The sequence below is a fragment of the Coregonus clupeaformis genome, unplaced genomic scaffold (assembly GCF_020615455.1).
Source record: "Coregonus clupeaformis isolate EN_2021a unplaced genomic scaffold, ASM2061545v1 scaf0617, whole genome shotgun sequence".
Lineage (NCBI taxonomy): Eukaryota > Metazoa > Chordata > Actinopteri > Salmoniformes > Salmonidae > Coregonus > Coregonus clupeaformis.
In genome coordinates this window covers 216175-285672 of record NW_025534072.1, presented here as the reverse complement: position 1 = coordinate 285672, position 69498 = coordinate 216175, and the positions used below count along the sequence as shown (strand labels likewise).

At 42.8% G+C, this 69498-nt stretch overlaps 2 protein-coding genes and 1 pseudogene across 2 annotated transcripts; all 3 read right to left on the bottom strand.

Moving 5' to 3' along the window:
• Positions 1-11902: 11902 nt before the first annotated feature.
• LOC121563357 lies at positions 11903-38889 on the bottom strand. The gene is made up of 8 exons (XM_045216134.1): positions 38760-38889; positions 16640-16714; positions 16124-16477; positions 15599-15943; positions 15018-15079; positions 14798-14920; positions 12136-12186; positions 11903-12022 (listed from the first exon to the last, which is right to left on the bottom strand). Exons 1-8 carry the CDS (start codon positions 38887-38889, stop codon positions 11903-11905), a joined length of 1260 nt encoding a protein of 419 aa, XP_045072069.1.
• A 5121-nt stretch (positions 38890-44010) lies between these two features.
• LOC121563729 lies at positions 44011-45836 on the bottom strand (annotated as a pseudogene).
• Positions 45837-63423: 17587 nt separating this feature from the next.
• On the bottom strand, positions 63424-65144 carry LOC123485224. The gene is made up of 6 exons (XM_045216133.1): positions 65102-65144; positions 64593-64955; positions 64116-64466; positions 63861-63992; positions 63689-63738; positions 63424-63567 (listed from the first exon to the last, which is right to left on the bottom strand). Exons 1-6 carry the CDS (start codon positions 65142-65144, stop codon positions 63424-63426), a joined length of 1083 nt encoding a protein of 360 aa, XP_045072068.1.
• Positions 65145-69498: the final 4354 nt, after the last annotated feature.

The window sequence follows — 69498 nt, the reverse complement described above, 5'->3', positions numbered from 1 at the left end:
ACATAACTATTCACCCCCAAAGTCAATACTTTGTAGAGCCACCTTTTGCAGCAATTACAGCTGCAAGTCTCTTGAGATATGTGTCACGCCCTGGCTCTGGGGACTCTTTAATGTTGAGCCAGGGTGTTAGTTCCTATGTTTAGTTGTTCCTTGTTTTCTGTCTAGATCGTTTAGATCTATGTTGGTTAGGGTGGTTCCCCGATCAGAGGCAGCTGTTGCTCGTTGTCTCTGATTGGGGAACCATACTCTAGCAGCCTGTTTTTTTGCACTACAGTTGATTGTGGGATCTTGTTCTGTATAGGTTTGTGTTGGTGAACCTTTAGACTTCACGTATCGTTTTGTTGTTTTGTTGTTGGTGTAAAGTACTCATTAAAAGATGTATGCCTATCACGCTGCGCCTATCTGCCTCTTACAACGATCGTGACAGAAGATCCCACCATCATAGCACCAAACAGCGTGTGCAGGAGCAAACGCGGGTATGGAACAGAGGGTTACTCTGGTAGATGTGCCTCCTCGGTTGGGGGAGAATCACAGAGGAGGAGGCCGTCCGCTACCGGAGGCGATGAGGGGAGGATGCTCAGGCAGGAGGGAGAAGCGGCGCCAACCGGGCGCGTCGTCGGACAGGCGAGGGCAAGGGGGCACACGGCATGGCACGGGGCGGCTGAGGCAGCTACAGGGCGAGTTTGCGGACTAGGAGAGGAGGCCACCAGGTTACGGGGGCCATTGGTCATGAGGGGGAAGGGAGAGTGTAGAGGCACGGCGAGAGGTACTGGGGTGTGTTACCAGTCCGGTCCGGCCCGTTCCTGATCCCCGCACAGGGCCAGTGGTGTGTGTTCCCAGTACGGTCCGGCCTGTTCCTGTCCTCGCACCAAGCCTGTGGTGTCGTCGCCAGCCCGGTCCGGCCTGTTCTGCTCCCGCACCAAGCCTGTGGTGCGCGTCGCCGAGCCCGCCCGGCCCGTTCCTGCTCCCCGCAAGCCAGTGGTGCGGCGTCGCAGTCGGTCCGCCCGTTCCTGCTCCCGCGCAAGCCTGTAGTGCGCGGCGTTTCCAGCCCGGTCCAGCCTGTTCCTGCCCCGCGACCAAGCCAGTGGTGCGTGCGCCAGCCGGTTCGGCCTGTTCTGCTCCCCGCACCAAGCCAGTGGTGCGCGTTAGCCGCAGCGGTCCGGCCCGTTCCTGCTCCCCGCACTAAGCCAGTGGTGGCCCGCCAGCCCGGGTCCGGCCTGTTCCTGCTCCCCGCACCAAGCCAGTGGTGCGCGTCGCCACCGGTTCGGCCTGTTCCTACTCCCGCACCAAGCCAGTGGTGCGCTTCGTCAGCCCGGTCCGGCCCGTTCCCGCTCCGCACTGGGCCAGTGGTGTGCGTGGCCAGTCCGGCACGGTCCGTGCCTGTTCCACCTGTGCCTGGTCGGCACGGTCAGCTGCTCCATGCCGGAGCCAGAGCAATCCGCTCCACGGTGTTCAGTCCAGCTCCGGCCAGCAGGGCCAGACCACGAGGGCGAGAGAGAGAGTGGTGGTCACGCCTCCGAGGCGGAATGCCCACCCGGCCTCCCCTGTGGTGTTTGGTTGGCTGTCGCAGTCCGCGCCTTTGGGGGTAACTGTCACGCCCTGGCTCTGGGGACTCTTTAATGTTGAGCCAGGGTGATAGTTCCTATGTTTAGTTGTTCCTTGTTTTCTGTCTAGATCGTTTAGATCTATGTTGGCTAGGGTGGTTCCCGATCAGAGGCAGCTGTTGCTTGTTGTCTCTGATTGGGAACCATACTTAAGCAGCCTGTTTTGCACAGTTGATTGTGGGATCTTGTTCTGTATAGGTTTGTGTTGGTGAACCTTTAGACTTCACGTATCGTTTTGTTGTTTTGTTGTTGGTGTAAAGTACTCATTAAAAGATGTACGCCTATCACGCTGCGCCTTGGTCTGCCTCTTACAACGATCGTGACAGTATGTCTCTATAAGCTTGGCACATCTAGCCACTGGGATTGTTGCCCATTCTTCAAGACAAAACTGCTCCAGCTCCTTCAAGTTGGATGGGTTCCGCTGGTGTACAGCAATCTTTAAGTCATACCACAGATTCTCAATTGGATTGAGGTCTGGGCTTTGACTTTCCAAGATATGTAAATGTTTCCCCTTAAACCACTAGAGTGTTGCTTTAGTAGTATGCTTAGTGCCATTGTCTTGCTGGAAGGTGAACCTCTGTCTCAGTCTCAAATCTCTGGAAGACTGAAACAGGTTTCCCTCAAAAATGTCCCTGTATTTAGCGGCATCCATCATTCCTTCAATTCTGACCAGTTTCCCAGTCCCTGCAGATGAAAATGGTGTTCTCGGGGTGATGAGAGGTGTTGGGTTTGCGTAATACATAGCATCTTCCTTGATGGCCAAAAAGCTCAATTTTAGTCTCATCTGACCAGAGTACCTTCTTCCAAATGTTTGGGGAGTCTCCCACATGCCTTTTGGTGAACACCAAACGTGTTTGCTTATTTTATTCTTTAAGCAATGGCTTTTTTCTGGCCACTCTTCTGTAAAGCCTAGCTCTGTGGAGTGTATGGCTTAAAGTGGTCCTATGGACAGATACTCCGATCTCCGCTGTGGAGCTTTGCAGCTCCTTCCAGGGTTATCTTTGGTCTCTTTGTTGCCTCTCTGATTAATGCCCTCCTTGCCCTTTTGGTCTGTACGTTTTTCGTGGCGGCCCTCTCTTGGCAGGTTTGTTGTGGTGCCATACTCTTTCAATTTTTTAATAATGGATTTAATGGTGCTCCGTGGGATGTTCAAAGTTTCAGATATTATTTTATAACCCAACCCTGATCTGTACTTCTCCACAACTTTGTACCTGACCTGTTTGGAGAGCGCCTTGGTCTTCAAGGTGCCACTTGCTTTGTGGTGCCCCTTGCTTAGTGGTGTTGCAGACTCTGGGGCCTTTCAGAACAGGTGTATATATACTGAGATCATGTGACACTTAGATTGCACACAAGTGGGGCGGCAGGTAGCTTAGTGGTTAAGAGGATTGTGCCAGTAACTGAAAGTTCGCTGGTTCTAATCCCCGAGCCGACTAGGTGAAAAATCTGTCGATGTGCCCTTAAGCAAGGCACTTAACCCTAATTGCTCATGTAAGTCGCTCTGGATAAGAGCGTCTGCTAAATGACTTAAATGTTAAGTGGACTTTATTTAACTAATTATGTGACTTCTGAAGGTAATTGGTTGCACCATATCTTATTTAGAGGCTTCATAGCAAAGGGGGTGAATACATATAATAATAATAATAATAATAATAATAATAATAATAATAATAATAATAATAATAATAATAATAATAATATGCCATTTAGCAGACGCTTTTATCCGAAGCGACTTACAGTCATGTGTGCATACATTTTTACGTATTTCACTTCACCAATTTGGACTATTTTGTGTATGTCCATTACATGAAATACAAATACAAATCCATTGAAATTACAGGTTGTAATGCAACAAAATAGGAAAAACGCCAAGGGGGATGACTACTTTTGCTAGGCACTGTACCTACCCTTCCCTTTGCTAGATCTTAGCTCCTCTGGCTCAGGCTAACATCGTTGTTGTTGGTTTGCATAGGCAACTGAGGGAGAGATAGCCTACCTGTTGGTTGTTTGATCAATAGGACTATAAAGTTCCCAAAAGTAAAACTCCTGTAGTATTTATATATTTGCAGAAAACCATTTTGGTTTCCTTTGACACTTTTGCTACTGCTTTCTGAACAATGATCTAAACAAAGCTGTGCTGTTCTGCTGCCTGAAAACACAGTCCAGTGCAGTGCCACATCAAAGTGAATAGCATGGCCTATTTGCATAAAAGGCCTCCTCTAGCTGATTGGTTATGGCACACCGGTTTTAGCATATCTACAGTGGAGAGAACAAGTATTTGATACACTGCCGATTTTGCAGGTTTTCCTACTTACAAAGCATGTAGAGGTCTGTAATTTTTATCATAGGTACACTTCAACTGTGAGAGACGGAATCTAAAACAAAAATCCTAGAAAATCACATTGTATGATTTTTAAGTAATTAATTTGCATTTTATTGCATGACATAAGTATTTGATACATCAGAAAAGCAGAACTTAATATTTGGTACAGAAACCTTTGTTTGCAATTACAGAGATCATACGTTTCCTGTAGGTCTTGGCCAGGTTTGCACACACACTGCAGCAGGGATTTTGGCCCCACTCCTCCATACAGACCTTCTCCAGATCCTTCAGGTTTCGGGGCTGTCGCTGGGCAATACGGACTTTCAGCTCCCACCAAAGATGTTCTATTTGGTTCAGGTCTGGAGACTGAGGCCACTCCAGGACCTTGAGATGCTTCATCACGGAGCCACTCGTTAGTTGCCCTGGCTGTGTGTTTCAGGTCGTTGTCATGCTGGAAGACCCAGCCACGACCCATCTTCAATGCTCTTACTGAGGGAAGGAGGTTGTTGGCCAAGATCTCGCGATACATGGCCCCATCCATCCTCCCCCTCAATACGGTGCAGTCGTCCTGTCCCCCTTTGCAGAAAAGCATCCCCAAAGAATGATGTTTCCCACCTCCATGCTTCATGGTTGGGATGGTGTTCTTGGGGTTGTACTCATCCTTCTTCTTCCTCCAAACACGCGAGTGGAGTTTAGACCAAAAAAGCTATATTTTTGTCTCATCAGACCACATGACCTTCTCCCATTCCTCCTCTGGATCATCCAGATGGCCATTGGCAAACTTCAGACGGGCCTGGACATGCGCTGGCTTGAGCAGGGGGACCTTGTTTGCGCTGCAGAATTTTAATCCATGACGGCGTAGTGTGTTACTAATGGTTTTCTTTGAGACTGTGGTCCCAGCTCTATCAGGTCATTGACCAGGTCCTGCCGTGTAGTTCTGGGCTGATCCCTCACCTTCCTCATGATCATTGATGCCCCACGAGGTGAGATCTTGCATGGAGCCCCAGACCGAGGGTGATTGACAGTTATCTTGAACTTCTTCCATTTTCTAATAATTGCGCCAACAGTTGTTGCCTTCTCACCAAGCTGCTTGCCTATTGTCCTGTAGCCCATCCCAGCCTTGTGCAGGTCTACAATTTTATCTCTGATGTCCTTTCACAGCTCTCTGGTCTGGGCCATTGTGGAGAGGTTGGAGTCTGTTTGATTGAGTGTGTGGACAGGTGTCTTTTATACAGGTAACGAGTTCAAACAGGTGCAGTTAATACAGGTAATGAGTGGAGAACAGGAGGGCTTCTTAAAGAAAAACTAACAGGTCTGTGAGAGCCGGAATTCTTACTGGTTGGTAGGTGATCAAATACTTATGTGATGCAATAAAATGTAAATTAATTACTTACAAATCATACAATGTGATTTTCTGGATTTTTGTTTTAGATTCCGTCTCTCACAGTTGAAGTGTACCTATGATAAAAATTACAGATGTCTACATGCTTTGTAAGTAGGAAAACCTGCAAAATCGGCAGTGTATCAAATACTTGTTCTCCCCACTGTATGTGCTCGCTTGTCAGAGGCGTACTGGGACTAGAAATTGTTCTAGGTATTTCTAACACAGTGGCCCATTTTTTTCCTTGAGACCCCCACACCGGCCCATTTTTATCCTTGAGGTCCCCACTTTGGCCCATTTTTTCACTTGAGGCAGCCATTATTAACCAGATAGTGATATTTTCGCGTGAAAAACTCAAGTTAGACAGGCCCACTGGGCTTAAAATGAACCAGCCCATCTGGCATTTGACCAAAATGCTAGATGGCCAGTCTGCCCCTGTCACTTATCACAAAATGAATTAAAAAAGGTGTCATATACTTCCAGAGAATGTATTTTAACGCGTTACACGCTTCAGCACTCTGAGGTCCCGTTCTGTGAGCTTGTGTGGCCTACCACTTCGTGGGTGAGCTGTTGTTGCTCATAGATGTTTCCACTTCACAATAACAGCACTTACAGTTGACCGGGGCATCTCTAGCAGGGCAGAAATGTTACGAACTGACTTGTTGGTGCCATGTTGAAAGTCAGTGAGCTCTTCGGTAAGGCCATTCTACTGACAAAGTTTGTCTTTGTTGATTGTTTGGCTGTGTGCTCTATTTTATACAACTGTCAGCAACGAGTGTGGCTGAAATTGCTGAATCCACTAATTTGAAGGGTTGTCCACATACTTTTGTATATATACTGTATTTTAATAAGTTTGATTTTGAAAAATCTATGTCAGTTCCTCTTTAAAGATGCCTGAGTTTGGCCTAAATAAATACATTCAACTTCCTTTGTCCTGAATATTGTTAAATTGTCATGAACCCTGCATCCTGAGTCGGTTCCTGCCTGTGTTGCCATTTTTCTGCTCGGAATCTCCAGTTTCCTGTGGGTTCCTGAACGCTCCCGGCCTGGTTGCCGGGCGACGTTGCTAGGCGGGAGATCTCCCGATTAACCGCACCTGCATCTCATCAGCGGTCTGCACACCTGGTCCTGATCATCACCCTTCTTAAGCCCTGACCTGACATCCATTCCCTGCCGGATCGTTAGCCATGAACAGTATGTTTGTCAGTGTATCAGCCTTGGAGTTTCTAGCGTTAGTTTTGTTGTTTTGCACCTTGTTGGCTTGCCGTTGTACTTACCTCCGTTTTGTTTCTATCTGCAGTCAATCTCCCGGAACCTTCACCCAACCCCTGCCTGGTTGTCGGCGGCTGCCGAGCCATTCTTGGATCTGCCCCTGCACCTCCACCTACTCATCTCCGCCGCCCGCTCTGTCCCCTGGATTATTCTACATCGTTTTTTGAATCTGTTAAATAAATACTCACCTTCGTTTCAACTCACCTTGTCCTGGTCTGCTTCTGGGTTCTGGCTTAGTAAACCGTGACAGAACGATCCGGCCAGAAATGAACCCAGCGGACCTGGACTCTGTTCGCCATGCCATTACCCATCAGGAGAAGATGTTGGGACAACATAGCACGGCACTACAGGAGATAGCATTGTCCGTTCGGAACTTTTCTACCAGTCTGACGAAGATCCAGGCTCAGCTCAGTTTGCCGGGTGGAGAATCCACGACCGGTTTCACCCATCTCGCCTGCCGCTTCTGGAGCTGTGCCCTTCCGTGAGCCCAAGGTTCCGCGCCTGAGAAATATGAGGGGAGTTGGAAGATGCCGTTCTTTCCTTATGCAGTGTGGATTAGTGTTCGATCTACAGCCCCACTCTTATGCCACAGACAAGGCTAGGGATAGCCTTTGTCATTGAGTTGCTGCGTGGTCGAGCTCTGGAGTGGGCTTCAGCCGTTTGGGAACGACAGGACACCTGCATGGCTTCATACCAGGAGTTCACGGCCGAGATGAGGAAGCTATTTGACCATCCCCGTCTGAGGTATGGACGCAGCTAGGCGCCTGTTCTCGCTTCGCCAAGAACTCGCAGCGTTGCCAACTTCGTGATCGAGTTCAGGACGTTGGCTGTGAGATGGGTGGAATGAGGAGTCTCTGCAAGCGGCCTTTTACCAGGGGCTGTCGGAGCAGCTCAAGGATGAGTTGATCTCCTATCCGGAGCCTAGTGACCTGGACAGCTTGGTAGCCTTGTCTATTCGGGTGGATAACAGAGTTCGAGAGAGAAGGAGGGAGAAGCAATGGGGCCCGTCCAATCAATCAGCTTCTCGGTTCCCAGTCAGGTCAGGGGGTGGACCAGAATACGTCGATCATTGTCCACCAATAGGATTAGTGGAGAGGTCCTGCCTCCAGATTCTGGACCCATGCAAGTGGGACGGCACGGGTTAACCAAGGAGGAGCGCCAACATGGGCGTAAGGCCAACTGCTGCCTCTACTGTGGTAGTTCGGGACATTACATCTCCACTTGTTCCCGGCGGTCGTCAAACTGCTCGGCTCGCTAAAATTGGGAGGACTTTTAGCGAGCCAGTTTCAACCTCTCAATACCTCTGTCAGACCCCGTTTCCGGCTACACTCATGAACAGGAATCAGAGTTTAGCGATTAACGCTTTGCCGTCGATTCAGGTGCCGATGGAAGCTTTATTGATGCCGGTGGAGGAACAGCTGGGGCTGTCCAAGGAGCGACCACCGGAAGCCATTGAAGCTACCACTCTGAACGGCGGTAGTCTGGCGCGTATCACGATGAGGACTGGAACCGGTTAAGATGCTGTTGTCAGGGAATCATTCTGAGGTGATCTCATTCTTCATTCTGCCTTCTTCCCATGTTCCTCTGGTCCTTGGATACCCCTGGCTGAAAGAACACAATCACGTTCGATTGGGTGACTGGCAGGGTAACTAGTTGGAGCCTTGATTGTCATGCTAACTGCCTCAAGACTGCCTGTTCCCATTCTGTTCCCAGTCAGGTGATTGAGGCTAAACCCCAAGATTTGTCCCTGGTTCCCGAGACATATCACGATTTGGGGGGAAGTGTTCAGTAAGCAGAGGGCTCTGTCACTCCCTCCCCACCCGACCATATGATTGTGCCATAAACCTGTTCCCTGGAGCTGTCTATCCCAAGGGACGGTTATACAGCATCTCCCGACCTGAACGTGAGGCTTTGGAGACCTACATCAAGGAGTCCCTAGCTGCTGGTCTCATTCGTCACTCGTCATCACCCCTGGGGGCAGGATTATTCTTTGTGGGTAAGAAGGATGGCTCTCTTCGACCGTGTATTGATTATCGGGGGTTGAATGATATCACGGTCAAGAACAAGTATCCCCTGCCCTTGATGAGCTCTGCCTTCGACTCCTTGCAGGGTGCTACTGTGTTCACCAGCTAGACCTCGCAATGTGCGTATCACCTGGTCCGGATCAGAGAGGGGGACGAGTGGTTGACGGGTTTCAACACACCGATGGGTCACCGAGTATCAGGTGATGCCGTTTGGACTGACCAATGCTCCAGCAGTGTTCCAGAGTATGGTGAATGATGTCCTGAGAGATATGATCGGTCTCTTTGTGTTTGTTTACCTGGATGACATTCTTATCTTCTCGAAGGAACCTTCCAGCCACGTCCAGCATGTCAGGCAGGTTCTGCAGCGATTGTTGGAGAATCGCCTGTTCGTGAAGGCCGAGAAGTGCAATTTCACGCCCACACTACATCCTTCCTCGGGTACATCATCTCCAGGGGAGAGATTAGGATGGACCAGGAGAAGGTTAGGCGGTTCTGGAATGGGCCCAGCCCAGCACGAGATTGCAGCTCCAGAAGGTTTCTGGGGTTTGCGAATTTCTACCGCAGATTCATCCGGGATTACAGCCGTGTGGCCGCTCCTTTAACTGCCCTGACTTCCAGTACCAGGACCTTCAGTTGGAATCCTGAGGCGGACCGAGCGTTCCTGGATTTGAAGAGGCGATTCCCCAACGCACCGATTCTCTCTCAACCTGACACGGCCCGTCAGTTCGTCGTGGAAGTGGCGCCACTGATGTGGGGGTTGGCGCCATCCTGTCCCAGCGATGCTCCACTGACGGGAAACTCCATCCCTGCGCCTACTACTCTCGTCGTCTTTCGTCTGCGGAGAGGAACTACGATGTGGGTAACCGGGAGCTTCTCGCGGTGAAGCTTGCCTTGGAGGAGTGGCGCCACTGGTTGGAGGGGGCGGAGCAACCGTTTATTGTCTGGACCGACCACAAGAATCTTGCTTACGTGCAATCGGCTAGACGCCTCAACTCCCGTCAGGCCAGGTGGGCTTTGTTTTTGGGACCTTTAATTTTTCCCTGACGTTCCGACCTGGGTCTAAGAACGGCAAGGCGGACGCCTTGTCCCGGATGTTCTCCAAGACGGAGGAGAGTGGGGCCAAGACCGAGATGATTCTTCCCCGGAACTGTGTCGTGGGAGCAGTTATGTGGAGGATTGAGGGAGGAGGTTATGGCGGCCCTTCGGACGCAGCCCGGTCCCGGTAACGGTCCCACCCGGTCGTTTGTTTGTGCCTGAGTCGGTTCGTTCTGCTGTCCTCCAATGGTCCCATGCCAGCAAGATGGCTTGTCACCCTGGCGTGGCTCGGGACGATGGCGTTACCCGTCGAGACGATTTGGTGGCCAGCCATGGAGAAGATACTCGGAGGTTTGTTGCTGCCTGTCCAGTGTGCGCAGAATAAGAGTGCCAACCGGGCCAGCTCTGGACTACTTCACCCCCTCCCTATTCCCTGGTGACCATGGTCGCATCTGGCCCTGGACTTTGTCACTGGGTTGCCCTCTTCTGAGGGGAACACGGTCATTCTGACTATCGTGGACAGATTCAGCAAGTTCGCCCACTTTGTGCCCATTTCCAAGCTTCCCTCGGCCTCTGAGAGCGTCCGAGATCCTGGTTAGGAGGTTTTCAGGGTCCACGGGTTGCCCAGTGACATAGTTTCCGACCGTGGCCCTCAGTTTACCTCTGCTGTCTGGAAGTCTTTCTGTTTGGCCATTGGAGCTACAGTCAGTCTCACATCTGGTTTTCACCCCCAATCTAATGGTCAGGCGGAGAGAGCCAACCAGAAGATGGAATCCACGCTACGCTGCCTGGTCTCCTCAAACCCCACCTCCTGGGTCTCTCAGTTGCCTTGGGTTGAGTATGCCCACAATACTCTCCCTACATCTGCCACTGGGATGTCTCCCTTCCAGTGCCTGTATGGCTACCAACCTCCCTTGTTTCCTTCTCAGGAGAAGGATCTCTCAGTGCCTCTGTTCAGGCCCACATTCGTCGTTGCCACCGGACCTGGCATCGGGCCAGAAAGGCCCTCCTTAGAGTTTCTGACCGGTATCAGCTCCAGGCGAATCGTCGCTGGATACCCGCCCCCACCTATACCATCGGAGATAGGGTCTGGTTGGCCACACGGGATCTTCCTCTGCGGACTGAGTCTAAGAAACTGTCACCGAAGTTCATTGGTCCGTTTGTGGTGGAGAAGGTGATCAATCCGGTTGCGGTTCGACTCAAGTTACCTAGAACGAACTCAGAGTCCATCCCACCTTTCATGTCTCCTGCCTCAAGCCTGTTCTCCTCAGTCCTCTGTTACCCCCTCCGCCTCCTCCTCCTCCCCCTCGGATGATCGGAGGTGGTCCTGCCTACACGGTGCGCCGCATTATGGATTCCAGACGGCGGGGCCGGGGTTTCCAGTATCTCTTGGACTGGGAGGGGTATGGTCCTGAAGAGAGGAGTTGGATTCCTCGGCGCCAGATCCTTGATGCTGACCTCCTTCGTGACTTCTACCGCCTCCATCCTGGCGCTCCGGGTAGTCCGCCCGGTGGCGTTCGGCGGAGGGGGTACTGTCATGAACCCCCTGCATCCTGAGTCGGTTCCTGCCTGTGTTGCCATTTTTCTGCTCGGAATCTCCAGTTTCCTGTGGGTTCGTGAACGCTCCCGGCCTGGTTGCCGGGCGACGTTGCTAGGCGGGAGATCTCCCGATTAACCGCACCTGCATCTCATCAGCGGTCTGCACACCTGGTCCTGATCATCACCCTTCTTAAGCCCTGACCTGACATCCATTCTCTGCCAGATCGTTAGCCATGAACAGTATGTTTGTCAGTGTATCAGCCTTGGAGTTTCTAGCGTTAGTTTTGTTGTTTTGCACCTTGTTGGCTTGCCGTGTACTTACCTCCGTTTTGTTTCTATCTGCAGTCAATCTCCCGGAACCTTCACCCAACCCCTGCCTGGTTGTCGGCGGCTGCCGAGCCATTCTTGGATCTGCCCCTGCACCTCCACCTACTCATCTCCGCTGCCCGCTCTGTCCCCTGGATTATTCTACATCGTTTTTTGAATCTGTTAAATAAATACTCACCTTCGTTTCAACTCACCTTGTCCTGGTCTGCTTCTGGGTTCTGGCTTAGTAAACCGTGACATAAATGCTTTATTCGTCTTATCACAAGCCAGTCCCATGTCAAATCAGAGCAATTTACTCCATTCATTAGTAGCTACAGTTACAGTAATACAGCTAATAAAGTTAATAAAGCTGGAGTCAATAAATACCTAATTAATTTGAATGGACGTCTGTTGAATTGTTTTACTGTCTGATCCCAGAGTACACCATCTCTTCCTCCATGTTGCTTCTCTGTCTTGTAGACCAGTTCTTCTTGTTGATCAGATTCAGAGCTACATAATGGAGACTGTCAGCATCCTGGGCCTGTGAAGAACAATTAGAAAATGGAGGGAGACTATTACTACACATTATTAATAAATATAACCATTTTTTTACACATTTTTACAGTAATACAAAATATAATAAATTCTGCTTACCCCTGTATCCAAAGACGAGTCTGGCTGGACCTCTTGTCTGAGAGACGGGTCCTGAAAAGAAAGACAGAAAAGATAAAGATACAACCCCTCACTTCTGATACATCTGTAGATGGTGACATCAAAGAAGAGCATCTAAAAAAAATAAGTCACTTACCTCTGCACTGCAGATACTGTATATTCTCTTGTTAATCTTGCAAATTATGCAAGCAAGGACAATGGTCAATAAATATGCTGATAGAAGTGCTGTATAGTAACTACATATACTCTTGTATATAGTATAGTAGTATAGTAACTATATGGAGGATTGTACATTTTCTTATGTGATCTAAATATAAACAAAAGTAAGATGTATCACTTACCTTTGATGTCCAGCTTGGTCCTGTTTCCAACCTGACAAGAAAGTCTACACGTCAGTAAATCTGTTTCCTATACAGTGATATCTGATTATGTGAATAGTTACCTCAAGTTCAAGACATAGTATTCAAAAATGTGCAACAAGTTGCAGAAGGTACTGATTTTAGCATTTTTCGCGCATCATGTTCAATCATCTATAGGTGACTTTGTTGAGCTTCAGAATTAATTTGAGATACTTTTAAATGATTTGGACTTGATGTGTGAAAAAGGCTAATATCGGTCCCATGACTTGAATGGGATTTGTGCCACATATGCTAAAAAATTAGCATTTGGAAACAGTGCCAAGTAAACTAAACCAAAGCATGGATTGCTACCTACCGGGCGGCAGGTAGCTTAGTGGTTAAGAGCGTTGTGACAGTAAACGAAAGGTCGCTGGTTCTAATCCCCGAGCTGACTAGGTGAAAAATCTGTCGATGTGCCCTTGAGCAAGGCACTTAACCCTAATTGCTCCTGTAAGTCGCTCTGGATAAGAGCGTCTGCTAAATGACTAAAATGTAAATGTAATAACTTGTCCATAGACTGCTTATAGGGTAAGGAAACCAATGTGTAATTTCAGGGGTGCAACGTTCACTGGGGACAGAGTCTCCTGGCTGGACATACTCAGACACAAGCTGATGTACAAAAGTTTTGCTTGATCCTGAAATAAAAAGTTAGTTCACAACTTTAGATGAGGGATTAACACATTTGAACAATTAACATAATTAGCCATATTTTACAACATTACTGTTAATAAAACAATAGCCTACCTTTCAGAATGATAAATATCCCGTTTTTGAATTCCATCACATTAACATTAATTCCCCCATAGAAATATGTGGCTGTGTCAGATGGCTGAGTGTTGGAGATATGTAGATGATAAAGTCAATTTCCACTTTGCACTGTGAACCGAGGGTTATCCTTAAACTCACTGTGAAATGTTGCACCACCATCATATTTGTAAATTGTTAATACAAGTTGAGGCTTCTGTCCTACATTAAGCTTGTACCATGAGATATAAGAATATCTGTCTGGATAGAAGCATTGGCGAGTCACATTGTCTCCAAGATAGGCGTGCAGAAGAGGACTTGGATTGCCGATGTCCTCCGTGTCCACTATAAATGAAATGCAGTGAAGATAACTCATACAACATTTACTTACTTTAGTTACATTATCACTAAGTCCTGGTTGGGTGTGGTGTACAGTGTTCGGTTTCCCTGAATGTGCGAATCAAACATTGATTCAGTAGTATGAAATATTAGAATCCTTGGTTTACCAATAGTATTTTAAGTTGTTAAACTGCAATAATAACCAGGTCTAGAAACAACCTGAACATCCTTCAGCTTCTTCTCTCTCGTCTGGTCTGGTGTAACAGAACAACTATGAGGGTCAAGAGACAAAGTGAAGTGACAGCATCAGTGGAAATGTGTATCTACATACACCTTTTAGGTTGTTTGAAGAGGAAGTATAGTATAGTATGTTTTTATCGATTAATCAATTATGCATTTCTCTCTAAAATGCTTAAGCTATCAAAAAGATGTGCTATTTATTTTCAAACGGTGTAAAGTCAGAGTTAATGGTTTGTATTTTTTCATCATTTGCGTCATTTGCTGAGACTAGTGGTAAATATAGTGCCTATAGAAAGTCTACACCAACATTGGATTACTTCACATTTTATTGTGATACAAAGTGGGATTAAAATTGATTTAATTATCATTTTTTGTGAACGGTCTACACAAAACACTAATGTCAAAGTGGAAGAAATTCTAACATAAGATTACCTCGTGCAAATAAGTCGTAAGAATTGGGCAAGTCATTAAATGTAGGAAATAAAATCATGTTTATTGAACTATCACACACGCATAAAGGCAGGTTACAGAGTTCAATGTTATAACTTTTATCATCAAAAGGAAGAGTTCAGACATTTGCAAAATCATGATATAAATTTCTACAAAAACAAATGTATCCAGTAAGTCAACCTCAACCACTATTGGTGAGAATTTGAGACTTCTGAAACCATCCTAGTATCAGCTTTCCACTTGCTGGACAAGTACGCTCTGCATCTGAATGATTCTACATTGATATTAGGAGAGTATGCCAATGCAGTGACAATCTCTTCAGCTAGGCCCGAGTATTACATTTTACAACAAATGAGGAATGTACAAAATAGCCAAGTCACACGGACACAGTCAAGCTCAAAGTGGAGGACAGTAGGGCTAAACTTAAAATTATGTTGATTGGAGGACTGTCACATCCTGTCTTGATGACTCACACCAGAGTAGATGGTTTCTTCCTCTCTCTGTTCTCTCTGTTCCCTCCTCTGTCTCCTGGGCTTGGTACTCTTGTCAGTGAACTTCAGGGCAGCATAGTTCAGGCCATCATCGTCACCGTGGAGCTATGGGGATGAAACACAGACTCACTCAATTCAGACAAATTTAATGCTGTAATCTTTAGCTTTAATACTCCACTCTTGATACAGCAATTCTGCTGACCTGTTGGTCTGACGTGTTGGCATGAGGATTCCCATACTGGCTCTGCTGAGAATGGGTCCCTGCTAAAAGACAATGAAAAATCATTTAAAACACTGGAAACATACTATGTATGTCATATTTTCTGCTTCAAAATGAATTAGGCTTGTGAAATGAAACAATGTCCAGAGAGGGAAGTGGTAAAAGGAGAGCTAGCCTCCACCCTACTTTTTTATCTATAACTTTTCTTACTATTACTATTAGTATGAAGACTTTTACTCTACCTGCACAGTGTTCACATCGTGACCTCTTCATTCTCACACAGAGGATAACGTTGACAACCACACTCAGAATCACAGCAGTTGTCAGGCAAGATAGAATGATGACAAAAATAATATTACTCTGATCACCCAACAGGTCTGAAACTTAAAAAACAAGGCTTGATTATTTTCTATTGTTCTTTTTCTCAGTGGTTTTGGCATAAACGTTAGATATAAAAGTTATATTTGAAATCTACTATGAATTGAAGGTGATAGATTTACATATTTATATTTCCTACCATTTGAGAGAAAATGAGTAGTGTATTTTGGTTATGCACAGCTTACCTTCGATGTCCAGCTTGGTCCCGTTTCCAAACAGTATCTCCCCACATGAGGCACAGTAGTAAGTCCCAGCATCAGAGATGCTGAGGTTCCTCTTGGGGAGGTTGTAGACACAGCTCTGTGTAGGAGACCCAGCCTCAGGGCTCTTCTCACACTGATCACCCTTGTCCCCAAGGGTATAAATGATTCCTGGATGGGATTCTCCTGTGCCATGTCTGAACCAATAGACACTGTGTTCTCCTGCACAGGTCTCAGTGTGTATTGTGCAGTTCAGAGTCATAGAGTCTCCGGGCTGGACTGACTCAGACACAGGCTGCTGGAGTACAGGCAGATTTCTGGACCCTGAACCTGACAAGAAGGCCAATAAACCCATTTAATCTCTCTAAAATATCCCTGTGGCAAGTGTTTTAAATCAACATTTATTCAATAAAGATCTCATCTGATTAAGAGAATACCTCATATTTACACTGTATATCTGCAAATTCACATTTACAAAAAATATTTTCATAATAGTAACTTTCTCTTTACCTTTTATGATGAGAATGACTCCTTGTCCAAACTGCAAATTGTTTCCATAAGAACTTCCACAGTAGTATGTGCCTGAATCAGAGAGTTCCACGTCTTCGATCATTAAGTGATTTTTTCCTTGGCCACCTTCCACTGAGAAGCGAGGGTTATCCTTAAACTCATGGTAAAATGTTGCATTACTGTTATACTTATAGATGGTTGAGATGAGCTGAGGGACATTTCTAAATGTTTGCTTGTACCAAGAGAACATTACTCCTGTGTCGACTTTGTTGAAGCAGACCAAAACCACTGCGTCTCCAACGTTGGCTGAAATGAGACCATTCTCCTGACTGATGGGTGAGGACTCAGTCCCAGCTAATCCATGAACAAGAGAACATAAAAATATATTAAGCTGTTACATACCTCAAATACATCTTTGGATTGTCAAGGTGTCTGTACAACAATAATTGGATACCTTGTGTCTCCAAATCAAGTGTGGACCTCACATAAGCAGAGAAATGTAAAAGATTGACTTACCCATCTCTACGAGAAGTGGAAATATCAGACACAGTGTGATCATCTTTAAAGTTGTCAACGCTTCACAACTTGGGTCTTCAGTGGAAAGAGTCCACCCATGTAGACAACACTTCAACAGTGGAGTTACAGGTGATTGGTCGAACTGGACCGAATTATTTTGGTTGACGCCTCATTCAGGCACGACTGTGGCATTTACGTGTGTCTTGTGCAGTTCAGAGTCACAGAATTTTCCTACAGGTAGAATCTTATCGTTTAGATTTCTACAAATTGAGCAGTAATTTTTGGAGCACAGTTTCACTTATTCTTTATCACTGCAGCTACTGTTGTCTAAGAGACTCAAATGTGTGACCTGTTTTGAACGTGCATTCTATGACACTGTCATCCACTAGGGCTTCTATCAGTCACTTCACCTCAGTAAAGACATCTATGAAGAAAACATGACAAACACAGCAAATGCAATACAGTGGTTTTCTTTTAGTGATCGCTCATTCAGGATTTACACTCAAATTAATAGATAGATAGAATGCCCTCCCATGATATTGTTATTGAGTAGGTCCATGGTTCTAGTGGCCTAACATCACACTGATTGAGAATACTGTCCTGATCTCTACGTCAAATTACCTAATATATAGCTCATTGTGTTTTTTCACACATTTTAGTTGACTTGGTATAGATAAGCTGCCTCATTAAAAGTGTTGGTTTAATGTTGCTAAAATGGTCAACTTGAAGAGTAAGTAGTATAGCCTACAGTATGAGAGAACTAAGAGTTCTAACATCCGGCTGAAAACCACAGAGAGAGAGAGAGAGAGAGAGAGAGAGAGAGAGAGAGAGAGAGAGAGAGAGAGAGAGAGAGAGAGAGAGAGAGAGAGAGAGAGAGAGAGAGAGAGAGAGAGAGAGAGAGAGAGAGAGAGAGAGAGAGAGAGTAAAGAGCAGAGAGAGAGAGAGAAAAGGATATTGCATGCAATAGGCCAGCAGGCCCTAACAAAGCGTAGAGACATCCTCATCTTGTTTTCATCACAGACCACAGAGTACCTGTAAATAGGTTGATGTGTGTGTGACGGGGTGTTAGTGGCATGAGAAGAGAAAACACTTTTCAACACTCCGACTTAAAGAATGCCTGAGTATGGTCCAAATGAATACATTCAACAACCTTTGTCTTGATTATTGTTGAATGCATTATTCATCTTATCACGATCAAGTCAATATCAAATGGCAGAGAAGCAATGCATTTAATGTATTATTAGCTACAGTTACAATAACAAAACTAATACAGTTAATAAAGAGCTCGTGAATTTTAATGGACGTATGTTTTATTGTTCTACTGTCTGATCCCAGAGTACACCTTCTCTTCCTCCATGTTGTTTCTCTGTCTTCTAGACCTGTTTTTCTTGTTACTCAGATTCAGAGCTACCAGTGGAGGCTCCTCAGAGGAGGAAGGGGAGGACCATCCTCCTCAGTGAATTTCATAAATATAAAAATTTAAAAACTTTTTAAAAGTTATCAGTTTAAGATAATACTATAATAAATATAATCACATGTCACAAAATAATTGATTATAACACACTATTTTGCAATGAAGGTCTACAGTAGCCTCAACAGCACTCTGTAGGGTAGCACCATGGTGTAGCTGGAGGACAGCTAGCTTCCGTCCTCCTCTGGGTACATTGACTTCAATACATGTTCTCACCCCCTTCCATAGACTTATACAATAATTATGTCAACTTCCAGAGGACGTCCTACAACCAATCAGAGCTCTTGCAGGATGAACTTACATGTTGTCCACCAATGAAAGGATCAGAGAATGAATCTAGAACTGAAAGCATATGCTACAGCTAGCTAGCGCTGCATTGCATAAAATGTGGTGAGTAGTTGACTCAAAGAGAGAGAAAAACAATAGTTTTATAGTTTTGAACAAATACATTTCTTCCAAAATGAAGGAGAAACAAGAGAGAGATAGAGAGAGATTTCGTCAATTTTTTTCACTTTCACTTACTTAGCTAGCAATAGCCTACTGAAACACCCTGCTCAAACAGAAGGATGCTATGTTAGCTAGCTGGCTATGACTATTCAACACTGGAACTATTCCAAGTCATGGTAAGCTTTTGGTTTTACAAATGTATTGCCACCGGGGCCCACTGGTGTAAGTGCTAAACTGCTTCCTGACTGCACACTTTAACGTTACTGCATGATTGTAGCAGGTTTCCTAACACATTAGTTCTATTAGCTATGTTGACGATGACATTACTTTAGCTAATATGGTGACAACTATGTAGGCTGTGTGTAGCGGTTATGATATGGTTTGGCTTGGAAAGGTTTTTTCGCCTGGTCACATACAGCTGATGTGTTGTGTACTGAAGTCCACAAGCGAAGGGAAAAAGTGAAAGGAGGGGAGCGCATAGCTGTGAAAAGGAATACAACGTGGCTGTTATGAAAGTGAACTGTGTTTATGCGTGATCAGGGGTATATTCATTACGCCGATTCTGTTGAAAAACATTTCTTAAACGGAAGCAAACAGATCAAAAAGTTGATAAACATACCTGGATTTGCCCAATAGAAACTCTTGTTTGCAAATGTTGTACTAATGATTACACCCTGTATCAGCTGATGCAGGCAAGAAATGTGGAAGGAGGTATTGAATGTGTCAATATGTGTCTCAAATCTTTCTCTTGACCTTTGTGCACCTATGTTGTAAACTTTCAATCATAGGCTAGGGTGTAGGAACCTCATGATGTTTATAAGGAAGATTTGAGTAACATGTAGTAGCATTAACCTATTGATGTTACATTGAACTGAGTGAATGGAATATGAAATCGTCCTGCCTCATCTTAAATGGCACTGACCGACACTGGGAGCTACGTAATAGAGATTGTCTGCATCTTGGGCATGTGAAGAACAATTATGAAATGGAGGGAGATTTTACTATAGTGTAGGTACATTTTTGTAACTATTTTCACTGATCCACTGACCATGGTGGAGAGTTTGGCATCTGATTGATTGATTGCAACTGTGGACAGGCGGATTTTATACAGGTAACAAACTGAGATTAGGAGCACTCCCTTTAAGAGTGTGCTCCTAATCTCAGCTCGTTACCTGTATAAAAGACACCTGGGAGCCAGACATATTTCTGATTGAGAGGGGGTCAAATACCTATTTCCCTCATTAAAATGCAAATCAATTGATAACATTTTTTACATGCGTTTTTCTGGATTTTGTTGTTGTTATTCTGTCTCTCACTGTTCAAATAATAAAATAATAAAATAAATAAACCTACCATTAAAATTATAGACTGATCATTTCTTTGTCAGTGGGCAAACGTACAAAATCAGCAGGGGATCAAATACCTTTTTCCCTCACTGTATCTCTAAATTCAGGTTTTAAAAACTAACTTTCTCTTTACCCTTTACATTGAGAATGGCTCCTTCTCCAAACTCCATCATATTGCTATAAGAGCTCCCACAGTAGTAGGTGCCTGAATCTGACAGCTGCATGTGTGAGATCCTTAGGTGATTATTTTCTTGGCCATTTTCCACTGAGAAGCGAGTGTTATCCTTAAACTCATGGTTGAATGTTGCATTCTTTTCAAACTTATTGACACTTGAGAAGACTTGTGTGTGCACTTTGCTGTTATTTGCTGTGGGATAAGAATCCATTCTAAATTTCTAAATTCTAAACAGGGGGGAGTGTCTATAGGAATTGATAACACTGGGCACAGGGATATTTGGCTTGAATAAAATTAAAGGGAAAAGGAATAGCATGAAGGAATAAGGCCAGGAAATAAGGAACATTTACATTAATTAGGACGTCGCTGATCTACGGAAGCCCTCAAACGAGGCGATCATTAGGATGGGCCGAAAATCCTGAAAACTCACTAGGTTGATTTTTAAGGTCAGTTCTGGGAACTGGAGTTTGTGGTAGATACATTTGATTGTAAGTTACCTCTCGACATATAGTTGATGAGGTATATGTTCGAAGTAACCTCTCATTGAATATCTGCAACTCGAGGTAGCAGAAATGTAGGAAGGAACGATGAGAAATAAGGAGCGACGGTAGCATGCTTTAGAGTATCGAATGAATGAATGCATTCTTGTTGATTGAATTATTTTCATGTGTGTGTGTGCGGGAACAAATTAGTAAAGACGTCTCTGTTGTGTTACAGCTGTGTGTTGACTCATGTTATGATAAGATTTATGTTAGAGATATATACATATATTGTTTTGGTTGAGAACAGGGGTTTTAGTTTTTTGTAAGGAAATATGTTAGTCAATGTTAAAATCTTATGAGTCTCTAATAAAAGAGAACGTTTAATAATTGTTAAAAAACGATGAGCCCCTGGGAGGATGTTAAGGTTAAAACCTTGTTTGAGTCTCTATAAAAAGAGAACGTTTAATAACTGTTAAAAGACTATGAGCCTACAGGGAGGATTTTATGATTGTATAGAGATGTTTTGTAATGGATAAGAAAATAACTATAAATCTGCAGATTAGGATAAGTGAAGTTAAGAAACTTCAAAGTAGGATTTGTGTTCTATGTTCTGTGTTGGTTTGTGAGTTTTGTTAAGTGTTACTGTTTGTCTGTGTTGGGAATAACGGAGGGACAGCTGGTCTGTCTGCTTTCTGTTGTTTAGCTTGGAGAGAGCTCCTTTCACTCTGAAATCGCACTGGTGAATGAACTGCACATGCGTGGGATTTTATGAGTTTAGAGTTATGTAGAGCAAATGTGCGACTCCCCTGCCTGCACTGAGCTGCTGTGACATGCAGACAGAGAAGAAAGGTGGAGACTTACACACAAATAAAGTATCCTGCTTGTTAAATCGGGTGTTGCTTAACTATGAAACTATTTGATTGAGATCTATTGAATTTATAAATGAGAGATATGTTGACGGATTAAAAATAAAAATAATAAAATAAATAAATAAAATAAAATGTTATTGCGCTATTTATAATATTCCTGAGTTAAGCTGTTTGCTTATTTCTTAGCGCGAATGTGAACATAGGTATGTCTAAAAGGGTATTGTATGGTTGAAATAACCCAGTGAGTGCATAAAAGACTAAATTCTTGTCTGTTCCTTTTATTCTTCTGTCATGTGAGAGACGAGAAGGAGGAGACAGAGAGAGAGAGGAGGTGCTGACCAGTGCGTCACGCGAGAGTGTGTGCTGCTCCGGATCCAGTCCAATCAAGGCCAGTACTGCTCTGTTCACAAAACTTACTTTCCCATACAGGATATTGTGTGTGCCTAGCATATTTCATGTTGTGACAATTTGACAGGGACTTGGCAACAGACTGATCAATTGATGTCATTAAGAATTGCACATTGGAGTTTTTTGTGCATGAGTTGGTTTGATTAGAGTTGTGTTGGAAATCCAGCACTGACATTATTCTGTAAAATTAAGGTAATTGGGTGATTATTAAGCAATTTGTTTGTGAGTGCTGTAGTGTTGCTGGATTACAGGTCTTTCTTTTTTGGATTGCTCTGAAGTTGACTACTTTCCTTTACTTTTCCTGATTGGATGTGGTAAGATTGGCACTAAATTTTTTTATTAAAAAATTAATTGATTAATTAATTTAAAAAAAATATATATATATATATAAAAATTATATATATATATATATATATATATATATATATATATATATATATAAGGAGGGAAACATAAGCTACATAGTCTAAAGTATTTTTGGTTTACAAATTATTTGGTTTAAAATAATAATAATAATAAAATAATTCACAATAAAGGAATATAAAATAGTTATTACAATGGGGAAAAAGGACATAAAAACTACAAAAGTAATTACTAGGACAAGCAGAAACGACCATAAAGATGAATCCAAACTCCAAAAGTAAGAAGAAAACGAGATGTCTGGAAACTAAGGGTGGAGTGAGGTTCAGGAGGATGGAACTTGAAGATGATGATGATGATGATCAGAGTGATTCAAAAGAGATCATGGGTGGATATGACCCTGTGATCAGATGGAGGTTGACCAGAGCGGAAAGAAGGGGTGATGGAAGTTGGAAGAAGAAGAATACAAGAGATTCAAGTTCTGATGAAAGTGAAGATGAAGACAGCGATAAAGATTTTGAGATTAAAGGTGCTTCATATTCAAGAGGATTTTATCCTACAATGACTAGCACAGAAGAAATAGAAAAAGATATAGACCGATGCGTATCATGCCTGGATAAGGCCAATAATTTAGAAGAAGTAAGAGAACTGGAAGAACAACTCAAGAAGCTGAAGATACAGAAGAAAAAACTGCTGAAAAAAGGATCCCAAGAATTGGGGAAGAGGTATACATTGAGGCCAAGACAAGGGAGCACAAGTAAGAAGATGATGCCAGTGATAATTTGAGGACAGAACCTGGAGTATAAGCCTTTGCAGAATACCGATATGTCAGATATACTTGAGAAGCTGCCTACTCTTCAAGATGGAGCATATCCTTGGATTTCAAAATTGGAAGAAATTACGGTGGGAACACAGTCTGCCATAGGAGACATTAAGAGACTTTGGCTAATCTCCTTGGGATTCCAGGTATGGGAGAAATTTTTCAGAGAGCTGGACTTCGACACATTGATATGTGGGGACTGCGGTGAATGATCCTGAATTGTTGGCTGCAAGTAGAATTCGGCTGTGGAGAGCACTGAAAGATACGTTTCCAACAAATGTGCATCCTGACAACATTCTGATTGACCCACTAGGACAACAAGAAAATCAGAGAGCCTATGTGTCAAGAGTTCATCAAGTGTGGAGAAATATGACCAGAAATGATCCAGATGTGAGTCAAATTGAGCAGTCAATTTTGAGAGCTAAACTGCAGATGGGACTGCCCTCACCAGAAAGGAGCAAACTGGCAGAGGTGGTTGGACTTGGAAGCATGACAAAAGGTGTCTATACAGATCACAAGGAGCAGCTATGAAGATAAACACAGACGATTATCTGGATAAAGAATTTGAGATTGAGAAGAGTGTGCCACATGGGACCTTGTTGGTTTCTGAAGGTTATGAGCAGAAGCAAATAGGAGAAATGATGACAGAAGCAGAGAAAGCTGTTTTTGTACCGGTGAAAGAGAATTTGGGGATTTGGAGGAGTGAAGATCAGCGATTTCTCAAAATTATGATTTCGGCTCAAGGACAAGGAGAGCCACAAGCTGTACGGATCACACATGAATCTATTTGCAGTGCGAAGATGGATTCAGACCCTATGAAAGAGGAGATGTTGCAACAAGTTCCAGAATGTTTGTGGTCTCAACACAGTACCGATATTGGACTTGTGAAATCAGCCCAACCGGTGAAAGTTGAACTTGGAAGACCTCCTTGGAAGAATCAGTATCCATTGAAAGATGAAGCAATCCAAGGGATCGAACCACAAATTGAAGGACTTTCGAAAGCAGGTGTTTTAAGGACAACAAAAAATCCTCAGAGTAACACACCTTTGTTGCATGTGAAAAAGCCAGATGAAACTTATCGTGTGGTTCATGATTTGAGAGCAGTGAATGAGGTAGTGACTGACTTTCCAGCAGAAGTGCCAGACCCGCATACCTTGTTAGCCCAAATTCCTCCTGATGTGACACATTTTACGGTGTTAGACTTATGTGGTGCATTTTTTAGTGTTCCACTTAGTGTAGAAAGTCAGGGTTTATTTGGGTTCACATATAAGGGACAGTTCTATGAGTACAGTCGTTTGCCACAGGGGTACAAGCATAGCCCCCACATTTTCAATAAAGTACTGAAGGATGATTTGGTAGGGATAGATCAGATATTGCAAAGCACTGTCATTCAGTACGTAGATGATATAATTATCTGCTCACAGAATAAGGAAACATGTCATAGAGACTCAATTAAATTGCTACAGGTATTGGCAGAAAAGGGGCATAAGGTTTCACAGAAAAAGTTGCAATATTGCCAGGAGAAGGTTGTTTATTTGGGTCAGAAAATAATGCATGGACATAGAAGCATTTCGGACAGTCAATTGGAAGCTATTCGTAAGGCTCCGAAGCCTAGAACTGTCAGAGAGATTATGACATTTCTTGGTATTGCTGGTTATTCTTCAGCTTGGGTTGAGAGCTATACTAGTTTGACGGGACCTTTGAGAGCCATGGTTAAGGATACTGGAAATGGTCACCTCCATAGCAACCTTTCCTGGACACAGGAAGGCCATGTGGCATTTGAAACAATCAAACAGAGGTTGCAGGAGGCACCTGCACTCACACTACCAGACTACTCTAATAATGTTTTGCTATATGTGTCTACTTCTACTGGAGGTAGATATGCATGTGCAGTTCTTTATCAGCCGACAGGCACTGGGACGAATCCTCATCCTATTTCCTACTACTCTACTGCCTATTCAGAAGTAGAACTAGGGCTACCACTGTGCTACAGAGCAATGGTGGGAGTATATTCAATGTATGACAAAGCATAATCTGTTACGATGGGTTACCCTGTAACAATTCTTACCCATCATAGTCTCAGAAATCTTCTGAACTATGGGAAATATACATTGACTATGCCTAGGCTTAGAGACTATCATAGGCTCTTAGAGCAGGAAGATGTCACCCTAGTGAGGTGTGATACGGTGAATCCAGCCGAGAATTTGCCAACTTCAGAGGATGGTGAGCCACATGATTGTGTCCAAGAAGCAGAGAACTACTCAAGGCTTAGATCAGATTTGCAAGCCTTTCCATTACGTGAGGCAGACCTGGAGTATTGGACTGATGGGTCTTGTTATCGTGTGGGAGATAAATTGTGTGCTGGCTATGCCGTAGTTAAAGCCCAAGGAACTGGATTTGTTGTTGAAAAGGCTGAAGTAATACCACAGCCTGCGTCTGCACAACTTGCTGAACTTGTGGGGCTAACAGAAGCATGTTTGTTAGCAGAAGGAAAGCGAGTGACGATATACACTGATTCAGCATATGCACATAGTGTATGTCATTTGTTTGGAGCAGTGTGGAAAGGTTGAGGGTTTAAGAAAATGGATGGTTCTCTGATACAACATCATGCGCAAATAATGAAACTGTTGCATGCTATGATGAAGCCTAAAGAGATAGCGATAGCTAAGTGTGCAGCTCATAAAACAGATGTGTCAAAAGTCACACAAGGGAACAAAGCTGCTGATGAAGCTACAAAAGCCGTCACAGGAGCGGACAAATTGGGAAAAGTTTTTCTGGTCACTCATGGAGTGGACTTGGAAGAAAAAATTACGCTTAAGGATGTGATTTTGATGCAAGAAGCTGCTTCTACGATCGACAAACAGTTATGGCTAGACCGAGGTGCCGTCAAAGATGCTACTGGTCTTTGGAGAAACCATGAGGGGTTGATAGTAGCGCCTCTAGACCTCTTAGGTCTGATGATTCAGGAAGCACATGGGTTAGCTCATGTTGCAAGGGGGGAGGTTAGGAGAAAGATCACAAAGGAGTATGGTTTTTGGGCACCATATTTGCTTGAACAGGTTGACTATGTCATAGGCAGGTGCACAATCTGTCTGAAAAATAATGTTCGCAGGTGTGTGACTGTTATTCCTGGTTACATTTCTACACCAAGAGGTGCATAATATGTCCAACTAAGCTAAAAGATGCTCAGTCGGTTGCAAAGTTTTTGTGTAAAGAAGTCATAAGCAGGTGGGGACTTCCCGATCAAATATCCTCAAATTAGTGGGAAAGTGTTTTGTGGATAAATCAGTGAAATGGTTTTTGAAAAAATTTGGGAAAAAGTCAGACTAAAAAGTTATGAAAACTAGGGTTGAAGTAACTCTAGGAAATTTTGAATATCCGATCATTTTTCACGTCTTTACATATTATTGTGATATTTAGTATGTTCTTATGAATCAAAGGTTGGAAATGGAATGTGATTAATTTTATATATCATTTTTACATTATTGTTGATATTGATGTTTTAATTTGCATGTGTTGTTTTGCAAAAGATACTGGTTGGTGTTTTCTTTTCTTCCAGAAGCATATGGGGGAATGTGTAGAGGGGATTCAAATACTCAAACATGGACAATATGAATGGACTGGAGGAAGTGGAACATGGAAGGTGTGGAAATGTTCAGATTCCATCATCGACGTTGCATTGAAAGTCGACACTGCTGAGGAGATGCAGTGTAGTGGACTACATTCCAGTGTCTGCAATGATATATATATAGACATATTTGCATGTGTAATACATAATTTGTGTCATATTCTTTCTGTATTAATTTTTGAAGAATGATATTTTCTGTTGTTGGGTACATGTGGGGACCTCAGATGTTTTTGTTTATTTCGTTGAAGCTTAGGGATATTGGGTCTAGGCAGGGACAGAGAGAATCCACAGGGGGGTCCGATGGGTCTACCAGCCTGAATGTGGACATTTTTGATTGTATTTTGTTTTCTGAGGCTTTCATGTGTATTCAATTGCATCATAGTTTAAAATGCATTGATAAAGATTTATAAATTGATCTGGAGTACTTAGGTGGTCGCCTGGGGCAGAGGGGCCGTGAGAGAATTTTACTGTCTTGATTGATTGATGGATATTTGGAAAGAAACCTGCCAGAAATGTATTTACACTCCATAGAAAAATGTGTTTACTCTCCATAAATGTTGGTTTATTGCTAAAGTTACTCAATAAGAAAAATTGTTATTTGTCATAATCCTATTCTTTTTGTTTTCGAGACTTAATTAGTCTCGAAGGGGGGAAATATGTAGTATCTAAACAGTTTATGATTTTGCTGACGTTTGCAAATGGTGTGTTAGAGGAAGTTGGCTCTGCTTGCGGAAGCATCTGGAAAGCATTACTATAGGGGCCCCCTAAAACAGAGGAGAGTCTGTTATGTGAAGGCCAGGGATTGGTCTAATGAAAAACCACCCATATTATGTTACATATTATAAATACCATGGTTGGAACAAAGCAGGGGGAGAATATAACATATTAGAGATTGGGTCAGTTGTTCTCCAGATGTCTGCAGGAGTCTGTAAATTGACGCTGAAATCTTTGATGTAATAAACCTTTATAATCAAGGACAGTGTCAGCGGATTTCTTGTCATCACAGCATATCGGCATCGTTATTTCGATACCACAGTAATCTAAGAAATATTGCCATCAGGTTGTAAATCACAGCTGGTAATGTTACATTGTTTACTGCCTCCAGCCATTCAGGGGATGAACTGTATCAGTTTCACTCACCCCTTATGAAAAAGGCTGCAGTTAGCGTGCAGTATAACTGCAGTGTGCTGCAAATACTGAGTCCAAAATAACACTTTTTTTTACTGCAGTAATTTTGCAGCACACTGCAGTTATTCGGCAGTTAATCCTTCCAAAATACCACAGTCGACTGCAGTTACTGCACTTTTACAGCAGTTTCAAAATTGCAATCTTTTTTTGTAAGGGACCCAATAATTTGGAAAAAAACTGAAGAAAAGTGCAATGATTGGGAACCTCAACACAATCAATCTAGCTATGTAGTAACATTATGTGGCTAAGCCTATAGCTTAAACAATTATGTATGCCTACTTATATAGGTAGCTATATAGCTTGATAGCTAGCGAAACAATGTAGCTAGCTAAAACCTAAAATGACACAGAGCCTTGTACTGTAGCTAGCTAGCTGCTGGAAGGATGTTATATTATCACCTGGACAAGTGAGGAAGTGGCAGACCTTTTCCCAAAAAACATTACTTATTTTTTTTTGCTTTGGCGGCTACAGCTATTGGGATTATCTACCAAGAAATGTGACTAACTAAACTAGCTACCTATTTACTGAAACCTGAACGACTGTTAGCATATTTCTTAGTTGACAATCAAAATGTATTTGGCATCGATCAAATGAGCAGGCAGGAAGCTGTAAATCCCATCCACTCGTTAAAACATGGGTTATTATGGGACTAGGAGCAGGCTGCAGGAGGCCGAGCAGGCTACTATTGCCCATCGTATTCAAAGAGCAGTTTTGGCTGTCAACTACATGCTGAAAAAGTTTGAGAGGGTTTACCTACCGTTCAATTTGCTAGATCTTAGCTCATCTGGCTCAGGCTAACATCGTTGTTGTTGTTGTTCATAGGCAACTGAGGGAGAGAAAACCTGTTGGTTGTTTGATCAGTCGGACCAAAAGTAAAACTCCTGTAGTATTTATATATTCGCAGAAAACCATTTTGGTTTCCTTTGTCACTTTTGCTGCTGCTTTCTGAACAATGATCTAAACAAAGTTGTGCTGTTCTGCTGCCTGTAAACATAGTCCAGTACAGTGCCACATCAAAGTGAATGGCATGGCCTATTTGTATAAAAGGCCTACTCTAGCTGATTGGTTATGGCGCACCGGTCTCTGTAGAGTCCAGTCCTGGACAAGGCTGACAATTGCCGTACGCACGGCTGCTTTCCCATTCATTACTATAGAAATGTCAATGAATGTATGAAAACATGAAAATGTGCATATCTATGTGCTCGCTTGTCAGGGGCGTACTGGGACTATAAATTCCCCTTGGCGTTTCTAACACATTTCTTTCCTTGAGGCCCCCACACTGGCCCATTTTTTCACCTGAGGCCCCCATTACTAGCCAGATATTGATATTATTTTGTGAAAAACCCAAGTTAGAAAGGCCCACTGGGCTTAAAATGAACCAGACCATCTGGCATTTGCCTAAAATGCTCAATGGCCAGTCCACCCTTGTTGCTTATCACAAAATAAAAAAATAAAAAATATGTGTAATATTCTTCCAGAGGGTGTATAAGTACATACACTCATTCCAAATTCACCGGCATTAATATGGAGTTGGTCCCCCCCTTTGCTGCTATAACAGCCTCCACTCATCTGGGAAGGCTTCAGCCAAAAGAACATTAGTGTGGTCGGGCACTGATTTTGGACGATTAGGCCTGGCTCACAGTCGGCATTCCAATTAATCCTAAAGGTGTTTGATGGGGTTAAGGTCAGAGCTCTGTGCAGGCCAGTCAAGTTCTTCCACACCGATCTCGACAAACATTTTCTTAATGAACCTCGCTTTTTGCACAGGGGCATTGTCATGCTGAAACAGGAAAGGGCCTTCCCCAAACTGCTGCCAAAAAGTTGGAATCACAGAATCATCAAGAATGTCATTGTATGCTGTAGCATTAAGATTTCCCTAAGGGGCTTAGCCCGAACCATGAAAAACAGCCCCAGACCATTATTCCTCCTCCACCAAACTTTACAGTGGGCACTATGCATTGGGGAAGGTAGCTTTCTCCTGGCATTCGCCAAACCCAGATTCGTCCGTCGGACTGCCAGATGGTGAAGCGTGATTCATCACTCCAGAGAGCACGTTTCCACTGCTCCAGAGTCCAATGGTGGCGAACTTTACACCACTTCAGCCAACATTTGGAATTGTGCATGTTAATCTTAGACTTGTGTGCGGCTGCTCGGCCATGCAAAGCCATTTCATGAATCTCCCAACAAACAGTTATTGTGCTGACGTTGCTTCCAGAGGCAGTTTGTAACTCTGCAGTGACGATTTTTTCGTACTATGCGCTTCAGCATTCGGTGGTCCCGTTCTGTGAGCTTGTGTGGCCTATCACTTTGCGGCCGAGCCGTTGTTGCTCCTCGACGTTTCCACTTCACAATAACAGCCCTTACATTTGTTAGGTTCTAAACAAACAGAGTAAAACTCACGGAGGACTAGTAAAGCTCAAACCAAGTTTATTCACCCACTGGATCAAACAGCTGCATAAGACAAAGACATGTTTACACAAGCACATGTATGTATACCTTCCTCCTATGCTGAGTCTCCTCCTTGCACATATGGACAGCCAATACATCTCTGTTGCTAGACAGGACTTTAGTGATGCCTGTTCTTTCTCATTTCATCTGACCTGACCTCGGCCCAAATTCCTCACTCATCCCCAACTCACGGCTGTCCTACCTTATCTGTTGACTGGAACCAGACTGTGACCCTTCTCCTCTCCATAGGATACCTGAGATTTAACCATGTTCTTGCTGTACTCCCCTTTCTCACTCAGTAGATTTCCATACCCTCAGTTCTAATAGGGTAACAGGAATAAGGATATTTCATATTTCAAGTTTAGAAGTTAGTACCCAATACAGTTGACTGGGGCAGCTCTAGCAGGGCAGAGATTGTACGTCCTGACTTGTTGTAAAGGTGGCATCCTATGACGGTGCCATGTTGAAAGTCATTGAGCTCTTCAGTAAGGCCATTCTACTGCCAATGTTTGTCTATGGAGATTGCATGGCTGTGTGATTTTATACACCTGTCAGTATACATTTGTATATATAGTGTATTTTAATACGTTTTGTTGGTGCTAAATCTATGTCAGTTCCTCTTTAAAGATGCCTGAGTGTGGCGTAAATAAATACATTCAACTTCCATTGTCTTGATTATTGTTAAACGCTTTATTCATCTTATCACAAGCCAATCCATGTCAAATCAGAAGCAATTTACTTTATTAATTAGTAGCTACAGTTACAGTATTACAGCTAATAAAGCTAGAGTCAATAAAGAGCTAATTAATTTTAATGGATGTCTGTTATATTGTTTTACTGTCTGACCCCAGTGTATTTTTTACATTTTAGTCATTTAGCAGACGCTCTTATCCAGAGCGACTTATAGTTAGTGAATGCATACATGTTTTTTTGTTTGTTTTGTGTTTTTGATTTTTTCATACTGGCCCCACGTGGGAAACGAACCCACATCCCTGCCGGCCAAACCCTCCCCTACCTTGGACGACGCTGGACCAATTGTGCGCCGCCCATGGGTCTCCCGGTCGCGGCCGGCTGCGACAGAGCCTGGACTCGAACCAGGATCTCTAGTGGCCTTAGACCACTGTGCCACTCGGGAGAGTACACCGTCTCTTCCTCCATGTCTTCTAGACCTGTTCTTCTTGTTGCTCAGATTCAGAGATACATAATGGAGACTGTCTGCATCTTGGGCCTGTGAAGAACAATTATAAAATGGAGGGAGAATATTACTACACATTATTATTAAATATAACACATTTTCACACATCTTTTTATAGTAATATAAAATATAAGGCGGCAGGTAGCTTAGTGGATAAGAGCGTTGTGCCAGTAACCGAAAGGTCGCTGGTTCTAATCCCTGAGCCGACTAGGTGAAAAATCTGTCGATGTGCCCTTAAACAAGGCACTTAACCCTAATTGCTCATGTAAGTCGCTCTGGATAAGAGCGTCTGCTAAATGACTAAAAATAAAATAAAAAATTCTACTTACCCCTGTATCCAAAGACGAGACTGGCTGGACCTCTTGTTTGAGAGCCGGGTCCTGAAAAGAAAGACAGTAAAGATACAACCCCTCACTACTGATACATCTGTAGATGGTGATATCAAAGAAGAGCAACTTCTAAGAATAAGTCACTTACCTCTGCACTGCATACATGTTCTCTTGTTCATCTTGTAAATTATGCAAGCACGGACAATGATCAAGATGAGAGAGACAATAAATATGGTGATAGAAGTACTTTATAGTAACTACATTTACACTTGTATATAGTGCAATAGTACAGTAACTATATGGAGGATTGCACATTTTCTTATGTGATATAAGAACTACTACTGTATACAGTTTGATACAGTAGATTATTCAATAGATATGAACAAAAGTAAGATGTATCACTTACCTTTGATGTCCAGCTTGGTCACATTTCTAACCTGACAAGAAAGTCTACATGTCAGTAAATTGGTTTCCTATACAGTGATATCTGATTATGTGCATAGTTACCTCATGTTCAAGACATAGTATCCCAAAAAGTGCCAACAGTTGCAGAAGGTACTGATTTTAGCATTTTTCGTGCATCATGTTCAATCATCTATAAGTGACTATGTTGAGCTTCACAATCAATTTGAGATACTTTCAAATGATTTGGACATGATGTGCGAAAAATGCTAATATCGGTCCAATAACTTCAATGGGATTTGAGCCACAAATGTGGAAACAGTGCCAGGAAAACTAAACCAAAGCATGGATTGCTGTCATGCCTTGTCCATAGACTGCTTATAGGGTAAAGAAACCAACATTGTGTAATTTGGGTGAACTATTCCTTTAGTGGACCAATGCTTACTGTGTAGGATATGTTGTGCAGGGTGGGTGAAGCATAAAGGCTTTTAGGTGTCTAGATGATAAATTAATTTTGTAGAACCATTGTTTATATTTCTAGCACCGGTTGGATAAAAACTGTACAATACTGAGGTTGCAGTGTGAAAACAGATGCATTTCCTTCAGTAAACAATATATGAAATGAAGAAATTGTTATCTGGTAAGCATACGATACATTTTCAAATTTTACATTTTACAGTACATGGACCTGTATAGGCTCTTGGTCTGAAACTCAGTTATCTTCCTTAGACTTGGCCCCACCACATGTAACAGTTAGAGTACTCCTGATGACCTACAGGAGGTCTGTTTGGTTTACAACATGTCTTGATTTGTACCAGGGTAACAGGGGTGGAGCATCATGAGTGTATATGGGGGAATAACGTACACTACAGGATGAAACAAGTCCCTTGTATGTCAGTCTCATTACCTGTCATTCACAGAATCATGCTCTAACTGAAGTGTAACACCTGACAGTTTAGTATGGGTGTAAAAAGTTAACTGGGAAGACCTTCTGGCTGCAGCCTGGGATAAATAGAAAAATCCTATTTAGACACTATAAGCTAATGTTGTCCAATAATTAATTAAACTGGCCATCTATTAAGTTTTGGTGTTAAGACACTTACACTTACAGTTAGTGAATGCATACATGTTTTTTTGTTTGTTTTGTGTTTTGTTTTTTTCATACTGGCCCCACGTGGGAAACGAACCCACATCCCTGCCGGCCAAACCCTCCCCCACCTTGGACGACGCTGGACAAATTGTGCGCCGCCCATGGGTCTCCCGGTCGCGGCCGGCTGCGACAGAGCCTGGACTCGAACCAGAATCTCTAGTGGCCTTAGACCACTGTGCCACTCGGGAGAGTACACCGTCTCTTCCTCCATGTCTTCTAGACCTGTTCTTCTTGTTGCTCAGATTCAGAGATACATAATGGAGACTGTCTGCATCTTGGGCCTGTGAAGAACAATTATAAAATGGAGGGAGAATATTACTACACATTATTATTAAATATAACACATTTTCACACATCTTTTTATAGTAATATAAAATATAAGGCGGCAGGTAGCTTAGTGGGTAAGAGCGTTGTGCCATTAACCGAAAGGTCGCTGGTTCTAATCCCTGAGCTGACTAGGTGAAAAATCTGTCGATGTGCCCTTAAGCAAGGCACTTAACCCTAATTGCTCATGTAAGTCGCTCTGGATAAGAGCGTCTGCTAAATGATTAAAAATAAAAAATAAAATAAAAAATTCTACTTAGCCCTGTATCCAAAGACGAGACTGGCTGGACCTCTTGTTTGAGAGCCGGGTCCTGAAAAGAAAGACAGTAAAAATAAAGATACAACCCCTCACTACTGATACATCTGTAGATGGTGATATCAAAGAAGAGCAACTTCTAAGAATAAGTCACTTACCTCTGCACTGCATACATGTTATCTTGTAAATTATGCAAGCACGGACAATGATCAAGATGAGAGAGAGAGAGACAATAAATATGGTGATAGAAGTACTTTATAGTAACTACATTTACACTTGTATATAGTGCAATAGTACAGTAACTATATGGAGGATTGCACATTTTCTTATGTGATATAAGAACTACTACTGTATACAGTTTGACACAGTAGATTATTCAATATATATGAACAAAAGTAAGATGTATCACTTACCTTTGATGTCCAGCTTGGTCCTGTTTCCAACCTGACAAGAAAGTCTACACGTCAGTAAATCTGTTTCCTATACAGTGATATCTGATTATGTGAATAGTTACCTCATGTTCAAGACATAGTATCCCAAAAAGTGCCAACAGTTGCAGAAGGTACTGATTTTAGCATTTTTCGTGCATCATGTTCAATCATCTATGTGACTATGTTGAGCTTCACAATCAATTTGAGATACTTTCAAATGATTTGGACATGATGTGCGAAAAATGCAAATATCGGTCCAATAACTTCAATTGGATTTGAGCCACAAATTTGGAAACAGTGCCAGGAAAACTAAACCAAAGCATGGATTGCTGTCATGCCTTGTCCATAGACTGCTTATAGGGTAAAGAAACCAACATTGTGTAATTTGGGTGAACTATTCCTTTAGTGGACCAATGCTTACTGTGTAGGATATGTTGTGCAGGGTGGGTGAAGCATAAAGGCTTTTAGGTGTCTAGATGATAAATTAATTTTGTAGAACCATTGTTTATATTTCTAGCACCGGTTGGATAAAAACTGTACAATACTGAGGTTGCAGTGTGAAAACAGATGCATTTCCTTCAGTAAACAATATATGAAATGAAGAAATTGTTATCTGGTAAGCATACGATACATTTTCAAATTTTACATTTTACAGTACATGGACCTCTATAGGCTCTTGGTCTGAAACTCAGTTATCTTCCTTAGACTTGGCCCCACCACATGTAACAGTTAGAGTACTCCTGATGACCTATAGGAGGTCTGTTTGGTTTACAACATGTCTTGATATGTACCAGGGTAAACAGGGGTGGAGCATCATGAGTGTATATGGGGGAATAACGTACACTACAGGATGAAACAAGTCCCTTGTATGTCAGTCTCATTACCTGTCATTCACAGAATCATGCTCTAACTGAAGTGTAACACCTGACAGTTTAGTATGGGTGTAACAGTTAACTGGGAAGACCTTCTGGCTGCAGCCTGGGATAAATAGAAAAATCCTATTTAGACACTATAAACTAATGTTGTCCAATAATTAATTAAACCTGGCCATCTATTAAGTTTTGGTGTTAAGACACTGTGTGGGTCTGCATGGCATCGGCTTACATGTCAGTGGACTGTGTTGCTAATTGTCATTGTCGTGAACAACAATGAGAGAAAACAGTGACACCACACAGACATCCTGCTGAAAACCACATAGAGAGAGGGTATGTAGAAGGCTTTCCAAAGCATAGTAGTGGCCTCGTTTTGTGCTTACAGGAGACCAATGTGTGCACTATGGGCACGCATGGGTGGTTGGGTTTAGTATGGTAACACCCATGTGTTGTGTCAGTTAAAACTATTGTAGTCAGTATCAGTTGTTTTAAATGGATATTTATTCATGCAAAAAGAAGCCACATACAAGGTCACAGCCGTTAATAAAAAAAAGTGCAATATGAAACAATTCAGCAATCTCAATAAATAATCATTTGCAATACACAGTTATGATATTTTTTTACTTTTTAAAAAAATGTTTACTTTTATTTACTTTACAGACACATACTGCTGAGTAAGATGCTCTTCCTTGAATCTGCACCTTTTACACAATAAAACCAAAAACGGTTCTTAAAAGGGTTATAATATGGGGACTGCTGAATAACCCTTTAATGTTCTAGATAGCACCTTTTTTTCTAAGAGTGTACAGTGCACTACTTTTGACGATGGGTCAAATGTAGTGCATAATATTTGGAAGCACACTTGTCATTTGGTTGATGCTGTAGGTGAGCTAAACTGACACCCAACCTCTCCATATTAGTAGTCCCCTGTAACTCAGTTGGTAGAGCATGGCGCTTGCAACGCCAGGGTTGTGGGTTCGTTTCCCATGGGGGGCCAGTATGAAAATGTATGCACTCACTAACTATAAGTCTGGGTTTGGTCAGGTATTTTTAGTCTGGAGGTAGGATGGAAAGAGATGTGGGGACTGATTGGTGAGAAGAGAGTGTGTGGTTTAGATGCGCAGATAGAGAGAGAGAGAGAGAGAGAGAGAGAGAGAGAGAGAGAGAGAGACAGAGAGAGTGGTGTGAAGAGAACAGAGAGAGAGAGTGCGAGAGAGACAGAAAGAGAGAGAGAAGGGGTGTGGGCGGGGTGTAGAGAACAACAGATCAGTGTGGTGAGAGCTCCAGGTCAGTCTTTGTGAGGTTCAGGTTGCTCGTCTTCAGTAGAGAGAAAGAGAATGAGATGAGTTTACCACAGTGGAATATAACCAAGCCTTTCAGTGTCACCATTATACACACAAAGTACCCCAAAATTATTTTGTACTCAATTTCTTTCTTTATTGGTTATTAAACATACACTACACTACCACAAGTATTATGAGGTTGGTTAAAAGTTCCCCAGTTTGTGGCAGGTCTGTTGCAGTTTGTGTCCTACTTCTTATTTAATTTACATTTATTTACACAGAATTAGATATATTACCCCAGGGCTATGTCATCTTTAATTTAAAAACATGGTAAAATACTGAGAATCGATTCTAAATAGTTGTTCTTTAAAAAATATTTCACTGTTTCTCAGACAAATGTTATGTCATGAGAGGTCCAGTGATGTTCACCTCAGCAGGGGAGAATATCAATTGCAAACTCCTTACATCCTCTCTCCTCTCTTCTCGCTTCCTTCTCTAAAATCATTGGATGAGAAAGCCAGAGGTCCCTCTCCTCTGAATTTTTTCTCCAATGGGATTTGAGAAGGAGGCGAGGAGAGAGGAGAGAGGAGAGGGGAGAGAGGATGTGAGGAGTTTGCAATTGAAATTCTCCCCAGGTCTCCCTCAACACAGAGCTGCTCCTTCCTGTCACTCACACTACAGGAAGTAATGCATTGGTCACTTGTCCTTCCTAATCTACCTCAGACCCTTAACCATGATGGCTGCCACAACGGGATTTTTGACTACTTATAATAGGGGGACAGAGCACAGCAACGACAACAACAGTCAATTATAAAACGACCATTCAATATCCACTGAGTGTACAAAATGTTACGAACACGTTCCTGATATTGCAATGAACTCTTTGTCCTGAATACAAAGTTTTATGTTTGGGGCAAATCCAATACAACACATTGCTGAGTACCACTCTCCATATTTTCAAGCATAGTGGTGGCTGCATCATGTTATGCTTGTAATCGTTGAGGAATGGGGGGGGTTTCAGAATAAAAAATAAACAGAATGGAGATAAGCACAGGCAACATCCCAGAAGAAAACCTGCTTTCCACCAAACTATGGCAAGACCTGAAGATGGTTGTCTAGAAATGATCAACAACCAATTTGACAGAGCTTGAAGAATTTTGAAAAGAATAATGGGCAAATGTTGCACAATCCAGGTGTGGAAAGCTTACCCAGAAATACTCACAGCTGTAATTGCTGCCAAAGGTGATTCTAACATGTATTGACTAAGGGGGTTGAATACTTATCGAATCAAGATGCATTAGTGTTTTATTTTTCATTAACCTTTAACAAATGTTAGAATTTTTCTTCCACTTTGACATTACAGAGTATTTTCTGTAGAACGTTGATAAAAAAATACAATTAAATCCATTTTTATCCAACTTTGTAACACAGCAAATTGTGGAGAAAGTCAAGGGGTGTGAATACTTTCTGAAAGAACTGTACAACCCTCAGTGAATCAAAATCACACACGCTCTTTTCACACCTCTCTTCATCTGTTTATCTGGATGATAAACACCAGACAAGACCTCTGCTGCTCAATTAGATGTTCAAACTATGTATGTAAATAATATAAACAATGAGCTAAAAATATTTCACAAAAAAAGTTAAAAAAATGTATTAATACATTTGTCAACTCTTTTCAACTCTCTTCCTCTATCACCTCAGTATCAATGCTCATAGTGCTATGTATTAATGCTTACATACAACAGGTGCATATACAGGGGTTGGCGAAAGCAAGTAACATACTACATGTGCTCTATTGATAATGGCCTTAGCTTGATCTATTTCCTGATGAGGTAGATGATGATGAAGATGGTCAGACAGCAGAGGAGAACTCCAGTTCTTATGATGGAGAGAAGGACCAGGATTCTCATCTGTGGATCAGCAACTGAAATAATACGAATTCTCAGGCTAGTTTGGTATAAGATGCTGTTGTACTTTATTTCTACTCTGTGGTACATCACATTAATTGATTTCTGAAAGATTCTCACTTAAAATTACAGAATGAACATACCTTCTTCATACTGCTCTGTAGGGTCCTTGTCATAATCTTTGTGACCTTTTGGACGATTTACTGTTATTCAAACTGTAATATGAAAGTATTGTATCTCCAACGTTTAGTCAAAAATATATCTGATACCTAGGACAAATGTTTGTGCATTTGGTGTCATAGCAGACAATTTATTGAAAAGATTACCTTGGACCTTCAGGACAGTCGCGTTGGTGAAGATGAAATAGTTATCCAACATTCCACAGAAGTACAGACCAGAATCAGCTACATCCACCTCTGTGATTTTGAGAACGATAATTCCATTGGTCATTAGCATTTTCATACGTTTGCCCTGAAATCCATTTTGATGATGAACAGTTGGCAGAGAGCTCCACATAGACGTGATGCACAGCGGCTCTGAGCCGTTGACTTGCTTGAACCAGCCAATGTGTCCCGGGATTTTAAGGACATTGATGCACTGCAGGGTGACATTTTCCCCTGATTGGACCACCTTTAAGGGTGGTGGAGAGACAGACACAACAAGGGTCAGACCTGAAAGAGAGAAAACAAAGGTTTAGAAACAGTAAATAAAACGTATTCTTCATGCATATGATATACACACCTAAACACAGTCACAACTATGTGAGAGACCAAATCTATTGATGAATCACAAAATCTGAACTGAAGATACAGTAACTTACAAAAGCCGTAGAGGACGAGAGCTGGTACATATATGCGTTCCATTCTGTATTTAGATCTACACTGCCAGACCATGAAGGAAGGACTGAATCTTCAAATACGAGAGATGAAAGTAATTTGTGATTATGGGCGGGACAACCATAGCTGCATACAATGACCACAGATTAAAATAATCTTACCACCAACAATTGATGTCCCACATTTGGTTTGATAGAGAGAATGATAAGATATTTTAATTACATACTATAGTTTATCATCATAGAGGTTCCCAGAATTTTAAATACTCAGAATTGATCAAATGTATTTCAACAGACCTCTTGGTCAAACATATTTTGTCAATTTTAAAGTAATAACCTTTGAAAAGGGTCTCGATGACAGTAAATATTCCAAATCTAAATCTGTTCTCACTGTGAGATTTCCCTCATTGTTGTGTTTATATATTGTAGTGGGCAGAAGGACCTCCTGGAGTGGGTAACTATTGGTTGGAATTGGTGGTGGTTGGCCAATTGGGGGCACTATACTTACTGCACCAAGATCAATGAATTTAGGAACTCTTGCCATTGGCAGGAGCAGTGGCTTGTAGTTCACCCATAGTATACATTAAAGGCAGTGGCGAACCATGGCTATTGGAATTAGGCCTTTAGAGGGGGAAAAAGGCTTCCAAAACGCTGTACCAACTCAAAATCATGAAAAACTGAGAAATCACCCACACTAACATTACCAGCAACAACAGCCACATTGCTTACACAACCTATGGTAGCCTAACAGCATCACTATCATACTATCACCAAAAGAGACAACAGTGAGACATCAAAGGATGTGAGTTTGACAGGTTCGTGATGCTGAAAGGACAGCGACCGTAATACTTACTAGCTCACTCAATGTAGGAGAGCACACTTTTTGTAAAACACATAGGCTGATAGAAAGACAGCTGTCACACACAGCATGATGTTAAAGAATAAGCAGCCCATTCACTAGGACATAATAAGCCAGAAGGTTCCAATCATAAGAACACAAAAACACAACCATTAGTCTAAGCATTTCCCAATGGAAATGTATAACTATTACTTCCTATTGCAAACATCGTTAGCACATTAAGCACACACACTAAAGTGATCCAAAATTTAAATGCAACAATGTTTCACACGCATAATACATTATTTTCAAAGAGATAGCTAACAACAGCAATCGAGCTGCAAAAACAGTTCCACTCACCAGATGATGATCATTTGAAACAACTTCTTGTTGAAGGTTAAAATCGAAAAGGATGAAGCTAGCAAATTAGCATCAACATCATCTTCAATAACACCTGCAACAGCAGCCGCCACACACCAGCCTACAACAAAAACTAGCTAGCTTAAACTGTGGGAAAACTACTTCTTGCTATTGCGTGGTGACCTGTCGACCTTCGAGAATGGCGGAAGTTTCCACACGTTTTTGTAAAAACGGTCCCACCCAATACAAGTCAAAATGTGATTGGTTGATTCCACTGTCACTCCAAAATTCTGCTCTAGTATGGTTGAATGGCAGGTGCCTTCTATCGAGATTCTGAGGGCCTAGCCAATGTTGAGCTATCTAGCTAAATTTCTCCCTAGAGACAACCAAAGAAAAATCCTGATTGGATCTTTTTTCTTCTCAGTTTTTAACCTTTTCCTTTTAAACGCAAACTGAAGAGATTAAATTAGAATGTAATTGAAAAGAATAATATAATCAGAATATCATTGAAACATTATTGAAAAGATCAATACACACTGAGACCTGTGTAGCAGAACACAGTGTCTATTGGTTCAGACATGGCTCAGGAGAATCCCGTCCAGGAATCATTTACACCCATGGAGACAGGAGTTATCAGTGTGAGAAGAACCCTGAGGCTGGGTCTCCAACACAGAGCTGTGTCTACAACCTCCCCAAGAGGAACCTCAGCCTCTCTGATGCTGGGACTTACTACTGTGCTGTAGCCTCATGTGGGGAGATACTGTTTGGGAAAGGGACCAAGCTGAAGATCAAGGTAAACCTCTTATGCTTACTGGAGATACACAGGTAGTTATTGTGGAAGACAATGTGTTCTCAATGACTTACCTGATCAAATAAAGGCAAAATAAAATACATGCTATTACACTGTAATAACCCGTGCTGTATAATACAAAACATGTCATTCTTTCAGGTGGTGATATTCAAGTGGCGACTGAAGCGGATATGAGGATCCTTGTCCTCTTCTCCATCATAAGAACTGGATTCCTCCTCTGCTGTCTGAACATCTTCTTCATCATCTACCTCGTCAGGAAATAGATTCATTCAATGATTCAGTTTCTCAATCCTTCAGCTGTTACAAACACAAATGTGGTTTACAGTCTTTTCAAATGTTTCAGTGCTCGTCAGCTTAGGTGACATATTGTAAAAGTAAAATGCCCATATCTCAGCCTTTTGACATGTTGATGATGCATATATTGCTGTTCAGACTTTCAATAAATAAACGCATCTCTGTTGAAATAAAATACACGTTTTATTCAATTTTGAAAAATTACACTTCCGGTCAAAAGTTTTAGAGCACCTAAGGATTTTCTTCATTTTAAAAATGTTCTACATAGTTGAATAATAGTGAAGACATCGAAACTATGAAACAATACATATGGAATCATGTAGTAACCAAAAAAGTGTTAAACAAATCAAAATACATTTTATATTTGAGATTCTTCATATAGCCACCCTTTGCCTTGATGACAGCTTTGCACACTCAGTGCCGCGTAATTCTCTGTGTCCACGTTCAGATTTTAAAATAAAGAGAGAGAGATACATACTTCATTCACAATTACTAAATTACTCCAGCTACCTATGTGAAGCATGAGAATGTAAAGCAGTTTAACGTCTGACAAAAAATATAATTCAAAATTACTCACTTGGACTATGGGTGAAGTATCCTTGGTCACTCCTAATTGAAAAACATAACATATATACCTTTAGTGTATTATTGTTTGCCATTCATACATGATATAATATTAATTAATATGTGGCTTTCATATATCATATATGTTGTATACGGCATGACAAAGACAAACTTTAGCACACTACTTACGTTTTTGCAGAGCTCTCCTCCACAACATAAACAGGAGAATGTTTGTTACTGTCATTTACATCATTTAGCTCTTATCCAGAGCGACTTACAAATTGGTGCATTCAACTTCTGATAGCCAGTGGGACAACCACCTTTTTTTATTTTTTCATGTGGGGTTTGGGAAGAAGGATTATTTTATACTATTACATTTAAGTGATTTAGCAGACGCTCTTATCCAGAGTGACTTACAGGAGAAATTAGGGTTAAGTGCCTTGCTAGAGGCACATCGACAGATTTTTCACCTAGTCGGCTCGGGGATTAGAACCAGCGACCTTTCGGTTACTGGCACAACTCTCTTAACCACTAAGCTACCTGCCACCCCAGTATTGCTTAAAGAGGTAGGGTTTCAAGTGTTTCCGGAAGGTGGTCAGTGACTCCGCTGTCCTGGCGTCGTGGGGGAGCTTGTTCCACCATTGGGGTGCCAGAGTAGCGAATAGCTTTGACTGGGCTGAGCGGGAACTATGCTTCCGTAGAGGTAGGGGAGCTAGCAGGCCAGAGGTGGATGAACGTAGTGCCCTCGTTTGGGTGTAGGGTCTGATCAGAGCCTGAAGGTAAGGAGGTGCCGTTCCACTCACAGCTCCGTAGGCAAGCACCATGGTCTTGTAGTAGATGCGAGCCTCAACTGGAAGCCAGTGGAGTGTGCGGAGGAGCGGGGTGACATGAGAGAACTTGGGAAGGTTGAACACCAGACGGGCTGCAGCGTTCTGACTAAGTTGTAGGGGTTTAATGGCACAGGGAGGGAGCACAGCCAACAGCGAGTTGCAGTTATCCAGACGGGAGATGACAAGTGCCTGGATTAGGACCTGTGCCGCTTTCTGTATCAGAATGATAATGATAATAACCAGAACAAATGTTATGTAGTTCAGCAATCCAGTTTGATTCTCTTGAGAAGCAGAAAAATACATACATAAAATGAGGGAATTGTCAGGCTGACGTGTATGCGGTAACGAAGTCAAGCGCAGGACACCGAGCTACTGGCAGACGTACTTTACTGAACACAGTATAGAAAGTACAAAACCAAAATACCTCCTAAAAGGAAGGAAACAATACTAGCACACAACAGCTTGCCGACCTCACGAAAAACAATCACACACAATAAACTATGAGAGACAGGGGTATTTAAAGGGAATACAATGCAACATAATAGGAAACAGGTGTAAACAATAAAGACCAAACAAGACAAACACCGAAACATAGATCGGTAGCAGCTAGTACTCCGGGGACGACGAACGCCGAAGCCTGCCCGAGCAAGGAAGAGGAGCAGCCTCGGCTGAATCCGTGACAGGAATTCTTAAGGTTCCTGACCAGAAAAACACAAACATATAATTTATAATACTGTACCTACAATACCGTTCAAAAGTTTGGGGTCACTTAGAAATGTCCTTGTTTTCAAAAGGAAAGCAAAAACAAATCCATTAAAATAACATCAAATTGATCAGAAATACAGTGTAGACATTGTTAATGTTGTAAATGGCTATTGTAGCTGGAAAAAGCTGATTTTTAATGGAATATCTACATAGGCGTACAGAGGCCCATTATCAGCAACAATCAGTCCTGTGTTCCAATGGCACGTTGTGTTTGCTAATCCAAGTTTATCATTTAAAAAGGCTTCTTGGAGTCTTTGTGACAATGGTGATACTGTATCTCTCACTCCTGCTGAAGGTATCTGACCTCAGAGTACACTGCATCCTCTATGCTGGTCTTCTCTCTTGCTGTTCTAGAGGAGGAAGAGGAGTTCTTCTTGGGGGTGAAACTCACAGCAACATAGTTCAAAACGTCCCTCTCTTGGTGCTGTGCGAGAGGTGGAGTCATAAACAAGACATTATACTGGTTACATCCACTACATGAACCATTTTGATATGGGGTGAAATTATGTGCTAAAGTTTACCTGATTGACTGGTGGGGTTGGTGATCTATCAGTTGATGGTTCAGAATAAAAACAGGAAGTAAAAAATGATATTAAGTACAGAACACAAGAAATCGCATTGAAATGGAACACGGTACACCTTCCTAATATTTAGTTGCACCCCTTTTTGTTGCACCAAACCGGTGCGCCTGGCATCTGCCACCATACCCCGTTCAAAGGCACTTCAATCTTTTGTCTTGCCCATTCACACTTGAATGGCACACATATTGTACACAATCCATGTCTCAATTGTCTAAAGGCTTAAAAATCCTTCTTTAACCTGTCTCCTCCCCTTCATCTACACTGATTGAAGTGGATTGAACAGGTGACATCAATAAGGGATCCTAGCTGTCGCCTGGATTCACCTGGTCAGTCTATGCCATGGATAGTGCAGGTTATTCTAATGTTTAGAACACTCAATGTATATTTTCTTTTCACATGGAGACATCGTCAAACATTACTGTGAAACATTACATAACAGTTTGTTAGTAAGTATTAATATGCATGTTCTGTACCTCTGGTCCTTTCCATGCATATCCCCCATGTCAGTAGAAAGACGACAATCACAAAAACAATGTTTAATGTGACCAGTGCAAGAGCGGTAGGAGTCAGGGGAAAATCATACTCTGAAACCAAAGGTTTTGATTATTTAAATCTTGTCAATAAATATTTTATTGGAGTAATATCAGGTTATAGTACATTTTATTTGACCATATAGGTTACAGGACCAAGCTGAATGTCCAGCTTGGTCCTGTTTCCAAACAGTATCACTCAACATGAGGCCACAGCACAGTAGGAAGTCCCAGGATCAGAGAGGCTGAGGTTCTTCTTGGGAGGTTATAGACACAGCTTTGTGTAGGAGACCCAGTCTCAGGGCTCTTCTCACACTGATCACTCCTGTCTCCATTGGTGTAAGAGATTCCTGGACGGGATTCTCCTGAGCCATGTCTGAACCAATAGACACTGTGTTTTCCTGCACAGGTCTCAGTGTGTATTGTACAGTTCAGAGTCACCGACACTCCTGGTTGGACTGACTCAGACACAGCTTGCAGTACAACAGTGGTGTTTCTGGACCCTAAACCTTAAAAAAAGGTTTACATGTCAGTAAATGTGTTTACGATGTTGTGTCCTAACTCAACATTTGTCGAAACTTAAGCTACAGTAATGTCTGATTGTGCAAATACCTCACATTTAATTAAGACATTGTATGTTCAAAACGTAAAGTGCAAAAATGCTGAAGGTTATAGTTGCTGAAGATTCGTTTCTAGTTTCTAATTCAGATGAGAATGGCTCCTTCTCCAAATTCCACCTTGTTGGAAATAGAACTCCCACAGTAATGTGTTGCTGAATCTGAGAGCTGCATTTCTGAGATTCTTATGTGATTTTTTCCTTTGCCTTTAAATTCATTGTGGAATGTAGAATTATTGTCATACTTGTAAAAAGTTGTCATGAGCTGAGGATTGTCACCCAAGGTTTGCTTGAACCAAAAGAATTGCAGTGCCAAGTTGCCTTCATGGAAGCAGTGCAAAGTCAATTTGTCTCCTATGTTGGTTGACACAAGGCGCATGGCTGAGGATTGTACCGCAGCTAGAATACACATAAAGACAAATATGAATTGCATCAATAAAGTTCCTGGGTGTCTTCAAATTTAGGGTGTGTCCCCTATAAGCACAGAAATATAAAAGTTGGACCTACCCATCTCCCTGAGAAGTGGAAATATCAGGCAGAGTGTGATGATCATCTTTGAAGTTGTCATCCTCTGTTCTAACTGTGTCTTGAGTGGAAGAAGTCTACCCATGTAGACAACACTTCAACAGTGGGCTATTTGGTGATTGGTTGAACTGGACCTGTCATTTTTGTTGATGCCTTATACAGCCCACCATGGTCTTCATAGGTAAACTGGGAATCACTTACTGTATATAATCAATGCTAAAAGTGGACCAGTGCTAATAATTTGCCACAACTGGCTGGAAGAAAGCTGTCTAATATTCGGTTAAAACTCTTAACTGGATAGAGAGTCTGTGTAAGAACAATTAAAATATCATCCAACAAACTTTTTTTTCTTCTTGGCAATCATACTTTACCACCCGATTTACCGTCACAGGTTGTTGTTCATTTAATACATTTTTCATGTAGTTTGTACTTTTGTATTTTTTAAACATACATTATACAGTGAGGGAAAAAATTATTTGATCCCCTGTTGATTTTGCATGTTTGCCCACTGACAAATGGTAGGTTTATTTGAACAGTGAGAGACAGAATAACAACAACAAAATCCAGAAAAACGCATGTCAAAAATGTTATAAATTGATTTGCATTTTAATGAGGGAAATAAGTATTTGACCCCTCTGCAAAACATGACTTAGTACTTGGTGGCAAAACCCTTGTTGGCAATCACAGAGGTCAGACGTTTCTTGTAGTTGGCCACCAGGTTTGCACACATCTCAGGAGGGATTTTGTCCCACTCCTCTTTGCAGATCTTCTCCAAGTCATTAAGTTTTTGAGGCTGACGTTTGGCAACTCGAACCTTCAGCTCCCTCCACAGATTTTCTATGGGATTAAGGTCTGGAGACTGGCTAGGCCACTCCAGGACCTTAATGTGCCTCTTCTTGAGCCACTCCTTTGTTGCCTTGGCTGTGTGTTTTGGGTCATTGTCATGCTGGAATACCCATCCACGACCCATTTTCAATGCCCTGGCTGAGGGAAGGAGGTTCTCAACCAAGATTTGACGGTACATGGCCCCGTCCATCGTCCCTTTGATGCGGTGAAGCATAATGTTTCCAAAGCATAATGTTTCCACCTCCATGTTTGACGGTGTGGATGGTGTTCTTGGGGTCATAGGCAGCATTCCTCCTCCTCCAAACACGGCAAGTTGAGTTGATGCCAAAGAGGTCGATTTTGGTCTCATCTGACCACAACACTTTCACCCAGTTCTCCTCTGAATCATTCAGATGTTCATTGGCAAACTTCTGACGGGCCTGTATATGTGCTTTCTTGAGCAGGGGGACCTTGCGGGCGCTGCAGGATTTCAGTCCTTCACGGCGTAGTGTGTTACCAATTGTTTTCTTGGTGACTATGGTCCCAGCTGCCTTGAGATCATTGACAAGATCCTCCCGTGTAGTTCTGGGCTGATTCCTCACCGTTCTCATGATCATTGCAACTCCACGAGGTGAGATCTTGCATGGAGCCCCAGACCGAGGGAGATTGACAGTTCTTTTGTGTTTCTTCCATTTGCTAATAATCGCACCAACTGTTGTCACCTTCTCACCAAGCTGCTTGGCGATGGTCTTGTAGCCCATTCCAGCCTTGTGTAGGTCTACAATCTTGTCCCTGACATCATTGGAAAGCTCTTTGGTCTTGGCCATGGTGGAGAGTTTGGAATCTGATTGATTGATTGCTTCTGTGGACAGGTGCCTTTTATACAGGTAACAAACTGAGATTAGGTGCACTCCCTTTAAGAGTGTGCTCCTAATCTCAGCTCGTTACCTGTATAAAAGACACCTGGGAGCCAGACATCTTTCTGATTGAGAGGGTGTTACGGTCCGGCACTGTTGGTCCTGTTCCTGCTGGTTTTCCTTTCCCTTTTTCCCTGTGTGTGTTGTTTGTGTCTGTCTCCCCCTGCTGTGCAGTCCAGTCAGAGGATCTAGGTCAGGGGGCGTGGCCATTCTCTCACAAGATCAGTTACATCCAGCTGCAGCTTATTGTCAACAATCAACCAGCAGTTATCTACCCGGGCTGGACACCTCTCCAGCGCCAGTTCGTTCCTACACTACCTGTGATCTCGTCTGTTCCTGCTGCCTGCCTGCCTGCCATTCCCACGCCGCAACCTGCTCTGTTGTCTGATATCCTCGTCATCCAGCCCTCAGGACTACTGGCTCTCCACCCTACTCAGCTCCTACCCCGGCCTGAAGCTACTCCACCCTGTACTGCTTCTCTCTACCATAACATGCTGAATAAACTACATCATAATTCACCCTCTTTGTCCGCGTGTCCGTCTCTGCACCTGAGTCCCCCACCCAAGCCTAATAGAACGAACTGGCCAAACATGGACTCAGCAGAGATGCCACATGAAACAACGGGTGATGGCATACACGCGCCCTCCATTCACAGGGAATGCTATTGGGACAACACGACCAACTCATCCGGACTCTATTGGATAACAACCAGCAGTTGTTGGATCAAGTATCTCATCTCTCCTCTCAGGTAGCTAACCTGGTAACACTCACTACCCTTCCTCCCTCTGTTTCTCCTCCGCCTGTTCCTCCTACAGTGGCTCCAGGTTGGGCTTCCGCTCCTGCCCTTCGGGAACCCCCTACAACCTCACCCGAACCTTTCACCGGGGACCTGAACAAATGCCGTGGTTTCCTGCTTCAGTGCCGCTTGGTGTTCCAACAGAAGCCCCTGTCTTTCTCCACGGAATCCTCAAAGGTACATTACGCACTGGGGTTAATGAGGGGCAAAGCTTTGATTTGGGCAGAAGCAGCTTGTTCTACTCAGCAGATTGCCAGCCTGTCGTTTGACGATTTTTCCTCTCAATTGAAAGTTGTGTTTGATCACCCGACCATGCCGGACCGCCACAAAGAGACTATTGAAGCTACGACAGGGCACGGGTAGCGTGGCTGAATACGCCATTGATTTTTGGACCTTGGCAGCCGATTCCAAGTGGAATGACGAAGCTCTTCAGGAGCGTTTGTTAACGGTCTAAGTGACACGATTAAGAATGAACTAGCTGTTCGTGATGAGCCTGCTAACCTTCATGTTCTCGTTTCCCTTGCTGCACGAATAGACAACAGGCTACGGGAGAGGAGACAGGAGAGGGGCGGTCGGGTCCACACCGCAGCGGATCCCTCCACGGAACTAGACGAGCCCATGCAGCTGGGCCGTGCTCGTCTGTCCCCTGCCGAAAGGGAACGGCGCATGCGGGCTGGTGAGTGCATGTACTGTGGGGACCGCACTCATTTCCTGGTTAACTGTCCGGTTCGCCCAAAAGACCAAGCTCGCAGGTAAAAGTGGGCATACTTGCGAGTGCTACACCTGACTCAATGCCCACAGCACCCCGTCTAGTTATCCCAGCTACAGTCCAGTTCAGAATCTATCTCTCCCACTAGCTGCTCTCATCGACTCTGGTGCTGAGGATAGTTTCCTTGACGTTAACCTGGTCACTCAGGCTGAGATCCCTGTTAAGCCCCTGCCTAAGCCTATAACAGTAACCGCTATTGACGGCCATCAGTTTGCCAACATCACCCATCAAACTGTCCCCGTTTCTCTCATGCTGTCCGGCAATCACAAAGAAACCATCCAGTTTAAAGTAGTCTCCTCCTCGGCCTCCCCCCTTATCCTCGGTTTCCCTTGGCTTAGCATTCACAACCCCCATATTGACTGGCAAAACCACAAAATACACAGTTGGAGCACTCACTGCCATTCTGTTTGCCTTGGGTCGGCTATTCCGCCTCGGTAGGTTCCCCTGCTTCCCCTGTCAAAACCCCAGACCTCTCTTCAGTCCCTGAGGAGTACCTGGACCTGGCCGAGGTATTCAGTAAATCCAAAGCACTCTCACTACCACCTCATAGGCCATACGATTGCGCTATTGAGTTACTGCCTGAGCCCCCTTTGCCGGTCCAGTCGGCTTTTCAATCTGTCCCGTCCTGAGAGAGAAGCTATGGAAACCCTACATAGGCGACTCCCTAACCTCTGGCATCATTCGTCCCTCATCTTCCGCTGTTGGTGCTGGGTTCTTTTTTGTTGAGAAGAAGGACAAAACATTACGCCCCTGCATTGACTACAGAGGACTTAATAACATCACAGTCAGAAATACGTACCCCCTGCCTCTCATCAACTCAGCATTTGAACCCCCTTCATGGTGCCACCGTGTTTACCAAACTCGACCTACGTAACGCTACCACCTCGTTAGGATCAGGCCGGGAGACGAATGGAAGACTGGGTTCAATACCCCTCTCGGACACTTTGAATACCTAGTCATGCCATTCGGTCTCACTAACGCCCCAGCAGTGTTTCAGGCCATGGTTAACGATGTGTTGAGGGATTTTCTACACCGTTTTGTGTTTGTCTATTTGGATGACATTCTAATATTCTCTAAGTCACAGGATGAACACGTCTCCCACGTCCGTCTGGTTCTCCAACGCCTCATGGAAAATAAACTGTATGTGAAAGCAGAAAAATGTGAGTTCCACCGGCAGTCCGTCCCCTTTTTGGGCTTTATTATCGAGCGGGGACAAGTGTCACCAGACCCTGACAAGATCAGAGCGGTTGTGGAGTGGCCCACACCCACGTCTCGGAAGCAGCTACAACGCTTCCTGGGCTTCGCCAACTTCTACCGCCGCTTCATCAGGGGTTTCAGCCGAGTGGTTGCCCCCTGACCAAGCTCACCTCCCCTAAGGTGCCATTCCTGTGGACGCCTGAGGCCGAGTCAGCTGTGAGTACATTGAAGGAACTGTTCACCACCTCACCTGTTCTTATTCATCCAGACACTAGTTTGCAGTTTATTGTGGAAGTGGACGCCTCTGATTCGGGGGTGGGGGCAGTCCTGTCACAACGTTCCCCACGGACCAGAAGCTCCATCCTGTGGCCTTTTTCTCCAGGAGATTGACCCCTGCTGAGAAGAACTACGACGTGGGTAACCGGGAGTTGCTTGCTGTCAAGTTGGCGTTGGAGGAGTGGAGGCACTGGCTAGACGGAGCAGAGCAACCCTTCATAGTCTGGACAGACCACAAGAACCTGGCTTACATCCAGTCATCCAAGAGGCTGAACTCCCGCCAGGCCAGATGGGCTCTGTTCTTCAGCAGGTTCAAGTTTATTTTAACATATCGTCCTGGCACACGTAATGTCAAGCCTGATGCTCTCTCTCGCCAGTTTACAGACAATGAAGACTCCAGCAATCCTGAATCTGTTCTGCCCGCTTCCTGTTTGGTGGCGGCGGTTCACTGGGAAATCGAGTCCCTCGTCCGATCGGCACAAGAGTTGGAACCTGACCGGCCGATGGCCCCCCGACCTTCTCTATGTTCCCGCAGCCGTGCGGCCGGAAGTGCTCAACTGGATCCACACCTCACGCTTCTCCTGCCACCCTGGTATGAACCGTACACTGTCGCTACTGAAGAGGCACTTTTGGTGGCCATCCGCCGAGGCTGACGTCCGGGAGTACGTGGCGGCCTGTTCCATCTGTGCCCAAAATAAGGCTTCCCACAGGGCTCCTTCGGGCCTGCTGCGGCCTCTCCCAGTCCCGAGTCGTCCTTGGTCTCACGTGGGCTTGGACTTCGTCACTGGACTTCCTATGTCTGAGGGTAATGACACCATACTCACCATCGTGGACAGATTCTCTAAATCTGCCCATTTTGTTGCATTACCAAAATTACCATCTGCCAGTGAGACAGCCGACCTCTTTGTCCTACATGTATTCCGTCCCCATGGAATACCTGTGGACATAGTGTCCGATAGAGGCCCACAGTTCATTTCTCGGGTATGGAAGGAGTTTTGTTCGGCTCTGGGTGCCACTGTCAGTCTCTCATCAGGTTTCCATCCCCAGTCCAATGGCCAGACTGAGAGGACCAATCAGGACCTGGAGGCTGCTCTCACGCTGTGTGACATCCCAGAACCCGTCCACCTGGGCCAAACATCTCCCGTGGGTCGAATATGCCCACAATTCCCTCACCTCATCTGCCACCGGCCTCTCACCATTTGAGGCGGCTTTGGGGTACCAACCGCCATTGTTCCCGTCTCAGGAAAGGGAGTTAGCCGTCCCGTCAGTTCAGGATAACCTTCGTCGCTGCCGCAAGGTGTGGGTGGACACCCGTGAGGCTCTTCTACGGACAGCAGAGCGTAACAAGAGGGTGGCGGACAGGCACAGGGTAGTCGCTCCCCAGTTCCAGCCTGGTCAGCGAGTCTGGCTCTCCTCCAGCAACATCCCCTGCGCACTGACTCCCGTAAGCTGTCGCCCCGGTATTTGGGTCCTTTCGAGATCGACTCCATCATCAACCCTTCGGCTGTTCGGTTGAAGCTTCCCCAGGCCATGAGAGTCCATCCTACATTTCACGTGTCCCAGCTGAAGCTGGTCTCCTCCAGCCCTTTGTGTCCGCCTGTGGATCCCCCGCCACTCACAGACATTGTACGACCATCCAGCCTACACGGTGCGGAGACTGCTGGACGTCCGGAGGCATGGTAGAGGGTTTCAGTACCTGGTGGACTGGGAGGGATACGGTCCCGAGGAGAGGTCCTGGATTCCCGACGATTTATACTGGATCCGCAGCTGGTGGCTGACTTCCATAGGGACCACCCTGACAAGCCGGGTGGAGCGCCGGGTGGCGCCCGTGTGAGGGGGGTACTGTTACGGTCCGGCACTGTTGGTCCTGTTCCTGCTGGTTTTCCTTTCCCTTTTTCCCTGTGTGTGTTGTTTGTGTCTGTCTCCCCCTGCTGTGCAGTCCAGTCAGAGGATCTAGGTCAGGGGGCGTGGCCATTCTCTCACAAGATCAGTTACATCCAGCTGCAGCTTATTGTCAACAATCAACCAGCAGTTATCTACCCGGGCTGGACACCTCTCCAGCGCCAGTTCGTTCCTACACTACCTGTGATCTCGTCTGTTCCTGCTGCCTGCCTGCCTGCCTGCCATTCCCACGCCGCAACCTGCTCTGTTGTCTGATATCCTCGTCATCCAGCCCTCAGGACTACTGGCTCTCCACCCTACTCAGCTCCTACCCCGGCCTGAAGCTACTCCACCCTGTACTGCTTCTCTCTACCATAACACGCTGAATAAACTACATCATAATTCACCCTCTTTGTCCGCGTGTCCGTCTCTGCACCTGAGTCCCCCACCCAAGCCTAATAGAGGGGGTCAAATACCTATTTCCCTCATTAAAATGCAAATCAATTTATAACATTTTTGACATGCGTTTTTCTGGATTTTTTTGTTGTTATTCTGTCTCTCACTGTTCAAATAAACCTACCATTAAAATTATAGACTGATCATTTCTTTGTCAGTGGGCAAATGTACAAAATCAGCAGGGGATCAAATACTTTTTTCCCTCACTGTATATGGGGGAATCACTTATACTACAGGATGAAACAAGTCCATTTTATGTCAGGACGGGATTCTCCTGAGCCATGTCTGAACCAATAGACACTGTGTTCTCCTGCACAGGTCTCAGTGTGTATTGTACAGTTCAGAGTCACAGAGTCTCCTGGCTGGACTGACAGACACAGGCGGCTGGAGCACAGACATGCTTCTGGTCCCTGAACCTGACAAGAAGGCCAATAAACACATTGAATCTCTAGAATATTACTGTAGCAAGTGCTCTACCTAAACATTTGTTAAATTAAGATCTTAATCATCTGATTAAGAGAATACATCACATTTACACAGTATAGCTGTAAATTCAGATCTCTTTAAACTATTAAGTGGAGTGTTGCAGATATGGTTGTCCTTTTTTAAAACTTTAAAACTGACATAACATAGATCATATAATGAGATAAACTTACAGGCTTTGATGATAACCAGGACTAGACACAACCTGAACATTCTTCAGCTTCTTCTCTCTCGTCTGGTCTGGTGTAACAGAACAACTATGAGGGTCAAGAGACAAAGTGAAGTGACAGCATCAGCGGAAATTTGTATCTACATGCACCACAGGAGTCACAACTTTAAGGTTGGCTCCATTGGTTGTTTGAAGAGGAAGTGAGGTTGAGAAAATGTCTCACCTTACATGCAGATGTGTATTTATTGATGAATCAATTAGGATTTTCTCTCTAAAATGCTTATGCTATGATAAAGGTTTGCTTTCTGTCTTAAAAAACTATAATGTTAGAGCTTTTGGTTTGACTTCTGGCAGAAATGTCTTAAAATCAGGGGTTGGAACCAGTTCAGGGAAAAGATCCGAAAACCGGAAAATAACGTAATTTTTCGAAGAACAGAAACGTAACCGGGAACGAACATTATCTATACTGTTCCAGAACAGAACCTTTATTTTAAAAGCATGGGAACTGGTTAATAACTTTATTTTTATGTTCTGGGCCTTTTCTTCCAGTCTCAGAAAAAAACGCACTGTGTGTGTGTAGGCTACCTGCCCCTCCCCTCCGAAGCATAGTCAACTATCCTACTACTGATGTTACAAGCTCAATTCATAGTTATCATGTTTCACTTTCGATTTAGTAACTACAAAATGGTACGACATGTTTTTTTTTTTTTCAATTCTGGTGCTGCTCTGCACACACAAGCTTGTTAGCTAGCTAGCTAGTTTTGGTCCAACGTTAAGCCAACTCTCTGAAGTTCAAAGACATTAAAAGTTCCTTCATAGAAACCGGTCCTCCGAAAGGTATAATTCTGTGGGCCTAATTCAGATAATGCATGTCATATCAACAAGATGCCCAGCGCTTCAAGCCAAGCCTCATCCTCCATCCTCTCTCTTTCTCTCCCCACCAGCAAACTTTCAGTCGCATCTCGCGCCCTAGACTTGTCTGTCCAATGTATGTAAATACTTTGCCCACTCCATAGCAAGCTGCTCTATCCACACTGAGGTAATGTATTAATGTTGAGCAAAATGTTTAAAAAATAATGATTTCAGATGTTTAAAAAGGAACAGAAAGGAACAATATAAACAGTTACTTTTTATTGGTTCGATCCTGTTCAGAACTCTATTTTGCTCTTCCGGAACAGAGGAACTGAACAAAAACAAAAAATTGTTTGTTCTCAACGAAATGATTGGGAAATAATTTAAGTTCCAACCCCTGCTTAAAATATGATAAAGTTAGAGCTATTGGTTTGTATTTCTTTACATTTGGGATGATGGCAGGCTACTTCCACATATGTCTTAAAACACTATAAAATCAGAGTTACTGGTTTGTATTTTTTCATAATTTGGGTCTGTGACTGAGACTAATGGCACATCTAGTGGCACATTATGTACTCTTTGTGATGCATTGGGGGTCTACATTGTATTTCTCACTTCATGTCTGTAGAAGGCAGTTCAAGCTTTCAGGAGGAAATGAATTCTGGTGAGGTTGGCACCTTTTTTACAAAATAAAGATGTGATCCTTTGATACCGGGTGAAAATAAGTTGTACAAAAAAAACAAAAAAAACATGTTTATTGAAATATCATACAAGCATAAAGGCAGGTTACAGAGTATTAGTAGTTATGTCACAAGTATTATCATGAAAAAGAAGAGTTCAGACATTTGCAAAATCATTATGTACATTTTGTTGTACACTTCTACAAAAACAAATGTATCCAGTCTGTCAACCTAAGCCACTATTGGTGAGGATTTGAGACTTCTGAAACCATCCTAGTATCAGCTTTCACATTTTGTGGAAAATTATGCTCTGCACCCGAGTGATTTTGTATGTACAAAACCAGTCAAAAGTTTTAGAACACCTACTCATTCAAGGGTTTTTCTTAATGTTTTACTATTTTCTACATTGTAGAATAATAGTAAAGACATCAAAACTACGAAATAACACACATGGAATCATGTAGTAACCAAAAAAGTGTTAAACAAATCAAAACATATTTTATATTTGAGATTCTTCAAATAGCCACCCTTTGCCTTGATGACAGCTTTGTACAATTCTCTGTGTCCACGTTCAGATTATAAAATAAAGAGAGAGAGATACATACTTCATCCACAATTACTAAATTACTCCAGCTACCTATATGAAGCATAAATGCTATTCCAACAGTCTTGAAGGAGTTCCCACATATGTTGAGCACTTGTTGAATGCTTTTCCTTCACTCTACCGACTCATCCCAAACCATCTCAATTGGGTTGATGTCGGGGGATTGTGGAGGCCAGGTCATCTGATGCAGCACTCCATCACTCTCCTTCTTGGTAAAGTAGCCCTTACACAGCCTGATGGTGTGTTGGGTCATTGTCCTGTTGAAAAACAAATGATAGCCCAAACCAGATGGCATGGCGTAACGCTGCAGAATGCTGTGGTAGCCATGATGGTTAAGTGTGCCTTGAATTCTAAATAAATCACAGACAGTGTCACCAGCAAAGCACCCCCACACCATAACACCTCCTCCTCAATTATTTAAGGTGGGAAATACACATGCGGAGATCATCCGTTCACCCACACAGCGTCTCACAAAGACACAGTGGTTGGAACCAGAAATATCCAATTTGGACTCCAGACCAAAGGACACATTTCCACCGGTCTAATGTCCATTGCTCGTGTTTCTTGGTCCAAGCTGGTCTCTTCTTATTATTGGTGTCCTTTAGTAGTGGTTTCTTTGCAGCAATTCGACCATGAATGCCTGATTCACACAGTCCCCTCTGAACAGTTGATGTTGAGATGTATCTGTGACTTGAACTCTGTGAAGCATTTATTTGGGCTGCAATTTCTCAGGCTGGTAACTCTAATGAACTTATCCTCTGCTGCAGAGGTAACTCTGGGTCTTCCATTCCTGTGGCGGTCCTCATGAGATTCCAGTTTCATCGTAGCGCTTGATGGTTTTTGCGACTGCACATGAAAAAACTTTCAAAGTCCTTGAAATGTTCGGTATTGACTGACCTTCATGTCTTAAATTAATGATGGACTGTCGTTTCTCTTTGCTTATTTGAGCTGTTCTTGCCATGATATGGACTTGGTCTTTTACCAAATAGGGATATATTCCTTGAATGAGTAGATGTGTCCAAACTTTTGACTGGTAGTGTATATTAGCCAAAGCTAGGCCCCTGCAATGGCAACATACAGTACATGAGAAATGTACAAATAGCCAGGTCACAAGGACACAGTCAAGCTCAAAGTAGAGTTCAGAGGAGGGGTGGGGCTTAACCTAGAATGATGCTGATCACAGGAGGCTGCTTAGGGGAGGACGGCTCACAACAATGGCTAGAATGGATTAGGAATTGTATCAATGTGTTTGATGCGTTCAATCCCATTTCATTTATTCCGTTCCAGCAAATACTATGAGCCCGTCCTCCCCAATTAAGGTGCCACCTGTGATGCCGATTGGAGGACTACCACATCCTGTCTATGTGACACATCAGAGTAGATGGTTTCTTCCTCTCTCTGTTCTCTCCTCTGTCTCCTGGGCTTGGTACTGTTCTTGTCAGTGAACTTCAGGGCAGAGTAGTTCAAGCCATCATCGTCACTGTGGAGCTATGAGGATGAAACACAGACTCACTCAATTCAGACTCCAGGTCAAATGTAATACTGTAATATTTTGTTTTGATACTCGTATCCAGTGTCATTCTGCTAACCTGTTGGTCTGACGTGTTGACATGAGGCTTCCCATACTGGCTATGCTGAGAAGGGGTCCCCGCTAAAAGAAAAATGATAAAACATTCAAAACACTTGAAACATACTATGTATGTCATATTTTCTGCTTCAAAATGAAGTAGGCTTGTGAAATGAAAACAATGTCCAGAGAGGGAAGTGGTAAAAGGAGAGCTAGCCTTCACCCTTCTTTTTGATCTATAACTTTTCTTACTATTACCATTAGTATGAAGACTTTTACTGTACCTGCACAGTGTTCACATTGTAACCTCTTCATTCTCACACAGAAGATACAATTGACAACCACACTCAGAATCACAGCAGTTATCAGGCAAGATAGAATGATGACGAAAATAAGCTGACTCTGATCACCCAACAGGTCTGAAACGTAAAAAACGAATATAATTTAAAATGATTTTCTGTTATTTCTTCTCAAACACTTTTACACAAAGACTGGTGATGTTGGGCTTAAAGTTGTGGATCTACTATCTCTTGAAAGTTATATAAAGTTCTACAGTTTATTTGGAAGGTATTCAGACCCCTTCCCCTTTTCCACATTTTGTTACATGACAGCCTTATTCAATAATGGATTAAATTAATATTTTCCTGATCAATCTACAAACAATACCCCATAATGACAAAGCGAAAACAGGTTTTTAGAAATACCTTATTTGCTATGAGTCTCGAAATTGAGCTCAGTTTCATCCTGTTTCAATTGATCATCCTTTGAGATGTTTCTACAGTCCACCTGTGGTCAACGGTGAAGCATGGTGGTGGCAGCATCATGCTGTGGGGATGTCTTTCAGCAGCATGGACTCTGAGTCTTGTCAGGATCGAGGGAAAGATGAACGGAGCAAAGTACAGAGAGATCCTTGATGAAAACCTGCTCCAGAGCGCTCAGGAGCTCAGACTGGGGCGAAGGTTCACCTTCCAACAGCCAAGACAACACAAGTCTCGGAATGTCCTTGAGTGGCCCAGCCAGAGCCCAGACTTGAGCCCAATTGAACATCTCTGGAGAGACCTGAAAATAGCTGTGCAGCGACACTCCAATCCAATCTGACAGAGCTTGAGAGGACCTGCAGAGAAGAACGGGAGAAACTCCCCAAATACAGGTGTGCCAAGCTTATAGCATCATACCCAAGAAGACTCAAGGCTGTAATTGCTGCCAAAGGTGCTTCAACAAAGTGCTGAGTATTGGGTCTGAATAATTATGTAAATGTGATATTTCAGTTTATAAAAAATTATACATTTGCAAAAATTTATAGAAGCCTGTTTTTGCATTGTCATTATGCAGTATTGTGTGTAGATTGATGAGGTGAAAAAAACACATAATTTATATTAGAATAAGCCTGTAACGTAACAAAATGTGGAAAAAGTCAAGGGGTCTGCAAACTTTCTGAATGCACTGCTATGTAGGACACCAAGCCTCAGGGCTCTTCTCACACTGATCACTCCTGTCTCTATGGGTGTAAATTATTCCTGGATGGGATTCTCCTGGGCCATGTCTGATCCAATAGACACTGTGTTCTCCTGCACTGGTCTCAGTGTGTATTATACAGTTCAGTCACAGAGTGTCCTGGCTGGACTGACTCCGACACAGTCTGCTGGAGCACAGACATGTTGTTGGACTGAATCTGAAGAGATTGACAGCGTAAGATCATGGTTTGTAAATTGTATTTTCCTGCTATGTTTATTTACATTGTAAAGTTGATTTTGAATTGTATGCTGCAAAATGAAAATCCAAAATTAGGGAAGGAAGTTAAGTTACCTTTGACAATTAAAACAGTTCTTCTCCAAATTTGATTTTGCCCACTAACACAGCACCACAGTAGTACACTACCGTTCAAAAGTCTACTAATGATCAATTAGCCTTTTAAAATGATGAACTTGGATTAGCAAACACAACGTGCCAGTGGATCACAGGACTGATGGTTGCGGAAAATGGGCCTCTGTAAGCCTGTGTAGATATTCCATTAAATAGCAGCCGTTTCCAGCTACAATAGCCATTTACACCATTAACAATGTCTACACTGTATTTCTGATCAATTTGATGTTATTTTAATGGACCAAAATCTCAGACTGGCCAATAAAAATAAAAGATTAAGATGGTCTGTCTGAGATATGGCTTTTTCTTATCAACTCTGCCTAGAAGGTCAGCATCCTGGAGTCGCTTCTTCACTGTTGACGTTGAGACTGGTGTTTTGCGGGTACTATTTAATGAAGCTGCCAGTTGAGGACCTGTGAGGCGCTTGTTTCTCAAACTAGACACTCTAATGTATTTGTCCTCTTGCTCAGTTGTGCACTGGGGCCTCCCACTCCTCTTTCTATTCTGGTTAGAGCCAGTTTGCGCTGTTCTGTGAAGGGAGTAGTACACAGCGTTGTACGAGATCTTCAGTTTCTTGGCAATTTCTCACATGGAATAGCCCTCATTTCTCAGAACAAGAATAGACTGACAAGTTTCAGAAGAAAGTTATTTGTTTCTGGACATTTTGAGCCTGTAATCGAACCCACAATTGCTGATGCTCCAGATACTCAACTAGTCTCAAGAAGGCCAGTTGTATTGGTTCTTTAATCAGCACAAGAGTTTTCAGCTGTGCTAACACAATTGCAAAAGGGTTTTCTAATGATCAATTAGACTTTTAAAATGATAAACTTGAATTAGCAAACACAATGTGCCATTGGAACACAGGACTGATGGTTGCTGATAATGGGCCTCTGTACGCCTATGTAGATAATCCATAAAAAAATCAGCCGTTTCCAGCTACAATAGCCATTTACACCATTAACAATGTCTACACTGTATTTGTGATCAATTTGATGTTATTTTAATGGACAAAAAAAGGGAGAGACACAGTACCTCTCATCTCAGTACAAATCCCAGGGTCTGATTGAGCAATGTCCATAGTCAATGCACAAACTGTAAAAGATAAACATAAAACGAATCAAAATTAATTTATACCCATTATAGAGACAGTATATCTCATTATACTTTTCATATTCATACTAAATGCAATTTAAATCGATTCAAAAGACTATGGCATGAAAATTTTTTTTAAAGGAGGCACATTTTGAATTATTACTTACCGAAGTTGGCATAAAACAAAAGCATTGTCCAATGTCTGATCTTCATTGTAATGTCAATCCTTTCTGCACTGTATAGTGTGAGGGTCTGACAACAGGGCACCTCTTTTCTGATGAAACTTATATGTAGCCGTTATACAGTAGGAGGGAACACTGAACTGAGAGACTCTATTGGCTGTCTGAACAAGAATAAAAGCTACAGTCTAGCTGTTTACAGTAGTTTGAGCAGCACGAACAGACTTTTAAAGAAGACAATCAAGTCAGAGTTATAAGATCAAGCCGATTAAATTGTGGCTTGATACACCGTATTTTTATTTGAGAAATTAAACTTATTAAGACCAGCTCTCTTTTGATGTTTGGACAAACAGTAAAGGATCATATTCCCCTCTCTAGTGCCTCTGATACTGAGCCCAACCCAGCCTAGCCCAGAGGTTAAATTAATCCATAATGTTGTAAGTTTCTCCCCCACAGCATACAACCTGCATTTTTGGCTCTTGGTTTTCATCTTAGGCATCCAACATTAAATAATGTAGTATTATTAGTTGTGGCAATAGCATGGCCTATAAATGTCAGACCTTTGTTGGTTACTGATGTCCTTTTAAACATAGCATAGCTATATTGTTGCCCTTTTTTATATGTCAGTCCATATCCTCTAATTAACCTCTGCCACTGCACTGGGCATGTCCCTTATAAGTGTATTATGTCTCTGTAATACTTTGTCTTTGTAATACATGTATTATTTGATGCAAGTGTACCTTAAGTTTTTAAAAGGAAAAATGTTTTATTTTGTCCAGCTGATAATTCAACAGTTACAATAATCCAGATGACCCATAGGAGGTCTTTTGTGTCTAGAACATGTCTTGTCATGTACAGTATAAGGGGTGAAACGGGGTGGAGCAGAGTGCATACTGGAAAACACCAACAGAATGAAACAAGTCTATTGTATGTCAGTCTCATTACCTGTATATTATTCACAGAAACATGCACTGACTGATGTGTAACACCTGAGAGTGCATGTCTGATTGGACACCAGTCAACAAGCCAACCAATACAAGACACATTTGATCCACTCTGTGTTTCTCTCTGCAGTAGTTTTTGTGCTGCACTTGTCTGATTGAGAATGTACTGAAAGTTCTCCCATGACATCATCATAAACTGGCCCCTCCCACTGAGCCCATAGATCTATAATATATGGTGCTGTATCAAACATGACACAGTTAACTCAGAGAGTTCAAATAGGGTTCATCAGCAGTTCTTTGTGGTTTGAAACTGATTTCAGGTAACTAAATATATATTAGAGTCAGTTTAATAAATAACTGTTTTGCTGTGGCTGTAATCTGTCAGGTGCAACATGAACAACAAGTAAAGATAGTGAGAACAACAGTGACACCACATATACATCCTGCTGAAAACCACATAGAGACACAGAGACACAGAGAGCAGGTAGGAGTGTCCCTTGTGTACAAAGTCAGCAGGCCCACCTGATCAAAGTGTAGATACGGCCTTGTCTTGGGCTTACAGGAGACTGCAGAGTACCTGTGAACTTGTTCACTATATGGGGGTGGGTGTGAGTGACATGCTATCAATTTAACTAAAAGAAGACAACACATTACAGAGGAGAGATTATGTGATTAAAAAGGTTGTGGGCCTTACTTATGCAACTGCTCTCTGGAACTCAATAAAAACAAAATAATACAAGTAAATACATGAGTCATTGTATTCGTCATATAGAGATTACTCTGCTACCAGTTTTAATTTGAGTGATTGTGTGGCTCCTCCTGGTAACTAAGCTACACTTTATAATAACTTAGTTGATGATAGCTGTAATGATCTAGTGATGTAGAATGCCTGGCCTGTTTGATGCATGCAACGCTATGATGCTGAAATGGGTTTATAACATGTTATAGATGTGTAATAAGCCTGTATTAACTATATTACCTTGTTATAGATTCTTAACAGCCACAAATTGTGTTTGTTGGGAACTTGTTTGACAACTATTTCGGCTACACACAAACTATCTTAGGAAAGTACGTTTTCAACGATTCAACAATTTGAACATTTTCACAACTTCTAAAAGTTGCTTCGACTCTACTGGTGAAGCAGTCACAGGGACTTCCATATAGACTACTGCTCACTATTGAAAGATAAATGGATTGCAGTCCTGCAAGGTGGACTTATACGTTCACATTTTGTCAATAGTTTCTGAAAACTGCTAAATCACAATGTGTACATTGTCATATTTGAAATCAGTCTCTCAACAATATACTGTTCAAAGTATATTCACCTAAGCTGTTTATTTTTAGTTCAGGCTTTCCTCATGAAGAGAGTGAGTTGTGCTCTTAGTGACATGGTTGTTTGTGGTTTAGATGCAGGTGTTTGTAGAGAGCGCATGGTGAGGACTGAAGGTCATTGCTGGGGGTTAGAGATGAGTTTAGCTGAGAGTTAAATCTATTTAGGGCATTCAGAACACCACAGAGATCTTTTCAGGATACAGTTAAAAAAGAGTTTGAGACAAAATAAATCACCAGTCAATAGATGCATATTTACAGTGCATTATCCAGCCAAACATACCTTTGTTACATTGAGCATAAGCCCAGTATGGTTATTGCATACTGAATCTGTGGGTGAAATTTAAGGACAGAGAAAAATATTAATGCAAACCAAACAATACCTCTATATGAAAGCAGTTGAATGTTTTATTGGATCTAAAATGCACTTCCAGTATCAATGTTAAAAGGAGGTTGACAGAATACAAGTAATTGTAACACACAATGAAAAAGCCATAGTTATACATATAGTGTAGAAAACACAAAATCAATGCAAGTCATTAAAGTGCAATAGTTGACAATATCAGTCCATGTTTTGGCACCTCACCCCAGAATACACAGTGTCTCTCTCCATGGCGCTCCTCTGTCTCTGGGTCTTTGGCTTCTTGTTGATGACATTCAGAGCAGCGTAATGGACCGACGTGAGTGTGTCATCATCTTCTTTATCCTAAAAGGAATAGCAAAACAATTCCAAAGGCATCAGGAAATGACCAGATACATTGATAGAAGGATCTGTTTACAGTTCATCAAACTCATACAAAAAAGAATGTACATCATGGTCTGCATACCTGATTGTGAGAACCGGGGACTGCCGGACCACTTGACTGAGCGTGCGTTCCTTTTAGACAAACACATGGTGGAATCATCATCATACAATGAATTAACCCAGTTTCATGATTAAACGTAATGTATCCTGCATCAACAGCTTAAGCATATATTGTGGGCAATGATAACACTTACCTCTACACAGCAGAGAGGTTTTCTTGGTCATCTTATACAAAACACAACCAAGGACAATGATGAGGATGACACAAAGAGCCAACACTACACCCAGACAGTACACCAAGAGAACATGGTCCTCCTTACAACCATCTGTAGAAATACAGACAGTGATAGAGGAAATTCAGGACATTTTGCTCAACCAGGCATACAATCTATTCACAGCAATGTGAAAGAGTGTTAGATATTTTCAGAAATATCAGAAATATTACTTACGGTCAATGTCCAGATTGGTCCCATTCCCAAACAGTATCTCCCCACATGAGGCCACAGCACAGTAGTAAGTCCCAGCATCAGAGAGGCTGAGGTTCCTCTTGGGGAGGTTGTAGACACAGCTCTGTGTAGGAGACCCAGCCTCAGGGCTGTTCTCACATTGATCACTCCTGTCTCCATTGGTGTAAATGATTCCTGGACGGGATTCTCCTGAGCCATGTCTGAACCAATAGACACTGTGTTCTCCTGCACAGGTCTCAGTGTGTATTGTACAGTTCAGAGTCACAGAGTCACCTGGCTGGACTGACTCAGACACAGGCTGCTGTAGCACATACATGCTTTTGGACTCTGAACCTGAAGAGAGAGACGGAGTAAGATCATGGTGTGTAAATTGTATTGGCCTGGTATTTTCATTTAGCGCCAAGTACATTTCTAATTTGATGGTGCAAAATTTAAAATCCAAAATTAGGGATTAGTTACCTTTGACAATCAAAACAGTTCCTTCTCCAAATTTGACTTTGCCCACTTTCATAGCACCACAGTAGTAAGTAGCAGAGTCCCCTGGCTCTGTCTTGGAGATGGTCAAGTTAAAGCTGTCAACTCCTCTCTTCACACTCAGATGTTTAGTCTCAGTGAAATCCTTGGTAAAGTTGTTGAAATAAAAATATTGTCCACTGGAAAGTGTCGATGTCATGAGAAGGGGTTTCTGTCCAAAAGTCTGCTTGAACCAAGCAACATTGGTATTCACATCAGTTGGCCAAAAGCAAGGGATGTTCACACTAGCTCCCCGGTGAGTAGCCATCACTGGGTTTGGTTGAACAATGTCCTTGGTTAATGCACAAACTGTCAAAGCAAACAAACAATATGGATCAAAGATCAAGATAAAGACTGAACAACATCTAAAATACTTGCTACAACATAATTCAAATGCATTATAAAAGCCAATGATATGTAGATTGTTTTAAAGGAGCTACATTGTAATTTCTTACCGGAGTTGGCATAAAACAAAAAGATTGCCCAATGTCTGATCATCATTGAAACGTCAATCCTTTCTGTACTGTACAGAATAAGGGTCTGACAACGGGGCACCTTTTATATAATGACACTTTACATAGCCTTTATACAGTGTAGGAGGGAACACTGAAACAAGAGATTGTATTGGCTGTCTGAACAGGAATAAAAAGTACTTTCTAGCAAATATGTCGTCTGGTTTACCACAGTTTGAGCAGAAAAAAAACTTTAAAGAAGACATTGTAAAGCAAGTCAGAGTTATTGTATCAAGACATTCAAGTACAGTGGGGAAAAAAAGTATTTAGTCAGCCACCAATTGTGCATGTTCTCCCACTTAAAAAGATGAGAGAGGCCTGTAATTTTCATCATAGGTACACGTCAACTATGATAGACAAAATGAGAAAAAAAAATCCAGAAAATCACATTGTAGGATTTTTTATGAATTTATTTGCAAATTATGGTGGAAAATAAGTATTTGGTCACCTACAAACAAGCAAGATTTCTGGCTCTCACAGACCTGTAACTTCTTCTTTAAGAGCCTCCTCTGTCCTCCACTCGTTACCTGTATTAATGGCACCTGTTTGAACTTGTTATCAGCATAAAAGACACCTGTCCACAACCTCAAACAGTCACACTCCAAACTCCACTATAGCCAAGATCAAAGAGCTGTCAAAGGACACCAGAAACAAAATTGTAGACCTGCACCAGGCTGGGAAGACTGAATCTGCAATAGGTAAGCAGCTTGGTTTGAAGAAATCAACTGTGGGAACAATTATTAGGAAATGGAAGACATACAAGACCACTGATAATCTCCCTCGATCTGGGGCTCCACGCAAGATCTCACCCCGTGGGGGTCAAAATGATCACAAGAACGGTGAGCAAAAATCCCAGAACCACACGGGGGGACCTAGTGAATGACCTGCAGAGAGCTGGGACCAAAGTAACAAAGCCTACCATCAGTAACACACTACGCCGCCGGGGACTCAAATCCTGCAGTGCCAGACATGTCCCCCTGCTTAAGCCAGTACATGTCCAGGCCCGTCTGAAGTTTGCTAGAGTGCATTTGGATGATCAAGGAGAGTATTGGGAGAATGTCATATGGTCAGATGAAACCAAAATAGAACTTTTTGGTAAAAACTCAACTCGTCGTGTTTGGAGGACAAAGAATGCTGAGTTGCACCCAAAGAACACCATACCTACTGTGAAGCATGGGGGTGGAAACATCATGCTTTGGGGCTGTTTTTCTGCAAAGGGACCAGGACGACTGATCCGTGTAAAGGAAAGAATGAATGGGGCCATGTATCGTGAGATTTTGAGTGAAAACCTCCTTCCATCAGCAAGGGCATTGAAGATGAAACGTTGCTGGGTCTTTCAGCATGACAATGATCCCAAACACACCGCCCGGGCAACGAAGGAGTGGCTTCGTAAGAAGCATTTCAAGGTCCTGGAGTGGCCTAGCCAGTCTCCAGATCTCAACCCCATAGAAAATCTTTGGAGGGAGTTGAAAGTCTGTGTTGCCCAGCGACAGCCCCAAAACATCACTGCTCTAGAGGAGATCTGCATGGAGGAATGGGCCAAAATACCAGCAACAGTGTGTGAAAACCTTGTGAAGACTTACAGAAAACGTTTGACCTGTGTCATTGCCAACAAAGGGTATATAACAAAGTATTGAGAAACTTTTGTTATTGACCAAATACTTATTTTCCAACATAATTTGCAAATAAATTCATAAAAAATCCTACAATATGATTTTCTGGATTTTTTTTCCTCATTTTGTCTGTCATAGTTGACGTGTACCTATGATGAAAATTACAGGCCTCTCTCATCTTTTTAAGTGGGAGAACTTGCACAATTGGTGGCTGACTAAATACTTTTTTCCCCCACTGTAGTAGCTTGATACAGCTGGTTATTTATTTGGGAAATGAAACTTTTATTAAAGACCAGTTCTCTTTTGATGTTTGGACAAACAGTTAATGATCCTATTCTGCTCTCTTGTGCCTCTGATACTGAGCCCATCCCAACCCAGGCCAGCTCAGAGTTTAAATTAATCTATAATACAGTTTTAGTCTGGCTGACACCTAACTTATTCCAAAGACTGTAAAAATAAGACCTGATGCGTCTGTGCTTGGCTAATTAAATCAGAGTCAAACTCACTTGTCACATGCTTAGCAAACTTAAAGTGAAATGCTTACTTACGGGCCCTTCCCAACAATGCAGAGAGAGAAAAATAGTAATTATAGAAAATGTATAACACGAGGAATAAATACAGACCAACTTTACGGACGTATTCAATCTCTCCCTATCCCAGTCTGCTGTCCCCACTTGCTTCAAGATGTCCACAATCGTTCCTGTACCCAAGAAAGCAAAGGTAACTGAACTAAATGACTATCGCCCCCTTAGCACTCACTTCTGTCATCATGAAGTGCTTTGAGAGGCTAGTTAAGGATCATATCACCTCTTCCTTACCTGACACCCTAGACCCACTTAAATTTGCTTACAGATGATGCAATCGTCATCACATTGCACACTACCCTATCCCATCTGGACAAAGGAATACTGCACCACCCGCAACCACAGGGCTCTCCAGAGGGTAGTGCGGTCTGCCCAACGCATCACGGGGCCAACTACCTGCCTTCCAGGACACATACAGCACCCGATGTCACAGGAAGGCCAAAAAGATAATCAAGGACAACAACCACCCGAGCCACTGCCTGTTAACCCGCCTATCATCCAGAAGGCAAGGTCAGTACAGGTGCATCAAAGCTGGGACCGAGACACTGAAAAACTGCTTATATCTCAAGGCCATCAGATTGTTAAATAGCCATCACTAGGCGGCTTCCACCCGGTTACGTAACCCTGCACCTTAGAAGCTGCTGCTCTATATATGTAGACTATAAATCACTGGCCACTTTAATAATGGAACACTAGTCATTTTTGCTTTACTCATCTCATATGTATATACTGTATTCTATTCTAGTGTATTTTAGTCTATGCCACTCCGACATTGCTCATCCTAATATTTGTATATTTCTTAATTCCATTCTTTTACTTTTAGATTGTGTGTATTTTGTGTATTGTTAGATATTACTTCACTGTTGGAGCTAGAAACAGAAGCATTTCGCTACACTCACAATAACATCTGCTAAACGTGTATGTGACCAATAAAATGTGATTTCATTTGATTTGACTCTTTAACTAACTATTTAGCAGTCCTATTGCTTGGAGGTCGAAGCTGTTCATGGTGCTGTTGGTTCCAGACTTGGTGCATCGTTACCACTTGCCGTGCGGTAGCAGAGAGAACAGTATGACTTGGGAGACTGGAGTCTTTGACAATTTTTAGGGCCTTCCTAACAAACCTCCAAACAAGCTTCAATGCCATACAACACTCCTTCAGTAGCCTCCAACTGCTCTTAAACTCTAGTAAAACTAAATGCATACTCTTCAATCGAATGCTGCTGGCACCCGCCCACCCGACTAGAATCACTACTCTCGACGGGTCTGACCTAGAGTATGTGGACAACTACAAATACCTAGGTGTCTGGTTAGACTGTAAACTCTCCTTCCAGACTCACATTAAGAATCTCCAATCCAAAGTTAAATCTTGAATTGGTTTCCTATTTCGCAACAAAGCCTCCTTCACTCATGCTGCCAAACATGCCCTCGTAAAACTGACTATCCTACCGATCCTTGACTTCGGCGATGTCATTTACAAAATAGCCTCCAACACTCTACTCAGCAAATTGGATGTAGTCTATCACAGCGCCATCCGTTTTGTCTCCAAAGCCCCATATACTACCCACCACTGTGACCTGTACGCTCTCGTTGGCTGGCCCTCACTACATATTCGTCGCCAAACCCACTGGCTCCAGGCCATCTATAAATCACTGCTAGGCAAATCCCCACCTTATCTTAGCTCATTGGTCACCATAGCAACACCCACCCGTAGTATGCGCTCCAGCAGGTATATCTCACTGGTCATCCCCAAAGCCAACACCTCCTTTGGCCGCCATTCCTTCCAGTTCTCTGCTGCCAATGACTGGAACAAATTGCAAAAATATCTGAAGCTGGAGACACTTATCTCCCTCACTAACTTTAAGCATCAGTGTTCAGAGCACCTTACCGATCACTGCACCTGTACACAGCCCATCTGAAATTAGCCCGCCCAACTACCTCATCCCTATATTGTTATTTATTTTGCTCATTTGCACCCCAGTATCTCTATTTGCACATCATCTCTTGCACATCTATCATTCCAGTGTAAATACTAATTATAATTATTTTGCACAATAGCCTATTTATTGCCTTACCTCCATAACTTGCTACATTTGCACACACTGTATATATATATATTCTGTTGTATTTTTGACTTTATGTT

What these genes read in the sequence shown, in the direction of transcription:
- LOC121563357 (XM_045216134.1), bottom strand. Translation starts at nt 38,889, where the DNA reads ATGCTAATGACCAATGGAATTATCGTTCTCAAAATCACAGAGGTGGAT. An exon ending in GACCAAGCTGGACATCGAAG is followed by an intron (nt 15,080 to 15,598) that starts GTAAGCTGTGCA and finishes ATTGTCTTTTAG; the next exon opens with CAGGGACCCATTCTCAGCAG. An exon ending in CCAACACGTCAGACCAACAG is followed by an intron (nt 14,921 to 15,017) that starts GTCAGCAGAATT and finishes TCATCCCCATAG; the next exon opens with CTCCACGGTGACGATGATGG.
- LOC123485224 (XM_045216133.1), bottom strand. Translation starts at nt 65,144, where the DNA reads ATGATCAGACATTGGGCAATCTTTTTGTTTTATGCCAACTCCG. An exon ending in AACTGTTTTGATTGTCAAAG is followed by an intron (nt 64,467 to 64,592) that starts GTAACTAATCCC and finishes CTCTCTCTTCAG; the next exon opens with GTTCAGAGTCCAAAAGCATG. An exon ending in TCCCCGGTTCTCACAATCAG is followed by an intron (nt 63,568 to 63,688) that starts GTATGCAGACCA and finishes TATTCCTTTTAG; the next exon opens with GATAAAGAAGATGATGACAC.